This window comes from Onychostruthus taczanowskii, unplaced genomic scaffold, assembly GCF_017590055.1.
Source record: "Onychostruthus taczanowskii isolate IOZ18803 unplaced genomic scaffold, ASM1759005v1 scaffold70, whole genome shotgun sequence".
Taxonomy (NCBI): domain Eukaryota; kingdom Metazoa; phylum Chordata; class Aves; order Passeriformes; family Passeridae; genus Onychostruthus; species Onychostruthus taczanowskii.
The window spans coordinates 763,506-830,658 of NW_024504787.1; the positions used below are offsets into that span (position 1 = coordinate 763,506).

The following is a 67,153-nucleotide window of genomic DNA, read 5'->3' on the forward strand; positions in this document are numbered from 1 at the left end:
GGGTGTGGTTGTGAGGAGATCACAGCAAGAACCTATCCATCAATATCTGAGGGACTAATGATGTGGAAGGCACTCTTTTTTAGGGTAGACATGTAAGTAAGGGAGCACAGCCTGTGTTCTTGTATAGGGCAGAAGAGACCCCTGCTGTTAATGGGGTGCTTGGGTTGACAGCAGGATGGACACAGGCAGGGTAGGGAAAAAATCTCCAGCCATCCCCAAACTCAGACCACCATATTTCCCAAGGTAAGGAGGTCACAGATCCCCAGAGTGAAGCCTCAACTCCAGCCCCACCTGCAGACCCCTGAGGATTGCTTGGCAGGGTCTGTGCAATCCCACCATCTTTTCCTTCCCAGTGCAACTCAACTCCTCTACATTACCATTAAATCATTAATTGCCTGTAGCATGTTGGCCCCATGTATGACTGCAACATACTCATGTGGAATTAGGATCAAGGAATTCCAGACTTTGATAGCCCATCACCCAGTATGTCCAGACTACTCCAAAAGCTCAAAGTGTTTGCAGCTTCTTGCTGTGGTTAATTAGAAAATCAGTAGATGCAGTTATTAAGCAGCCTGGGACTTGGATACCCTTCTGGGCTTCCCAGGACGGGCATAGAACTGGGCTCCACTTTCCTTCCTTTTTTTCCTTTGCTCTTCCTCTTCCTTCTTTACAGTCTGTTCCTTTCTGCTTTCCCTCCTTCGCGCTTTCCTCTTTCCCTCCTGTTCTCCCCTTTCCCTCCCTCCTTCTTGCCCCATGTTTCCTGTCCTTGCACAAGCCAGCAGAACTGCCCTCTTCCCTTCCCCTCCCTGGGCAGCAGGAACCGAAGCCATAATTAAACTTGGCTGGGAGGAATGTGAATCAAAAGTCTGTTAAAAAAGAAAAGAAACGAGGGTACCTGTGGGATTACGTGAGCCAGAAAAATGCAAAGCCGGCTTCCAGCCGCCCATAAAATAGATGCCGTCTCCTTTCCCATTGGCAGGGTTTGGCTGAACACAAAAGGCTAAGAAGAGGATTTTTATGGGAGTTATTTATAGCCTGAATGAATAGTGGTGTGTCTGTCAGAGTGTTTCTGCCTCTCAGCATGAGCCCAGGGTGCCAGCCTCGCCAGGTGAAGCCAGTGGGCTTTGGGATGGCACCTGCAAATGGGAGACCCAGGCAAACCTTCCTGCAGGGACAGAGGTGACAGCAAAAGAGGATAAATCAGGACAAGAAAGGATGGGAAGGAGAATTTGAGGGCAGATGTTGCTTACCTCCAGCAGCTTCACCTTGGCTAATATCACATGCACCTGCCTGGTGACAAGCAATGGGCTGTTCTGGCCCACAAGCCACTACACCAGGTGGATATTCCTGGGATATCCATTGTTCCCCCCTCTCTAACCTCTTCACTTCTAGCCTGGCTGCTTTTCCCCTTCCCTGGTTTGATGGAGATATCTGACAAGCCTTCCCCCGCATTTGCACCAGGCACTGGCTCAAAGATTCATCTCTTTGTGAACGAGATCAGTTTAAAATCATCCCCAAACTCCATGAAAAGCTCAAAAGTTGGCAGTTCAAGAAGTACATTCATTAAATAAAGAGGGGGAGAGTAAGAACAGGCAGAGAGGAGGGGAAAGGAAAAAAAGATTACCTTGCTGAATTAATCAGGCTTCTCTGTAATGTTCAGCCTCAGATTTTATTTCCTGTAATAAGCCCATTAATACGGGTGTCTATAGCAGGGGGCTTTTAGCAGCAGGCACCATTAGTGTAACGAGGAAGGGCTAATAGAGTTTTATTGGAATTTTTACTCCGACATCACAGCCTTTTAAAACAGCTGTCTCAATAGGCATTATTATTCTGATTAACATTTAGACAGCACAAATCATAGTGATGCCCTTGGTGTCCCACAGGTTTTATCATAATCATTCCAAGTTCCCGATGTGTCGGCTAGTCCTTTCCAGGGTGGAGGGAATTTTAGACCCCAGCAGAGGCTGGGGGTCATTCCTTTTCTCCTGTGCCATTGGATCTGCTACTTCTGAGGTGACCTGACAGGCTGTGATGGAGCAGGGTCCTGCTGCTACTGAAGCGTATTGGAAGCAGCTGGAACCAGAAAGATGCTTTTGGAGCATCTCTGATCCCAAGAGGAATTTGAAAGCAGGATGGGAAGGGTTAAAAAGCAAGCTGGCATCCTGGGGACCCATCCTGGCTTCGCTCTCACTGTTTCTTTCCTGTGTGAGAATTAAAAATTTGATTTTAAAAATTAAATTTAAACTAGGTATTTTTATTGTCTGAAATTAACTATTGAGGCAGCAGTCTGGGTGTGCTAACCCAGTAGTTTGTTGCACAGCACTGTTTTGGGGCAGCATTCAGTTCCAGGGATAGGAAACCTTTTTCCTCATAGCTGTGCCAGATGGGATGGAGCCATCCAAACCACAGGAACTGCAAGGGTGTCACAATGAGGATGGCCCAAGGTTCCTATAAAAGCCCAGAGGCATCTCCAGGGCTGTCACAGAGGCTCCCACTCCTGGTCAGCCAATGGGGTCTGGCCTCTGTGCAATTGATCCTGTTTGAGCCATGGGGAAACTGAGGCACAAGAGAGGGGCAGCACCTTTTCCACAGGGACAGCACAGGCAGCCCAGGAGTCCTGTCTCCCTGCCCAAGCACAAAGCCATGAGGGAGTGGAGAACCTGCCCTGATATTGAGATACATGCAGGCAAAATAAGTGAGGGATTAAACACTACAAGCTCACAGGATGCAAATGGGCTTTTGGCTTTTGTTTGTCGAGTTTTGTTTTGTTTTATGAGGGCAATTTATGAGGATATTTTGTGAGATTGAGCCTGTCACTATGTATGGGGAGCAGCAGCTGGTTCATCCCTGCTCCAGCCGTATCCTGTGGGGCTCTAACCACCTTAGGTACATTGAAGCAGGTGGTTTGGCTTGGAGCTGGGCAAGGGAGCCCCAGGGGCACCAAGGAGGCTGGAGATCTACTAATTACTCGCTTATTAACACCTAATTAGTATCTCTCCACTTCCTCCTCTCTCCCAAGGGCTCTGCTTCTGGCAGGAGTTACCTTATACCCAGGCACACCCCAGAGGATGATTTTCCACCTCGGATTCATCCTGGCATTGCAATGTCTTGCTGCTCCTGGGGCTTTGTAGCAGACTTCTCAGCATCACTCAAGATAATTAGCAAATATGTAGAGATTTCTTCTCTGGAACATCAGGATGAACAGGGATCCCTCCCCACGGAGCAGGCACAGATGTCTGTGAGCTTTCACAGCTGGCTCCAGCAGCAGTGGTGTGCCAGGAACAGCCAGGGTGCCTAATCCCAGCCATGCCAGATCCTGGGTGCTGCAAGGGCTCCAGCCTTTTCCCGGCATCTGCACTGCTGGTGAATAACTCCCTTTGGCAGGCAAAGATTACCATCCTTTTGGCTGCCCCTATCCCAGAGCAGTCCCCTGCTCTCCCACCCACACCTGCTCCCCTCTGTCCCCAGACCACTTGGTTTGGGTTGAATCCAGCTGGAATCTGGATGCTCCTGTTGTTCCTCTTGCTCCAAGCAGAGGTCACTGACTCTGGGATGGGTCCCAGGATGGGAAAGTCTCAAATCACGTGCAATGACAGGACCCCACTGCCAAGAGCTGAAGCCCCAAGGCACCTCCCCGACACCAGGCATGCAGGAAATTTGGGGGTCAGTGCTTACTGACCACATGGATGCTGTAATGTGGCAGTATTCAATTACCTGTATTATCAGATGATTAACCAACTAAATTCCAGCCTTGGGGCTGCCATCCTGAAGTCTGTGCAGAGCTTGCTAGGCAGCATCCAGACATCCCACTGTGTCCACCTGGGACCAGCAGCCATCCCACAACTCATGGTCCCCAAGGGCTCTGAAAATGTCTTGCTGGAAGGACTGAGGGACCATCAGCAGAGGAAAACACACCAGCTATCTGAAACACGGGCAAGACACCTCCTAAATTGTTTCCTGCTAGTCTGAACTCCTGTCAAGGAAGCTGCCAAACCCCGGGAAGATACACCACATGGCCCAGGACAAAGTGGGTGCTCTTTGCTGCCCCAGCTGCTCTTGAATGGCCACGAGATCTAAAAGGGGTCTGGGTTTTGATTTGCATTCTCCTGGCACAAAAAATCTCCCCACTGCATGGAGCCTGCCTGCTTTAGAGCACCGGAGTGTTGAGCATCTGCTTAAAATTATTAATTGTTTTCATGGTAAGTGCCTGATGATGTCTTTTAAATAGAAATGGGAGGGATTTAGCTTCCTCTCCTTCCTTTCTCTCTCCTTTCCTCCATTTCATGCTTTCATCCTTCCTCTTTTCCCCCTAAATATTTACTAATTTCTTCCTTATTCCATTGCCAAAACCCCTACTCAGTGACAGGCAGCAGCAGACAAGAAAAAACTTAACAATAAGAGCAAATCCAATAGTGAAACTGGAATGAAATGACAGCCATTAACCTGGTATCAGGAAGGACAGTAAAACTGCAGCATGGCAGGAGCCAGCAGGCCTCAACTCATAACTTTTCTTTCTGATTAAAACACACTGGTCACACATTAACTTCCTTTGCTCAATATTTTATTGTCTCACTTGCACTGGAAGGCAGGGGGAAGAGGGGTGGGCAGGACTCAGGATCTGCAGCTTGTCTGCAGCTCTGCAGCTTTTGGCAGGTGCCAAGGACAAGGACACTCAACCAAGGACATGAACCTGCCCCCAGCAGTTGCCTTCCACCATGAAGTTCTCATGCCAAATGGTGTCTGTCCACCATGTACCTCCCAGACTGGCACCCCAGGGCTCAACCATGGCCACAGAAGGAGTCAGAGTCAGAGCTGGGGGTACTCTGGGTCTCTCAAACATGCAGGGCAGGCACAATGATGGACACAGCCACTGCCACAACCCTGGCAAGGACATTGGCTCATTTCAGTGGAGACAAAGGCCCAGGAGCTTTGGGGAAGCCACTTCCCTTGGAAGATTGACCAATTTCTTTCAGTGGCAGCAGAAAATGGGACAAAAATGAAAGTAAATTCCTGGCCACACTCCCTCAAGCATCTCTGTATATCTGGATCCCCCACTGGGTGTATCCCTTGCTTCTGGCAGAGCACAGCTTGTGCCAGCCCCAGCGAAGCAGCATTCTGTCCTTTTCCTAATCCCTCACAGGCCCATCAGTGCACCACAGAGTGTGCAAACACCTCTATGGGACCCCAGTGGATTTTAACTCATTAATTCCATGCTTGAGCTCCTCTCACTCTCACCACCACCTGCCCTGTTCATTCTTCCAGAGCAGCTCAGGGCAGCAATTGCAGAGTATGTTTTTTGCCCTCATGCTGGGAGATGGAGACTCAGGACAAGGATCACCCAGTCACGGAGATAATTCTCCCAGGATTTCCAACAGCTCCCCTGGAGAAACAAAACAGCATCAAGGAACATCCTCATGGGGATCCCCAATGGGCCTCAGCTGCCCTTTGATGCTCCCAGGTCAAGAACAACAGCTGGGTACCTGGCAGGCCCTCCACTCCCTCATCCCTCACCAGCTGGACTTTTAAAATCTCCTGCAATAAATCACTTTTTAATTACAGCTGGACTGCAACTACCAAAATATAAAAGGCTTGGGGCTTTACAGCATACCAGCGATAGTCCCTATGAATTGCAATGTCTTTCCATCCCCAGCAGCTCCATTTGCACCACCCTGATGCCTCCCTGTGCCATGGGAAAGGCTCATTGCTCCCCTCAGCCTTTCACAACCCCGTGCACAAGCTAAAAGTATGAGGGCAAGAAGAGGTTGGAGCTGTTGTGAGGAAGCGGGGAGCTCAGCATAACCAAGGTCAAGCTTTCAGACCTGGGTGTAGCTCCTCCTCTTCCTCCTCTAACTGCTGCTTTCACCCTGTTTCAGATTTCGGGGGCGGAGGGGGGAATTTTGTTTTAACTAAAAAAACCCACAAACTAATTCTCAGGCCATCTCTGAGATTTTTTTAGCAGCAGATAAACTTGAGCAGCTGGTACCTGCAGCAGAGGGCACCCTGGCACGGGCACCAGCACTCCTCAGCACACACTGCCTCCCCAGCCTCCATCCTAAATCACAACACAACAAACAGGCTGTTCATTAGGTGCTGTTTAATTAAGCAATATGGATCCTGCCTCGATATTTACAATCCTACTTGCCCTGATTTACTGGAGAGAGTCTCGTTTTTAGAGACGGCGACTGTAAAGTTTAATACTGCTTGACTTAACTGCGAGTTTCATTTACGGCGCGGGCCGAGGCGCGGCAGCCCCGGGCTGGGAGCCGCCGGGCCATTAAATCAGAGCTAACTGGCCATGCAGGGAGATGAGTGCCTTCGTTACAACCGGTTCAGCGGCTAATTACCCGAGCTGGATTGCCACACTTAAGTCAATTTGTTGCCGGTTTCCCAGGACCCTTGAGAACAAGTGGGAAGTTGGAGCAGAGGCACTTGTTGCAATGGAAAAGGCTCGCCATAGGCATAGCGGCAGGGATCAAATGGACTCTGTTTGTCCCAGGAGGGGAGAAATCGGTTTTGCAACAGGCCAGATTCCCAGCTGGCAGCCCCGATGTCCTGGTGAGGGACGCTGTGTACAATGACGGCTCCAAGCTCAAGGGTCAGCCACCAGCTCCTCCCCATAGCCCCGGAGCACCTGGAGAGCGCTGAGGTCAGGAGAGGGCAGTTTGTGGGCTCTGGGATGAGGCAATCAGGCAGAAAGATAGGACCAGCATGCAGGAGGGCATCCAGCATCACACAGGCCAGGAGGCCCTTCCATCTGTCCTAGCCCCATGAGGCAGCGATGCACAGGGAGGGGGCACAGGGAGGATGTTGTCTGGGAGGCAGGAGGAGAGCTGCCTCCTTGCAAGTTTCTCTCCTTGCAAGTTATTTCTAGACCAGGAGCGCACTCACAGACTGGACAAGGAGAGGGGTCTCATTAGCAAGTTGTGAGAATGGCTCAGCAATGACAAATAAAAACTATTTGTGAAGACGTGAGGGTTCACCCCCACATCAGCTGTGGTGGCATCACTGCCCATCACCTACCCCTGCAGAGTCCCAGGGCTTTCCTGGAGGGAAAGGGAGGAGAACAAAGACAGAGGTGAATAGAATATCCCCCAGCTCAGCCCAGCATCCAGGCTACCACTATCCCACCCCATGGGTGGGCACAGTGAAAGGGGGAGCAGCGCCAGGAACAGAGCTGGACTCCCTGGGAGCCCCCAGGTGAATGATGAACCAGCCCCTGGCTGCATCCCAGCCGCCCCTGTACCTGCAGCAGGCAGCATGAGGACTCAGCAGTCCCAGCCAGAGAGGATGAGGAGGAACAGCTCCAGGGCTGAGCATCTCAGCCAGCAGCCTCTGTGCAGCAAGTCTGCCAGGGCTCAGCCCTCTCCCAGGAGCTGGCTAGGCCTTGGGCTGCATCCATTCTTCCTGTTTCCCACTCCTCCACAAGCCTGCAGCACTCAGAGACAGACTCAGAGCTCCCCCCAGGGAGGAAGAGGAGGCAGCGCAGAGGCAGGGACAGAAGCAACAGGTATGGGGCTGCCAGCACAACCCCTGAGCCCCGTGTTACCCCCCATCTGCAGCTGGAGATCTTCACCAGAAACCCCAAATCTCCCACCTAGGGCTAAGAGCCACGAGAGCACACACAGAGGCACTTTGCTTCAACGTTTTATTGAACAGGGGGGTTGTGCCCCTCCATGGGGCAGAAAAAATCCCAGTCCCACCAGTGAGACTGGACTGGTAAGGAGAGTAAACCTTTTAGCGGTGGTAGAAACATACTGTGGGGGCAGAAGACAGACCCTGGGATGGTGAAAGAGACAAGGAACGCCACCTACAGAAGGATACCACAGGATTAGGCCCTGAGTCCCCAAACAGGCAAAACCAGTCCCAAAAACCAGCCAAGTCGTGACAAGGTTCAGGAGAATCTGGGAGCTCAGAGGGTTCACAACTGACATGAATTCCCAGACCTCGGTTCTCACCACTCCCAGCTGACCTGTGGCAGAGCACACTGAGCACACCAAATGATGCAATCTTAAACCTCTGCTCTTAGTGCAGCACTGTGAAGCCCACCACTAAACCACGTCCCTAAGTGCCACATTTACACATTTTTTTTAATACTTCCAGGCAACAGTGATTCCACCACTTCCACGAGCAGCCTGTTCCAATGTTTGGCCACCCTTTCAGTGAAGAAATATTCCCCAACATCCAATGTAAACCTCCCCTAACACAACTTCAGGCTGCTCCCCCTTGTCCTATCATTAGTTATCTGGGAGAAAAGACCAACCCCCACTTGGCTATGACCTCCTTTCAGGTAGTGATGGGAAGCAATAAGATCCCCCCTCACACTCACATCTGAGGACTGGCTGCTCTGCTGCTCCCCATCACACCTCCTCAGCCCTCTTCTTGTAGTGCACCTCGGGGAGGCTCCTCAGGCGCTCGGCTGCCTGCAGGGCACAGCACAAGGGACAGCCAGGGGCTGCTCCCAGGGACAGCCCTGGCATACAACCCCCTGGGTGCCCCAATCCCCCTGAGCTGCACTCACCTGCTCTGGGGTGAGGTCCCTCTGCGCCTGTGCCAGCATCTCATATCCCACCATGAACTTGCGGACGGTGGCGGAGCGCAGCAGCGGCGGGTAGTAGTGGGCATGGAGCTGCCAGTGCCTGCAGTCCTCCTCCAGGTAGGGGCCTGTGGGGGCTCCTGCAGTGGGTAGAGGCACTGCATGAGCCACAGGGAGGAGACAGGGATGTGGATGAGAGGATTGCAGAGCCACGCCACTCACCGTGCCAGCCCATGGAGTATGGGAAGGAGACTTCGAAGAGGTTGTCGTACTTGATGAGCAGCCTCTGCATGATGGAGGCCAGGCCTGCAGGAAAGTGACAGTGATTCACACCCTGAGCTGGCCAGCAGCGTGCCAGGTGTGCAGTGCAGTCACCTGCAGCACCTCTCCCTGTGTGGACATCAGTGACAGGCAGTAGGGATACGCTTGGGAATTCCCTCGCGTCACACAGGGAGCATGAGCAATGCAGCAGGAGAAGCCTCCCACCAAAGCAGGGAGCACCATGTGCTTCATCACCCCAAAAGGACACAAGTGCCATGAGCAGTGCTGGCTGTGCCCAAACAACTAGTTCTTATCCTAACAGAACAGAGGTGCCATTCCGCTCCTCAGCTAAGCTCGGCAGCCCCCACACCAAGGACACAAGCCCTCCAGCACCAGCACAGCTGCCTCATAACAAAGGTCAAGCCCAAAGGATGTGGGATGGGGTACAACAAAGCTCAGAGCCACTCACTGTCCTTCTCACTGTCACTGAGGTCCTGGAGGCGACAGACATGGCGGCGGGGCAGCAGCAGGGTCTGGTAGGGCCAGGTAGCCCAGTATGGCACCACGACTATCCAGTCTGCATTCTCCACCACCAGCCGTTCCTGCAGGGCACAGAATCACAGAGTCAGCTAGGTTGGAAAAGCCTCCTGAGATCACCAAGTCCAACCTATGATCTAACACCACCTTATCAACTAAACCATGGCCACACCCAGTCTTTTTGACTCTGCTACCTCCCTGGGCAGCCCATTCTAATGCCCAATCACTCTTTCAGTGAAGAAGTTTTTCCTAATGTCTAGCCTAAAGTTCCCTGCCACAGCTTAAGACTGTGTTATCTTGTCCGGTCACTGGTTGCCTGGCAGAAGAGACCAACCCTCCACTGACTAAAACCTCCTTTCAGGAAGTAGCAGAGTGATAAGGTCTCCCCTAAGCCTCCTTTTTTTCCAGGTTAAACAGCCCCAGCTCCCTCAGCCGCTCTTCACAGGGCTTGTGTTCCAGATCTTTCACCAGCCTTGCTGCCTTTGACCAGATGAATTTGAGCATCTCAACATCCTTCCTAAACTGGGGGCCCAGAAGTGGACACAGTATTTAAGGTGGAGTCTCACCAGTGCCAAGTATACAGGAGAAGAATGACTTCCCTGGTCCTGCTGGCCGCACTGTTCCTGGTACAGGCCAGGTGCCATTGGCCTTCTTGGCCACCTGGGCACACTGCTGGCTCATGTTCAGTCAGCTGCCAACCAGCACCCCCACATCCCTTTCTGCCTGGCCACTGTCCAGCCACCCTGTCCCCAGCCTGTAGCAGTGCAGGCAGGTGTTACACGCGGTGTTTGATGGGGACATACAAAGTCCCAACTCCCCAGGGCATTCCTAGAGCCCATCTCCTGGGGGCTGGAGACCCCACCCCACCACACAACCAGCTCGCAGGGAGGGGATATGGACAACATCCATGCCTTCACCTTTCGGCGAGCCTCCTGCTCAGCGTACTCCAGCAGCATGGGCACACCGTGCTTGCTCAGGTGCTGGCGCTGGGTCTGGTCCTCCAGGCGCGCCTCGTTCGGGAGGAAGCTGCTGGCCCACACCTGGGAGGGACATTGGGGCACAGGACTGAGGTGCTCATACCCCTCACTTGCAGGGGTACCCCTAGTCACGCTGCTCATCTGGAGGTCCCTGCTGCCACCAGGTGGAGAGTCTGGCATGTGACAGCCACAAGGGACAGTCCCCAGAAGGAGGGTGACAGGACAGACACAGGGGTATCCTCACTGCAAAAAGCTTCGGGACCAAGGCAGGGCGACTGCCATTCACATCTGCCCGCAAGGTTTGTTGCAGAGTCACCACAGGGACTTGTAGTTTAGCCAGGTCACAGGTGGGACAGCCTCACCTGGCAGTGGGGGTGCGGGTTGGAGCAGCCCATCATGGCTCCCTTGTTCTCGAAGATCTACAAGAAGAGGAAAAGGGGCAGCCAGCAGGTCCCAGCCACAGGGCTCCCACTGCAGGCTGTTCTGGTGTCCCCCACAGAGCAGGGAAGCAACCCACAGGAGGACAGAGCCTCACACCCATGTGGAAAGGCTCAGCAGGGCACAAAGGCTCAAAAGGCATAAAGGACACAAAGTAAGAGACCCACACACAGCTAGGATACTCCCAACCCCAAGTACTGCTAAAGTACCCAGTGCTGGCCTGCCACCATCACCCACAAAAGAGCAGCCCCCACCAGCCCCACACCTGCACCCAGGGGTAGGAAGCACCCAGCTCCATCGCCAGCTCTGCCCACGCATCGATGACAGCCCGGATCTCTGGCAGGGACATGAGGGGCAACGTCAGGTCCGACCAGGGGTGGAAACACATCACCTTGCTGTAGAGGAAACACGCTTAGCTGCGACTGCAGGTGTCTCCAGAGACGCGTGCAGCTTTGCTGGGTGCAGTGGGACAAGGGACAGGGCCAAAACCCCCAGAATGACCCCAAAACTGAGTAGGTGTGTACAGTACAGGCACTGCATGAGGGGAGCAGGCCCAGCCCAGAACCATTCCACAGGTTCTTGACATATTGTGTCCCAAAGCCGCTGGAGCCATGAAGGTACTTACCACACACCCCGGGCTGCGGCAGCTTGAAACAAGGGGTGATCACTGTCATCTGGGGAAGGACAGAGAGTGGGCAGGGAGAAGGTGCTGAGGCAGAACCCAAGCCTCTCCAGGACCCAAGTCGGGGGGTGCCCAGCAGCCTACTCCATTCCCCAAAGTTACCAGGCTCTGGAGAATCAGGCTGCAGTGCAGGGAAGTCATTTGGGAAGACGAAAGTACCCTCGTACTTGGGGTTCACCTGCCGGGGTGAGAGATGGTATGAAGGCAGGAGCGGGTGGCAGGGGCAGCCCAGGTCCCTGTGTCCCTGGTGGTACCTCGCCGTTGGCCCGGGTGGCCCCAGGGCAGAGGGGGTTCTTGGGGTCCCAGCGGGGCACATCCTCAGGGGGCGGCTTCTCAAGCTGGCCCTGCCAAGGGCGCTTTACCCGGTGGGCCGACACCAGCACCCAGTCGTCCCTCAGCGGGTTGTACCGAATGTGCTGGTGCTCTGAGGGGAGGGAGAGCAGCGGGGCCTCAGGTGCAGACCCCCCGCAATGGCGGCACAACCACCGTACCCGCCACGCTCCCTCAGGGGACAAGCAGGCCGGTCTGCCTTATGCACGCCGCTTTATGCCCTTCCTCAGCTTCACCCCTTCCTCCCTGTCCCAGCCCGGGAGCCCCGCTGCTCTGGGCAGGGGAGGTCCCCGCAGCTCCCGCTTCCCGGGGTCGTGCTGGGCTCCGCCGGGAGTCTGAAGGGAAGGATGGAGCAAGGCGACCCCATCCGTACCGCTGGCGCTGAAGCGGCCGCCCCCCTCCGCCGCCCCGGCCAACGATGGCTCCATGCCTCCCCAATCCCGGAAAACCGGCAGGATCGGCCCCTTCCAGCCTCCCGCCCCGCCCCACCGCGCCGGCGCAGCCGCCCGGGCCGTGCGTGGCGTGGCCGCGGCGGGGGCGGTCCCGGCCCGGGTCCCGCTCCCGGTGCCGGGGGCGGCGGAGCGCGGTATGGGCGCGGCGTGGGGGCGGCGGGCGCTGCGGGCCGGGCTGGCGCTGGGCGCGCTGGCGCTGGTGCTGCAGGGGCTGCGCGGGTGGCTGGCGGCGAAGCGATACGAGTTCAGCCCCGCCGAGATCGCACAGCTCGCCCGGCACCACGCGGGTACGCGCTGCCCGTGGGGACGCGGAGGGGCGGCGGGGAGCGGGGCCGAGGAGGAATGGCCGTGGGGATGGGGGTAGACAAGGGGCTGGGGATGGAGAGAGGAGCCAGGGACGTGGCGGGGAGCGGCGGCCTGGGCTGGAGGGGGGAGCCGTAGCGGGGACGAAGGACCGAGGGGAATTCGGTACAGGGGGGCCGGGATCATGGGGGGAGTGGGGCTGGGGCCGGGGAGGGGCAGGGAGCTGGACCTGTGTAGCAGGACTGGGAGAGGGAGGGGATCAGTACCGGGGAACAGCAACAGGGAACGCGAGGAAAGCAGGGTGGAAAATGGGACTGGAGCAAAGGAGCGACGGGGGCCAGGGCAGCGACATTATCCAACCTGGTTGGGGCTGAAGCCCCTGGTGGGTCAGCCTGAAGCTTCAGAAGAAAGCTGTCCCCGTAGGGCACAGGGAGTTTGGTCGGGGCTGCATGTCACCAGGAGAGGGGCACTGTCACGTTGTTTGGATCTCCCACATTGCCCAGCACCTGGGATGGGCTGTAGGACTGGAGCACTTGGTGCTGCTTATCCTCCGTCACCATCCAGGGAGGCGGTGGAGCTGGATCGGCGGGAGCTGAGGGCTGGAGAGAGGAGATATCTTCCCTAGGCAGACCTCTCCAAGGGTGTGCTGAAACCCTATGGCTGTGCTGAGGATTTGGGGGGTTGGTCAGCTGAGCTTTTTCTGTGCCAGGGACTTAGAGTGACCCTGTGTGCTGCAGGGCTGGACCATGAGCTGGCTTTCTCCAAGATCATTGTGGAGCTGCGAAAGAAGCACCCGGGGCACATCCTGCCAGACGAGGACCTGCAGTGGGTGTTTGTGAATGCGGGCGGGTGGATGGGCTCCATGTGCCTGCTCCATGCCTCGCTCACCGAGTACGTCCTGCTCTTCGGGACAGCTATCGACACCGGGGGACACTCAGGTAAGCAGGGGGACCGAGCTCCTGGCAGGGGAGTTCTCCAAGCTATTTCTACACCACTCTTTCAGGTGCAGCTGGCCATGGTGTGCCCAGCACAGGGAGCCCGCTGCTTCTCTACTTGTATGGGGTGAATGATGCTGGCCAAACGCTCCCTGCAAGGGGACCAGCCCCCATGGTGTCCTGCAGCATCTGCAGGTCCCTGTGTGTGACATGCTGTGTGGCCAGGACTTTCCACATCCAGCTGGCAGGCGATGGCAGACATCTCATCTCCCAGTGCTTCAGGAGGGAGCAAATGCCAAAGTTGGAAATAATGGGGCTTAAGGACACCAAGCAGCCGTGGCTGGTGGTATATGGCTCTTCACACAGTCAGTAAGGGTACCAGAGCTGTTGGCATTTGTTGGTGTATTGAGGCAGTGGAGCTGCCATCCTGACCCTCCTGCTCCATGATTCACAGCTGGGCTTCTGTGCTGTCCCTGGCAGGGAGACACTGAGCCAGTGTTGTCTGTCCTGCCACAGGTCGCTACTGGGCAGATATTTCTGACACCGTCATCTCGGGGACATTCCGACAGTGGAAGGAGGGGACCACCAGAAGTGAGATCTACTATCCAGGTAAGTGCAGCAGTATGGTGACCAGTGGGCTGCATCCATGTCTTTGGGGCACAGGCACTTTCTGTCATAGAGGCCCTTCCTTTGAGCTGACAGAAGCCAAGAGCTCAGGTTAGAGCAGTTTGGGTCCCCAGTGGCACATCCCAGCATCTCAGTGGGTGGCAGTAAGAGAAAAGGGAGCAGGGCTGGGGTGGGGTTGGAAGGCTCAACCCTGCAGGCCCTAATCCTGTGTCTCCCATTTGGGTGTGATGTGGGGCAGCCACTGGGAGCCGTGCTGGTTGTGTGTTTTGGCAGGCGACACCATCGTGCACCAGGCAGGAGAGGCCACATCAGTGCAGTGGAGTGCAGGCACATGGATGGTGGAATACGGCCGGGGCTTCATCCCCTCCACGCTCGCCTTCGCCCTGGCTGACACCCTCTTCAGCACTCAGGACTTCGTCACCCTCTTCTACACCCTGCGTGTCTACGCAAAGGGCCTGCTCCTGGAAGCAAATGCCTTCTTCACCACCTTTGGGTGCTGAGCCCGTCTCACCAGGGCACCCTGCTGAGCCCGGTTGGCTCCTTTCCTCCCAGTCGTTTTCTCTTCCTCCCCGAGCCCAGGTTCTAGCAGAGGCAGCAGGAGATCCCCTGTGCCTTCCCCAAATTGTTCTGTCCTTTCCCCGCAGGCCAACAGGGTGCCAGGACAGAGGGACCTTGGCAGTCACAGCAACACAGAACGTCAGTTCTCTTTACTGCCTGCCCGTCCCTCCTTTCTATCGGAGTCACGTCCTGCTTTTCCATCCCTCGGGGCTGGAGTGGCCTTGCAGTGTACAAACACCCCTGTGTGCCCTCAGCATGCAGCGGGAGAGAAGCTGGAGCTGGCTGTCCCCAGGCCCTGAAAGATTTCCTCAGCTCCTGAGACATCAGGGGAGTGACGCTGCCCTCGGGGCAGGGTGCACAGGGTAGAGCAGAGCAGCGCACCCATTGCAGAGGTCGGCCGCTCAGTCCCCCATGTCTCTGGCAGCCTGCCGGGACTGCGGGCAGCGCAAAGTGCTGTGTCCAGCTGGCAGCATCTCCCGTGGCTCCATCCCTGCTGATGTGGGTTGGCAGCACACAGTGTCACCCTGGCACAGGGAAGGATCTGTGCTGAGACCCCCTGGCAGTGGGGGGATGCCCGGTTTCTGTGCTGGAGAGCCCCGTGCTCCCCTGTGTGTCATCTGCCCTGGGGGATGGCTGGAGCTGGAAGAGGGTCACTTCCCCACAGTCCTCTCCAGGCAGTGCCCCCCAAGGGGGAAACCCACCGTCTGTCGCCTTAATGGAGACCCTGTTCTGCGTGGCCTCTTGGCTATGCAGGCACCTAGTGTTCTCGAGTGCCCAAATGTCTGTACTAGCTCAGGATGGGATCTCGCCCCTCAAAACGCTTCCCCTGGCTGTGAGACCCCCTGGGGACAGCCACTCTGCTCGGCTCCCGGCATGGGATCCCGGCTGCCAAGAGAGTGCTGTAATCCTCCAACCAAACCCAGATGTGCACCCTGCTTGTGCCCCTGTGGTCAGACCTGTGTGAGCTCACTGCTTGGTGGAGGGCTTTCACCTCCATTCTGCTGCCAAACACGTGAGTGTGTTCTGGCCACCCAGGCCTGTAGCATGTTGATTCTCCTGCTCCCCAGACTGTCCCTGTTCTGCTGACCAGCAGCCCTGCACATGGGCTAGTTCTTAATTTGCTACCTGAAAAGAGATACCAGTAATAAAGTTGTTCATCCCACATACTTGGGTTTCTAGATGAGTCTCTGGAGTGTGCTGAGCCCTGCCACAGTGAAGGCCAGCTCCAGCCTTAGCAGCAGTCCTGCTGACAGCTGGGTGTCCCCAGGGAAGCTGGTATTATCCCACTCAAGGTCCTGGGAGCTGGGGGTATGTCACTAGGCAGGATCAGCCCTGCCTCAGCTGCCGGGGATTGGCAGAAGATGGTGCTGTTACTCCTCTTGCCACTGCAGTCACTGGTGACCAAAAGCCTGGGCTGGTGCCGGGTCCCTGCTTCCGTGGGCAATCCCGGAGCTCAGGGAGCTCCATCCTTTTGAGGGATAGTGGCAGTGCTGAGTCTGTGGCCCCCCGAGGATGGTTGGACCCACGCACCGTGGGTGGTTTTGAGAGGTTTGCACACACACACGCATAGGTGCACACACATGCTGTCAGACACATCGTGTGTGTGTATGTGTTCACAGATTGTGTGTGCATGTAGGTAGAATAGTTTTCAGGTGTGTGTGGGTACAACGGGTGGGACGGGCACACATTTATAAATGGCATCACATTTATAAACAGGCATTTATCACACATTTAAAAACAGGCATCTCTCCGTGCAGAGCAACTGCATGTGTGTGAGTGCTGGGGCACATGTGGGTAGGACACATGTGCATGGGTGTAGTCAGAAGAGTTTTGTTCCTCTGTGTGTGTGTGCCCATGCAGGTGACACACGTGTGTCACACCTGTGTGTGTGCACTGCCTGCAGTGCACACGGCAGCAGGCGTGCACCCCTGTGTGCTCATGGACAGGCGGGCTGTGTTTGTGTGTGTGCACCTGTGTGTGCTCCTGTGGGCTACCAGGCCCACACCAGGCCTGTTCCCTGGGATTTGGCAGGGCCCTGTTGAGGAACACGAGCAGTCCCACCCGAGCTGGCCCGCGCGGCAAGGCGCTAACTCAGCAGCTCGTATCAATACCGCTCCACTTACAGCGAAGGCCGCGTAATGAAAATCCGATGGGCACGCTGGTGGGAGTAAATAAGTATGCCATTAAAATAAGAAAATCAAAGCTCTGGACAGGTCTTTTCTCTTGCCCATTGATTTCTTTTATTACGGAAATATTGCTGCTAAATAACATTAGTGTGAACAATCTCAGCAGTGTTTTCTGTAGCGCCCGTGTCAATAACTCCACACTGGGCGGGGGATTCCCCCCCAGCCTGGCTGCAGGGCCAGCAGCCCTGTCCATGCAAAAGGCTGCTCTGGGGCTTCCTTCCTCAGCACTCCCAGCTCAGCTGGCATGAAGAAAGAAACCATGACAAGCGGAGAAACCAGGTAGCATGGGGTAGCTCAGGCAAATGCCAGCAGAGTAGAGCTGGGCTTAGACCCAGGCACCCTGGCTGCTCCGCTGCAGCAGGAGGGGTCGTCCCCATCCCAGCATAGAGCACTGAGTGCCAGGCATTCATTAAAGGGTCACAAAAAGCATCCCTTTCATGGTTGCAACCTCTTCATCAGGTCTCCAATGATCAGCAGAGAAGAGATGAGTTCTGGACAGAGGCTATTGGTGCCTCTGCCTTTTCTTCCCATGCCTCTTCATCCCAAGTCCATGCTGGCCTGACCTAGCTGCCTGCAGCATTTGATTCTCATGGAGAAACTGAGGAACAGGTTGGAAGCTCATGTGCAATCACCCAGCTGCAGCACAGCCCCTGTGCCAGGGCCAGGGTTTGCCCCTTTCCCCTGTGGCTGCCCAGGGACACAGCATCCTTCAAAACTCCCACAGCAGCAGGTTCTCCTTGAAGAGACAGAAGACGTGACCAGGACACACAGGAAATACACACCTTTTGGTGTCTAGAGGCCAGATGGGACCCCAGAACACCTCAAAGGGCACCAAACTATGGAGTGGCTGGAGATGGGCAAGGAGAGTGAGTCAGCCACAGACACCTGCACCCTGGGTCTGACTCTATCCCTGTCCCAACTGAAGCAACCATGAGGAGCATCTCCCCAGAGCTGTCACCAGGACAAATGCAGATCTCTGCCCTCCTAACACCTTCCCCCTGCAACTTGCTTTATCTTGCTGTCCCTCCACATGCAGTGGGTATTGATCAGCCCTCAGGATCTATCTCTCGATTCCTCCTGCGGTATCTCTGCTCCAAGTATCTCTCACTCTGCTGCGCTGTCTGCTGTGCCCATCTATGCCTCCACTATCTATCTGTGCCTCCTCAGCTGCAGCCATCAATAGCCATTTGGGGAATTTCTCTCCAGCTGGGAGCATCACCAAACCCCATTGGTGCAAAATGCTGAGTGGCGGGGCAAAGGGGACACGGTCCTGCTTGCTTGCCCCAAGGAGAGCCTGACATACTTCATGGCAGAACTCCAGAGCTGTTGTTATCACTGTGCAGGTTCTAGAGAAGAGCTGAGTGGGACAGGGATAGTGGACAAGTGGTCCCTTGGTGGCCATGTCCAAGGCAATGGAACACGCTGCACCCTTTGGAGACCTTGGCGTTGCCACTAGCTGACCTGGGTGCTAAACTGACCCAAGCACCCCAACCCCTCTGCCTTGCAGAAGGGGAGCTTCCCCAAACACTTGGGCCCCTATTGGGCCACAGAGAAGTCACCACTTCTGTCTCACCCCACCCAGCCCAGCTTTCAGTGTACAGGGGATAAGGCACAGCCCAGAGCCGAGGGTGCAGCACACCGGGGTGCAAGGCAGCAGCACTGGGAGGGGAAGCTGGAACCATGTGGCATGGGGTCCTGTGCAATGAGTCCTGAGGGTCATTTGGCCATGTGGATCCTTCTGAAATAGGGCCAGGTCTCATCTTCCCAGTGGCAATTCAACAAGAGTGCCACACTGACTAGCACTCAGAGGGGCTGGCAAGCACCAGGAGGTCCCTGCCTCTGCCGCAGCAGGATGGGATGGGCCAGTGCAAGCTACGGCTGTCCAGCCCTGAAATAGGATGGCCGACAGCTAATTTATCTCCTGTGCAAAGATAAACAGCGCCTGGGGGCCCTGCAGGGTCGGGAGCTGCCCTGCACTCCCAGGGAATGGTCTGATTTTTCCAGGAGAGCCTCCCTGGTGAGCATGGTGCACTATGTCACAGGCAGCTGAGGTGCCAGCAGCTTAAGGAGCCCTGAGAATCACCAGAGCCATGACAGTACACGGGGTAGCTTCTCAGGAGATGTTCAAAGGGAAGCTGGAGAGCACAGAAGCAGCAGCTTTTCCCCACAGAGGGAAGGGGTGAAGGGGACAGAGCTGGGCTATGGAGCCTGAGAGCAAAGTCAGCTCCTGCCATCAGCACAGCCAGTGGCTGTTTTTCATCAAGATGCTTCAGGGAAAAAGGAGGATTTGGCTCATGCTGACTGCCCCTGGCCCCTGCAGCACACAGGTGGCCATGGAGAGGACAGAGCTACCAGCCCTTACCACCCAACCTCTTGTCATCCCATGCCACCAAAACCCAGTGTAGCAATGGGAAGTCTCAGTGACAAACTGCTCTGGCTGTGGGATGGAATCAAAGCCACTGTCCTTTGTGGACAGTGTTGTGGGGCAATGCTGCTCCTCAGGCATCCATGTAAATCCTAAGCTGCCATGGCCAAAAAAAAGCCCAAGGAAGAGCAGGTGCCTCCTTTGCCTCCTGGCTAAATTTCCTCCATAGAGAAAGGAATCAGGAAAATCTGGCAGACAGGCAGGTCAGGGAGAGTAAGGAAACAGTCAGGGGATGCTGCCAGTGGGCAGCACCCAAGGCAGAGAGGTGCCATGCTCTCACCTCATCTTACATCCTTGCCTGACATCTGGAGACACACTTGATGATACCCTGGTGCCACAGCTTACCACACAGGGTAAGCCAGGAGCATTGAGCTGCTCCAGTGAGAGAGACACATGGCCTTGTTCTACCCGTGCCAGGAAGCCTCTTTGGGCATCCAGGCCACATTACAATCTGAACCCTTCAGCCAGGGGCCAGGCACCCACAGCACCTGCCACAAAGATCCCTTCAAAGTCCCAGGCTGAGGGTCATGTGTCACACTGCTGTGGTACCCCAGCCCTTGAGGATGGAGCTCAGGGTACAGCACTTGGAGCGTGCCCCAAACACCCCTTTGTGCCTGCACATGGGTTGGCAGCGTGAGCACACACACCCACCTCCCCCAAAAAAGCACGTGTGCACATTCCTGCCCTCCTACCCCCCCTCAACAGAGATTGCACAAACCAACAGGTGAATACATGAAACACACACACCCAAGTTCCCCACGGACACATTTAGGACATTTATTATTGTCCCCAAGAGCAAACACACAGGTGTGTGCGTACACTGCAGGCGCTCAGTCCCTCTGACAGTGCACATGGCTTTGCACACGTGTGTGCATGGTTACTGCTCCAGGGGATGGACACCCGTCCTCCACACGCAGCCCCAGGGCATACACACCCCTTAAACACCGGGCACACTCCGGCTGGTGTATGTGGGCTCCCACACGTTTAGTGCATCACTTCTCCCACTGTGCCTAGGCACAGGGCTGCTCAGACACCCCGCACACACACGTGTAGGGGAGGCTCATCCATCCCACTGTACGCACGCAGGCAATGAACACACACACACTCACCTTCTCCCAGCACAGCAGGTATCTACACACACACAGACAGACCCCCTAAAAGCCGTGTGATGCGCGCAGCACCCTCTTACACACGTGTGCGCAGAACCCTCACACACCCCTCCCTCCTTCACACTCCCTTCTCCTCACACATCTATGTGTGCACAGCCTGCACACACCCCCATGCACTCCCCTCGTCCAGCACCCACACATGGACACACACTGGGGGTCACACAGACACACACTGGGGGTCTCCCAGCCCGCTGCGCCCCCGGCCCGGGTGCCGGTCCCTCCCGCGGCCCCCAGCAGGACGGCCCCGGCCGGCTCTCGGCGGGGCGATCCCCCGGGGCTGCCGTAAGCCCAGCCCTCCCCGGGTGACTCCCTAGACGTGCGCTAGCAAATGGGAGCGGGGAGGGGTGTTGCTGTCTGACTGCCACTTGTTGCAAAAAAAAAAAAAAAAATATATATATGGGCCGGGGCCGGGACCGGGCGGAGCAGCCGGCCGTGCCCCCCGGGACGGCGGGGCGAGCCCCGGGCGGCGCTCGGAGCCGGCGGCATGGTGGAAAACCCCAGCCTGGCGGCCAAACCCGCCCTGGTGAGGGACGGAGCGGCCGGAGGGGCTCCGGCGACGCGGGGGTGCATGGCGGGAGCAGGGCAGGGACACCCGCGTTGGACAGGGAGCGGCATCGGGGTTCCCGGTGGGAGCGGGAGGGGCGTCCCGGGAGGACGGGGCACCCGGTGAGACCTTCCGGAGGGATCGGGACGGGGTCCCCGGCGGGGACGGGGCGGTGGGGGGCTCGGTAGGAGAGGGTTCCCCGTCGGGGCGGATGTCTCCGTTGGGACCGGGGAGGAAAGGGATCCTCGGTAGGACGCGGTTCCCAGTGGAACTGGGGCTGGAGTCCCGCCACGACATGGGTCCCCAGCGGGATGGAGGAAGGAGGCTCCTCGGGTCGGACCCGTGTCCGGTAGGAGCGGGGACGGCGTCCCCCGGAGGAGCGGGGATGTGGCAGCGGAGGGCCGGGTCCCCCGCGGGGCAGGGTGCCGGGGGTCCCGGCGGGGGAGGAAGCCCCTCCGGCGGCGGGAGCCGCGCCCGGCACGGCGACGGTTCTGCGGGCAACTTTTGGGCAAGGCCCCCGGGAGCGGCGGGGACAGCGGCTGGGGTGGGGGATGCTTCCTCCCCTCCCTCCTCCTCCTCCGGCTCCGGAGGCAGCGCTGAGGCCGTGCCCTGTGCCCGCAGCCGGCCGCCCCGCCGCGGGGGCCGGGGGCGGCGGGGGGGCTGCGCTTGGCGGCGGTGATGGAGAGCCTGCAGCGGCAGCAGGCGGCCCGCCTGGCCCGCGGCCCCGGGCCGCCGCCCGCCGCTCCCCGCCGCCGCCCGGCCTCCGGCCCGCGCCCGCCGCTCGCCGCTGCGGGGGAGGAGGAGGACGACGAGGAGGAGGAAGAGGAAGAGGAGGAAGAAGGGGAGCCCCGCGACCCACCGCCGCCACCGCACCACGAGTGGACCTACGAGGAGCAGTTCAAGCAGGTAAGGAGGCATCACTGCTCCGGCACCGGCTGCTCCCGGCAGGCATCCCCGGTATCCCTCCCATGGTCCCCAAACTCGGGTTCAGCTTTCCCTGAATGGACAACCCTTATGCCCCACGCTGCTCCCAAAGCTTGTCTGCGTCCCACCCTAATTGGGCAACGCCATGCCCCAGCCCTGACCCGCCCCGAGTAGACATCCCCCATATCCCCATTATTGCGATCCCACCTTAAATGAAACCCCACCAGTACTCACCCACTGCCCCCAAACCTCATCCTCCCCTAAATGGGTACCCCCAAATGCTCCTCATTTCCCCTCTCCCCAAGCCCTGTCTCACCCTATAGGCATCGTCATCATCTTATGTGCTCCCTATTTCTCTGCTACCAAACCCCATTTCAACCCTGCTTCATGACCCCACCTCCTCGGTGTCCCCTGTGCCTGTCCACAGGCCCTGCATCATGATAGGGTGTCCAATGTCCAGGCATCTCTCTGTGCCCACCCTGATCTGTGCTCCATCCTGATGCTTTCTATAGTGGGTAAAACAGGCTGATCCCTGTCCATGGGGGTTTTGCAGAGATGAAAAAGGGCAATGGCTCTGGTGTCTAGTCACCCCAAAGAGCTGGTGAGCTGTGGAGCTGAGTTCTTGTGTCTCTGGAAGGGCCAGGGTGTATTACACTTGGTCAGTGCAGCTCACTGATTTCTTTGCACTGGAGGAAGTCGCACATACACCCTGTCCCCTCATTCCTGGTGAGTGTAGGGGAGATCCTTCTGTGCTGAGGACACAGGGAAAGGGCTTCAGGAGCTCATGTAAAGGATGGAAGAAAAGTCTCCCTGTATTTAGTGCATGTGGATCTCATCTGAGCCGTGTTGTGCAAGCTCTGGTTTGCACACAGCGGGTGCCTCTGCATTCAAGGGTGTGGGCATGGAGTGCACAGCGCCAGGGCAGGTTTGTTGCTCCCTGTGCACTCAGCTTCCTTGTGCGGGAGAGAGAGGCATAGTGGGTGACAGGGAAAATGTGGTATGGGGCTAGAACAGACAGAGATGTCCCCAAACAGCTGTTGTGTGGCTTTTTAGGACGGTACTGCTCAGGGACAGGAGGACGAGGGCACTTCAATCTCATCCAGTTCTGGCAGGAGGGCAAGAGAACAGCAACAGGAACCCAAACTTTTTGCTGCTGTGGGGGTGGGCTGCTGCCTTTTCTGTTTCAAATTGCTCAACACGTTATTTTGGGGGGCCGGGGCTCATCCCTTGCCTACAAGGCAGCAGGTAGAGGGGCAGACAGGGCACGGGCAGCACATGCCCCCCGGCTGTGCCCAGGGATGCTGCCAGCGCCTGACACTGCCTTGAAGCAGCACGGGAAGGGCCAGGATGGGTGAACTGCACAGGCCAAACAGCTCGTCCGGGAAGTGTTACATTACACCCCGCTGCACAGAAAAAGGCTGACTGTCCGGTTCCCGGGGTCAGCCGGGAGGTGGGAAGCAGCTCCTCCCTCCCAGGGCGGCTAGGAAAGCATCCCCGGCATTTCTCGTCCTTCAGCCTCCCGCCCTGCCCCTGTCTGGGGCTGCCCGTGCTCCTTGTGCAGAGCAGGAATGTTGTGAATAGTGGGAGAGGGATGACAGGAGAGGTTGGGGTGCAGGATAAACCCTGCCACAGCTTCCCAGGGTGAGAGCTGGCTCATTTCTCTTTGGGTTTTTTCAACCCTGATTGGAAAAGTGATGGACCCCTCATCTGGAGACCCACACTTGTGTCTCCCACCTTGTGGTGTGTCACAGCGAGCCCAGGGAACAACAGGATGTCCTTCTGCAGTTTGGAACAGGCTGCAGTGCCAGCTTGCTTTGGGGTCTGCAGGATGGCTGTCACTCCTGTCCCTCCCCTGAGATCATGCAGGAGGGGACATACCCCTGCCTGGGAGGGACATGTCCCTGCTGGGTCCTCCCCAGGCTGCAGGGCTGTGGCTCACCCAGCTTGGGGAACAGGTTCTCCGCTCTGAGTGGGGAGGGTGGCTGTGCTTCAGCTTTTGGAGGTTTCCCAGGGGTTGGGCTGTGATGCTGTGGGCGAGATGGAGGGGCAGCATGTGTCTGCTGGAAAGTTCTGGGGCAGTGGCAGTCTGGTTGTGAGGGCCCTCGAGGTGGAGAGAGATCCTTGTGGTAGCCAGAACTGTATTTTCCACCAGGACTCCCTGCTTGAAACTGCCCAAACCATCATGCCATCATCCAGGGTAGGATTCAGGGTTTGTCCCTGCTCTCATCCTTCTGGACTGGGGGCACAGTTAAGTGAACAGGGACCACCAAATCCAGGGTGTTTGGCAGAAAGTGGGCAGAGAGAGACTTGCCCATCTCTGTGCACTGGGGAGGATGCCTTGATGGGGATGGGGTGGAAGGTTGGTGCAGGACCAGCTGGGGAAGGGTTTCCACACAGCACAGTGGTGCTAAAAATGGGAGCAGAGGAGGAGGTGGTTGTGGCAAACCCCATAGGGTTAATAGGCAAATGCTGCTTTGCATGGAGGAGCTTTTGGGGGAAATATCCCACATGTATGCTGTAGTTTTATATGCTTCCTGAGGTGCTGGTTTGGGGAGGGGGGGCTGGTGAGACCTTTGCTCTGACTGGGAGGGCTGCTATAGTGTTACAAGGCTGAGAGACCCCCTCACCTCTGCCTCTTGCATCAGCCCCCGGCGCCGGTTTATGTACATTGATAAGGACACATGGGTAGAGACCTGGGCAAAGGTCTGGGAGGTCTCCACACCCAGGCCTGTCAGGCAGATCCAGCCCTGAGGTGGGGGGCACCAAGTGGGGTGTGATTATGCGTTAGCCATGAGCCCTAAGGGCTGGGATGCCTCCAGGTTTTGATTCTGTGGTGCTGCATTATGTTTGACTTGGAGGGCACGCGTGAGAGCCTGGGGTTTCTAGTGCCAAGCTCAGCTCCATGAATTCAGCTTTCCCCCTAGGGAAACCATGCATATAGACAGGGATGGGTGCACTGGTTTCCTCCAAGTGATAGAAGAACAGCACCAGAACCCAGGGCTTTCTTCTCCATTCCCTGGGGTGGGAGGGACTCAAACATCTGGGCTTTGCATCCAGCTCTCTGTTAGCAGAATGTTTGCTGGCAGGAGGATGCCCTCCCTGCCAGGGCCCCTCTGGCATGTTCGCAGCCATGTGTGACTGGGGGGATCAGGATCCTGATCTGAAGCTCCTTCCTCCCTTCCCAGGGAGGCAGGGGCTGAGCCCCAGCCAGCCCTTTAGGAGCTCCAGGTGCCTGGTAACCTCAGTGGTTAATTTGGGGGTGGCTGGTTTTGCCAGCAGCTGTTTGCCATTATCCTCAGCCTAACCCTGGAGTGGCTGTTCCTCCTGCCTTGCCTGTCCCTGATGCCAGGAATTGCCTCTTGCACCCACCCACCTGTCCTTAAGGTGCATTTAGGGAGGGCTTGCCAGCTGTGATGTGTGCACTCGCATCTCAGAGCCTGGAGGTGTGTGTGTCCCTGTAGACAAAGACCTTCTTGTGCCACAGAGGATCATCCCAAAATGAGTGGTGTGCATCCTCATACCTCTGTCCCCATTGCTTTCTCCTGTGGTGTTGTCACTGGGGATGGAGGAAATAAGAGTCAGGAATGTTCAGGGAAAGGAGGTGGCTGAAGAGGGGGACTCTGAGGAGAGGGCAGTGGTCTCCATGCCACAGCCCCCTCTTCACCATCAGTGCATCTTCAACCTAAGGGCAGGAGCAAGGGCTCCCAGGGCGAAATTAGAGGGTCTCTGCTTACTGCAGAGTCAGGGAGGCAGAAATGGACGCAGTGTGTTTGCCCCTATCCCTGTGTGCCTGGAGGCCTTTCTCCAGCAAACCTGTGAGCAGAGCTGTGCCCCTCATCTGGGACCACCTGCAGTGGGGAGGTGGCATCAGCAGCAAGGGTCAGTATGCCAGACCCTGGAGCTCAACAGCTCTGGCAACCCAGCAGCAGTGGAGGGCACAGGATGGGACAGGGGGGCTGCTGAGATGTGGCTGGAAGGACAAACAGAGGTGTTCTGGGGGGGTGTGTGCCCACAGACCAACCTGAGTGTGTGCATCTGTATAAATACACATGTAAATGTGGGGGTACATGGGTGTATGTGGACCCACCCTGTGTGTAGCAGTCCTTGGGAGACCCTGTGTGTCTGTATGGATGCACAGGAGCATGCAGAGTGTGTGTGAACCCATGGAAGTGCTGGAATGTGTTAATGGGTCCATATGAGCACGCAGGTGTTCATGGATCCGTGTGGCTCTGGGTGTGTGTATGGCAGTGTGTGTGTGTGCCCACACGAGTCTGAACACACCCGTGTGCATGTACAGGCACACATGGGGTGTCCCACTGTGTTTAGGCATCTGCATGCCCGTGCTAGTGTCACAATCTTGGAATTGCATGGACCCACAGGTGCTTGAGGCAAGGTTTGAGAGCTAAGCTCCCTCCAAGGCTGCCTCTTGCCCAGCCCACAGTGCTGAGCACTCCTGGTAGTGCCAGTCACCTGCTCCCATTGCTGCCCCCAGGGCACTTCCTGGCCCCACTGGAGTCTGTGGGATGCTAGCAGAGCCTCATAAGCTGCCACAACACTATCTTCCAGATGGGGGTCCAAAGGGTTTGGGAATGGGGCTCCAAAGAGGAGGTGTAAAAACTAGTTGAGGGTGTGAGATTACCCTCACTGTGGAGCAGAGAGGAGCACCATCAGGAGCTCACACTGAGGCTGCTTCCAGCTCCCTCCCCAGCTAATTCCCTGAAATCAGATGCCATTTGAGTATTTGGGGAGGATGCATCCTCTCATCAACTTGGGTCTCCAGTAATCCACTAATTGGGCTAATAATGGAGGTAAATCTCCTGTGCTGCCAGGCAGCTGGGCAGGTCTGCAGCAGGGAGATTGGATTTTGGGTGGTGGACTCTGGTCTCAAGGGGATGGATGGATGGATGGATGGATGGATGGATGGATGGATGGATGGATGGATGGATTGTGTGTGTATGTGAAGAGTGTGCAGGGATGCATAAGTGTGGACAGGGTCTGTGCAGAGAGGGAGCACATACAGGGGCTGTGTGAGTGTGCGTGCTGGGGCTGTTTGTCCAGGGTGAGGGTGCACAAGGAGAGCATGCACACGTGTGTGCATCTGCAGAGCGAGCTGCAGTACACATGAATGTGCAGGGGGTGAGCAGACCCCCATGGGGGCTCTGGAAGCCTGCTCCTGGGGCACAGGGCACCCTCTGGAGATGCCTCTCTTGGTGAAGCTGTGTCTGTCATGGATCCAGAACTTATGTCCCATGTCTCTGGGAAGGCATGAGTGACAGCCAGTCCCAGATGCTCTTTCTGCACAGGCACACAGCTCTTCCAGTAGCTAAGGTGGGGGCTGGGGTTGCTTTCACGGTGTGGTTTGGGGTGGCCACCAACCTTTCCTTCTGCATTGTCCCATCAAAGAAGTTGCAGGAAGGGGATTGGGCCAGAGGTGCATGGTGGGGAGGGGGACTGAACAGCCCATGCACATCCCAGGTATGCACACAGCCCCCGAGGGGTGCACCCCCTACTCACACAGCCCCACAGCAGATGTGTGCTGCACAGACCTGATGTGTGCTAGAGCACGCCCTGTGTGCTCACCCATACAAGTACCATGGGGGTGCCTGTGTGTGTCCCTTGGGGACACCTGGGCTGGTGCTGGTCATGGACAAGGTGCCATGGCTCCAGTCACCTAGTAAGGGATTGAAGGGGAAGGGTGTCTCACGACTTCAGTCACCCATGGAGGGATCAGGAGCAGGGGCGGGGGGGGACAAGAATGGAGGGGGAGGCAGACAGGGAGAGGAAAGCAAGGATGGAGGGGGAGGCAGTGGTGCAGCAAGCGCCGGTGGGTCAGGGAGGTTAACCCGAGCAAATCCGCTCATTGACTCCCTGCCTGCTCAGCCATGAACGAGTAGCAAGGGGCTGATCGCCGGGAGCCGGGACTGCCTCCCCCGTGCCGCAGACGGGACAAGGGGCCACGAACGGTGCCCATGGTGCCACCACCCAGCCGTGGGCACCGTGTTTCCTCTGGCTCCAGCCTGTGGGGGAGCCATGCCAGTACTCCCTGCCTCAGTTTCCCCTCCTGCGGAGAGCGTTAAGAAGAAGGCTGGGAACCCATGCCAGCACTCTCTGCCTCAGTTTCCCCTCCTGCGGAGAGCGTTAAGCAGAGGGCTGGGGACCCATGCCAGCACTCTCTGCCTCAGTTTCCTCTCCTGCGGAGAGCGTTAAGCAGAGGGCTGGGGACCCTGGAGCGCCCCACGTCTTGGCGGGGCCGGGCTGTGGGTGGGGGGCTGCTGTCCCAAGGCCAGCGCTTGCCAGCCAGCCCTGCTTGGGGCCGGGTTAATGTTTGCAGCAGGCAGCCCTCCCGGGAGCGGCTGCGGCGGGAAGGGGGGTTTTAATGACCTGCCGGATCTGCCGCATTATCAGCGCTGATTAAACCTGCCTGCTCTATAAAGCGCCGTTAAATATTAAGCATGATGAAAGGCTTTGAGGGGGAAACGCAGCGCTGGGAGAGGTCCCCAGACAGAGGTGTCCAGCCACGCTGGTGGGGTGACTGCTGAGGTTGGTGGTGTTGGGATGAGTGAGCACCCCACACCCCTCAGGGCTGTGGGGTCAGGGAGCAGTGTGCCCCCACGAGCCAGCACTGCCTTCGAATGCAGCCGGCCGTCCCAGCAAAGCCGTCCCGTAACCATTAACTTATTAACAACTGGTGGAAGAGGCAAGTGGTGGCTTGCAAGGTCAGGGGGTGGTTTGTGCCTGGCGGGGAGTGAACTGCCCCCCAGCTCTGGCAATGGGGATGGGGGAGGGACCTGCAAACCCTTAGTTTGTTGTGTGTGCCCCGTGGCAGGGAAGACTCTTAACTGTGGATATCCCTGAACCCCAGTGTGCTCGGGGCTGTGCCTCAGCTGGGAATGGTCAGATCCTGTGATTATCTGCAGGGTAAACTGAGGCATGCCAGCAGGGCACAGGGCAGGACACACCAGTGCCTGAGTGCTTGGTTGTGCACCAACCATCTTCCTCGGGAAGAATCTCAGAGGCAGTCGAGCTCCGAAGTGGTGCAGTGACTCCAAAACAGTGCATCAGCAGTCAGCCACCCGTGGTGTGTGGCTGGGGGGTGCAGGGAGGTGAGCATTACCTGGGCGTGCTGCGTGAACACTGGCCAGATGGAAAAATTAGCAGAGTGGCTAATCAATGTGGGGATATTAAGCAGCTCAGGTTTGGGGGGTTTGCATGGCGGGGGGGAGCTGAGCGGGGTCTAGGATCGATACAGCTCATATTAAGTGGATTAAATCCTGGCTGCTGATCTGAGCCCTCGCTGCCAGCAGGCGGTGGCAGCTGAGCAGGGACTGTGGGGGTCCCACTGAGATCACTTCTCTTGGCAGCCGGGCCCAGGGGGGACTGTGTGGGGACTCACAGACCAGAGCAAGCTGAAGTGCCTGGCGGGTTGCTTAGCACCTCATCACATCCTTCCTCTGTCTAGTGTGTCAGCTAGCCTAAGGGGTCTCAGGGACCCAAGCTTCATCTCTAGAAGCCCTCCTGGCTCCAGGAAAGTAATGTCCTGGGTGAATGAGTGGTGTTAACAATGTTACTTAATCGTGGGGAGGAGGAAGAGGAGGAAGCACAAGGTTTATTCACATCCTGTTAATAAAGCATGTTCGACCCACTGACCTTTAACCTGCCTGACAAGCCCCCTTATCCCCATCCCTTAAGGAGTACAGATGTCACCATGGCAATGGGATGACAGGAGGGAGCAGGTCCCAGAGCTGCACCCAGCATGGGGTGTGGGATGAGGACACACTGAGCTAGTCCTGCACAAGCACCCAGGCCAGCAGTGCCAGGAGGAGGTGGGGTGCTGCTGGGGTTACAAGGCCAGTGGGGTGGCCAAGCATAGACAGGTCTCCGAGGCTGGCGGAGCAGGGCTGTGCTGCACAGCGGCGGGATATTGATCCCGGGGCTTGACAGTTTAATACTTCCGTTTATAGAGGAATATAGTTACATCGATGGTGTTAAATGAGTTACTAATTATATCAATACAAACACGATTAAAAGGGTCCTTGCTCATAGGTCACCACAAGCAGGAGCCGCTGGTTGTGTTGCACAACTGCCCCTGAGCAAGGCTCAGACCACTGCTCCAAGGTGCATGGCAGGGGATGCTCTGGGGCAGCATGTGCCCTGTGAGGTCAGGGGTGCCCATCCACGTGGAATGCCTGTCTGGGGTTGTGAATGCGTGTGTGGGACTGTACATCCCCTTCTGGAGTTCTGTGTTCCTGTTTCAGGCTCTGTGTGCCCATCTGGCATTGTGGATGCACGTACAGGGTTTGTGCATGCATATTTGGAGTTGTGCATGTCTGTTTGGGGTTGTGCACACATGTATGGGGATCTGTTTGCCCATTTGGGGCTGTTCAAGCCTACCTGGGATTTATGTGTGCCTGTCAGGGTTGTCCATGCCTATTTAGAGCCGTGTGTTCTGTTCTGGAGTTGTACATGCCCCTCCGGGGTTGTGAGTGCGTGCCCATGATGTGTGTATGGGGTTGTGGATGCTCCTGCAGTCTGATGTGTGCCCATGGAAGTCTGGGCACACACCAGACTGCTGTGCATGCCCGTGGGAGGCTGTGCACTTCCAGACATGGCTGTGTGTGCCTGTGTAGGGATTTGTGCCCCTGTGCATCACAGGCTTTGCATGCTCCTGTGGTGTTCTACGTGCGCGCCATGCAAGGCTGTGCAGTATTGTACATGCCCATTCCACCTTCTGTGTGGCACTAGGGGGATCTGTGTCCCTGTACAGGGTTGTGCCTCTGCTTTTGTGGAGCTGTGCAATGCCCACGAGGGGGTTGTGTGGGCATTGTGTGGGTTATGGGGTTGTGTGGACCCACACAGGGATGTGCACGCTTGTGGGGTTGTGCAAGCCCAGGTGTATTGTTCATGCCTGTGTAGGGTTGTATATGCTCACATGGGTTTGTGCACCCCCACGTGGGATTGTGGCAGCCCATGTGGGGTTATGCACACCCAGGTGAGGTATGTGTCCCTGCACAGTGACTGTGTGTGACCCAAGAGACCTCTTCTCCAGCCTGGGCATCCCCAAATCTCATGGAACAGCCCGTGCATCCCAGGCGTACCCAGGGGCCATGCCGACTTGTCCCCAGTTACTCAGCTCCGCTCTCATCTCCACTTAAAAGCTGACCTTTGCTCCCCGTTTGATGTAATATGTTTTTGCATCTCAGTGCCCCACAGATAAAAGGTTAGAGGTTAATAAACAGTGGAAAAATAGAACCTGGCCCTTGGAGGTCACACCTGTTTTGGGGGCTGGAGTCAGTAGCAGCCCACTCTAGGTGGGATCCTGCCTACATCCATGGAAGGAGAAACACGAGTGGCACCCAGGGCAGAAGTGTGTGGGTGCTGAAGCCCATCCCCAGGTGACCCTCGGGAAGGCCACAGCTTCATCTTGCAGTGGGATGAGTGGTAGTTGCCAATTCTGAAGGTTTGCCCCTGCCTTGATAGGCCAGATGTCAGGGGATGTCAAAGCACTTGGTGTGGAGGCCTTCCAGAGGCATGGACAGGCAGGAAAATGCAGGCAAAGCCTGGCTGACACAGCCTTCCTGGGGCAGAAATCAAAGCAGCCTCCTGGAGCTCTGCTCAGAGCCTGACCTAGTTACTGTAATCAATGGTTCAGGGACCTCCTGGAAAAGAGCAGGCGATGGGGAGGGGGCACAGAGCGAGGCAGGGAACACTGCAGTGGAGAGGCACACAATACTGGCACCCAGGGGTCAGGGCACTCCAAGAGCACCCAGCTGCAAGGAGGGGATAGGTAAGTGGGATCCAGAGAGCAGGGAAGCAGTGCAGAAGGAGCTCCATGGAGCCAGGGAGTCAGCACCTATGGGTAGGGTGAGAGTCTGGCAGTTGCACCCCTAGACAAAGTTAGGGACAGGCAGTTAGTAGCACCGATCTGTCCCTGACAAGGGACAGGCAGCTGGCACCTGAGACAAGGGACTGTGTTAGATGTGTCTGTTCAGTGGTGGGAACCGTGGGGTCTGTAGAAGCATCCTCATATCCCTGCAGGTCCCCACATTCCCCCATCCCTACATCCCACATCTCAATTTCCCCAAAGCCTTTACACTCCACATCCCTGCATGCCCATGTCCCTGTATGCATATGCCCCCATTGCATCCCTGCATCACCCCATCGCCGTGTGCCCTGGGTCTCTGCAGACCCACATCCCTACATTCACGTATCTCTGAATTCATTTGCCCCCATGGCATCCACCCCCTTCCCCACAGCCCGGTGTGCCTGCAGCCTGACGACCCTTAAGCACAGCTCCCTTTATCTGTCTGGTGAATGATGTTCTGTGTGGAGCGGGGGTGTGCTCCCTTTCTATTGTTTTTTAACGGCCTTTCCCAGCACAATTGTTTTTTAAACGACTCTATTTTGTGCCTGACTTTGTTTTCCAGCTTGCATTTCTTTGTATACGTTTTGGAAATCCATTCTGGACTGCTGAGTTTTGTTTCTTTTCAATGGCTTTAAATTCTTGCCGGGCTTGCTGGGAGGAATTGGTGTCTATAGTGTCTTCGATTGGTGCTAATTTTTCCTTCATGTGCTCTGACTTTTACTGCTGGGCCATCGATCTGGCAGGCTCCAATTTGTCATGGTCACTCAGGCGCTGTGCTGGAATCAGGCGAGCCCAGACTTCCACAGGGAGCCGGCACTTGGTGTACCTGGTCTAGGGGCTGCATTCGCCTCCCCAGTGCTGTCCCTCAGCTCAGGCTGTGTCCGTGTGTCCAGACCATCCAGCGCACATAAGCATGCTCACAGCCACATTTGTGCTGTGCAATCCTGGACAAATGGCAGCCCCAGTACTTGCAGCTCCCTTGATGGTGCCCAGTGGCATGGTCGAGCCAACTTTCCTTCCCCAGGATGGGATCATCCCCCACTGTTCAGGTGGGCCGGTGTCCCTGTGAGGAATGTGGGCTGATGAGGATGCTGATCCCATGCTGGGACTTTGGGAGCACCAGCACTCAGCAGTGCCAGAGCAGAGCTGAGGATCCTGATCCCAGGGTCCTGTCTGGGGCTTTGGGTTTGCTGATGCCTCTGGGCTATGATTCTTGCATCTAAGAGGATGAGAGGCAGGACAAACCGAGGCACAAACCCAGCCTCTCTGCAGCAAAGATCCAACATAGTCAGTGGTCTGTAGGGAGGCCATGCCAGACCTGAGGCACAGGGAGAGCCCATACCCAGCCAGAGGATGTGTCAGGGGATTCTGTTAGTGGTGCACAGAGAGCCTCTTGTTGTTGCCAGAGCAGGCAAGTGGGGTCAGGGGTGATGCGAGGGGTGATGCCGGGTTCTGGCACAGGCAGTGTTCGGCCCCAGGCACTGCTCCTCTCCCCATTCTCACCTGCATGTGCTGGAAGCACTGACCCCTCTCTCTCTCCTGCCTCCAGCTCTATGAACTGGATGAGGACCCGAAACGCAAGGAGTTCCTGGATGACCTCTTTGGCTTCATGCAGAAGAGAGGTAAAGGTGGGTGGCTGGGGTGGGTGCCACTGCCACCCCTGCCTCGGCTGCTGGTGGGGGGCTCATGGTGTGTTGTTCTCATGCTCTGAGCTGCTCCAGGTCTCTGCAAATCCCTCAGGCAGGTCCTGTGGTGCTCCCCCTGAACCTTCCCGCAAGCCGGGCAGTTGTTGTTGAGGATATCTGGTGCCCATTATCGATGCCCAGCAGGGATACCCGCTGGAAACACCTGGTGGGGATGTCCATTAACATACCCCTTGGTGACAAGCATTAGCAACACTCATTAATTATGCCCATTAGCAGTTTTCAGGACTTAGGGATGCCCGGTGGGAATGCCCTTGGCAGTGCCCTTTAGGGCTCCCTGTTTGCAGCACCTGGTGAAGATGCCCACCATCAGCACCTCTCAGCGATGCCTACAATTTGCGGGAGCAGCGCCGGGCACCCAGGGGTTAAGGGCTCACCAGCCAACCCATCCTCATCGGAAATCTTTGCTATCGGCATGGGGAGCCGAGCCGGCTCCCGGGGACTCGATAAATGCTTTAACCTTCGCCCTCCCCGGCCGGGCCTGCGACAATTAAAAGTTGCCGAGCGCGGGCGTGTGGCCGGCCGTATTAATTAGAGCCTTTTGCTGGTGTGTGGATTAATGAACAAGCCGCTCGATAGCCAGTAAACCCCAGGCAGAGGTTAATGCCGAGCTAATTAACGGGGAAAGGCTGAGGGGGGTGCAGGAGCTTTGGGGCTGGCTGTGCATGGGGTGAGGGAGGGCAGAGTGGGGCAGTTGCCCGCATGCCCTGCCCATTGGAAGGGTGGTGAGGGTCCCCACCGGCTGTGGGGCTGCACAGATTGACTTTTGGGTTGGGCTGGGACGCCACAAACTTGTTGCAGTCACGGGTGTGTGGTGAGCGGCTGGCACGGCCAGAGGGCTCACGCTGGGGACAGCTGTAGGCTGTGGATGGGCTGGGTACTGCCCCATGGGTGGCCCCTGGCCCTGGTGCAGAGTTGTGGGGAGCGAGTGGGAGCATCAGCACTGCCTCGGCCCTCCAGCATTCATCAGCTGCAAGATTCATGGGCTGTTCTGCAGCTTCATTATCTCTCTCTCCAGAGCTAATTAACTCCCTCGCTATTGGGGCCGGGGCTAATTAAGTAAGTGCCTGCTGGTGTGGGGAGGAGGGAGGGGGTCTAATGCTTCCCTGACAGTGCTGCTCCACATCCCTCTGTGTCTGGATGTCCCACTCCTATGCCCTCCATCCCTTCTGTCCTGCTTCCCCTCCAAAGTGGGTGCTATCCCTCTGGGGAGGGCAGGCAGGGTGTGGGTGCACAGGTACAGGTGTGCAGGGATTGGTGTGCATGAACCTTTTGGAGGACACAGGGATTTTGGACTGGGGTACCGAAGAGAAAGGGGACAGAAGGGTTGAGGGGCAAGGACAGCATCCCAGGGGTCATCAAGAGCTGGGTAAGAAGCAGCACCTGAGAACCACTGCAGGTGCAGCTGGGGCACCCAGAGGTGCATGGGCAGGGGACTGTGACATCCAGGCTGTGTCCCCAAGGTCTCCAGGGGGGATTGATGTCCACAGAGTGAGCTCTGCTGAAAGGGACTGCATCCCCCCTGCTGTCTGTCAGAACAGTATCAGCACTGACATTTGTCAGCAGAGTGGAAACTTTGTAGGGCTGAAAAATGGGTTGGGAGAGCAGACCTTCTGAGGCCACCCCATGGCACAAGGGCACAGCTGGCCCTGGTGGCTCATGGAGGTAATGCCACCACCACCACCACCATCAGAAATGGGGTACAGGCAGTGGGGCAGCTCATGGCCATGCCCCAGCTTCTGTGGCACCTCAAAGGCAGTAATCAGGGACAGAAGGGGCCTATTCCTGCATTTGTTTACTGGGGTACCCTCCTCCCCCCATTTCACCCCCAGGCTGAATGCCCTGTTGATAACAAGGGGCTATTAATCAATCCAGGCGCTAATTGCAGCACCACACGATGGCTGCATCACCTCCCTGAGCCTTTGTGCCCTTCAGTCTGTGGGGATGCAGACAGGTGCCTTTGTCAGTGGGACAGGCATTGGCCACTCACCCCACACAGCCCTGAGATGGTTAGCGAGGCACTTTCATAAGCTACCAAGGCTAGAGATGGGAGAGAAGAGAAATCCATGGGCCACTGGGTGAGGGCTGAGACCCTGAAAACTCATTGTTTGGGGACCTTCAAACTGGCCCCCCCGAGGTGATGGGTCTTGTGCCAGCAGCCCTGAGCAGAGCTGTGAGCTGCTGACAGCAGATGTCAAGTCAATATCTCTGCCTTTCTCCCAGGAGGATAAACTCTTCTCCCCCTTCCCGACCTGGTGAACAACACAGACACACACAAAAAAAAAAGTTAAATGAACTCAGTAAAAGAATAAAAAGAGCTCATTTTTCAGGCTTATGTGAAGAAGCCAAGCCAATATCAGGGCCATAAATTAGGGATGCTGGAGGATGGCGGTGAATGACGGCTTCGTTTGAGGGGCGAAGCGCAGTCGTGACAGCCTCCCTTGGCCAAATGGATGGCTTTCCAATACTGCCTGTGCCCCGCCACCTCACAGGAGGAATAAATATGGGGTGGAATGGCACAGGATGGGACAGGGTGGGACGGGATGTGATGCTTGTGCCTCCTCTGCCCGGCTTCCAGCAAATGCCCACACTGTCATCCCAAGGAGGCATGGAGCACAGCAAGGCTGTGAGGTTATTTGGGCGTGCTTAGAAAGTGGGGAAGGGTTTTTAGCCAGACTTGGTGGCTATGGAAACCATGGTGATCTATACTGGGCTCTCAGAACCCTGGTGAACACATGTTCCCTTGCCCCATAGCCTCATAGAGGAGGGTGATGGTGGGGCACCAAGGGTCAGGGTCTCTGCTGAGAGCTGTTGAAGAGGATTTGGAGTCAGGTTTCTTGAAGCTGGGCACTAAAGTCCTTTAAGCAGAGGAAACTTCCAGGGCCATCTGTAGGGTTAAGAGTTTTTTCAGGAATTCTCTGAAAGAGTCTGGAGTTGGAAGAAAAAACTTCTCCATAGAGAGGTGGTAGGGTGAGTCGTCCCAGAAGGGTTGTGGGGATCATCCCTCTTCAGAAAGGTTATAGGAATGGGTCCCTTTTTAAAGTGTAGATGGAGTCTCTCTTTATGGGGCTCTGAAAGAGCATTACAGAGCAAATCACTCTAGGATGCTCTGAGAGATTTCATAGATTGGTGCTGTACAGATAGCTCTGAGAATTGTAGGGAGACAACCTTACCTAAGGGTGTCTGGAGCGATGCTTTGCCCATCCCACTGTGGCTCCATATCCCAGATGAGAGCATACCCAGCCGCACTGACAGCTCCATCAAAGGTGACCCTCTGCCAGCATGCTGGAGTCTCCCCTGCTTTTTGGCACAGTGCCACTCTCCCAGGCACCCTGGGGTCTTACCTGCACCCAGGTGCCCATGGGTGCTCACCTGCGCATGGAGAGATGTGACTCCCATTGTGGGTAGCTGCACTGGCAGTGGGGGGAGGCTGGGGACTGTGATCCCAGGTACAAAGGTTCCCTGTGGGCAGCCCCCCACAGCCCCTTCTGTCTCCTGTGTGCCTCCGGAAGGAACACCAGTGAACCGCATCCCCATCATGGCCAAGCAAGTGCTGGACCTGTACACACTGTACCAGCTGGTGACAGACAAGGGTGGCCTGGTCGAAGTCATCAACAAGAAGATCTGGCGGGAGATCACCAAGGGCCTCAATCTACCTACCTCCATCACCAGTGCTGCCTTCACCCTCCGCACACAGTGAGTGCCTGGCGGCATGGCGGGGGGGGGACAACTCTCCTGGGACACCCGCTGGCTCAGATATTCCAGAGCCCTGGGAGGGTCTGACATGGGGTACCACAAAAGTGGTTGGAGGGCTCTGCTCCTTTCCAAGGGCTCTTTGCTCAGCACGGGGCTGGCTGGGAGGTGCATGACTGTGGATCTCCCCTGGCTCTCTCCCCGTGCAGATACATGAAGTACCTGTATCCCTACGAATGTGAGAAGCGGGCGCTCAGCTCTCCCGGAGAGCTCCAAGCTGCTATCGACAGCAACCGTCGGGAGGGGCGGAGGCAGACTTTTGGCACAGCACTCTTCAACTACTCGCCAGCCAGCACCCCAACCCTGCTGGGCACCCCCAAAATGCCCCTGCCAGCTCTTAGCATCTCCACTCACAGCTGTGGCCAGCTCAGCCAAGTGCACAGTGTTAAGAAAGGTGGGTGAGGATCCCATCTTCCCAGAGATGAATGCTGCTCCACAGCAGGGATGTTTCCCTGTCTGCTCTTGCCCTTTTTGCTTTGGGAAAATAGGAGCAATGTTGTTCTTCTAGTCCCTTTCAAAGAGTGAAACGAGTGTATTTTCCCTGGCTTTGGAGAAGGACCAAGCCCAGATGTTGGGAGTGGTGGCCTGCCCTGTCCCATTGCTGGTGGGGTGGAGTTGGCACCACTGGTGATGGTGAGGTGGGGTGGTGATGAGGGACCCACTGAGCTCTCTTGCTCATTGCAGAGGACGGAATGCTGGCAGCATCAGTGCCGGGGCGCATTGCTATCCCGGTGGGACTGGCCAGCCACCATCTCACAGCAGCCCAAGCAGCAGCTGCCTCACAGGCAGCGGTGCTGGAGCAGCTGCGGGAGAAGCTGGAGACAGGGGAACCCCCAGAGAAGAAGGTGGCCCTGACAGCGGAGGAGCAGCAGCGGCTGGTGCAGCATGCACTTCAGCACAACCTCCTGGCCATGGCCTCCCAGTTCCCCATGAACATCAAGATCTCCAACCGAGGTAAAGAGATGTAACACTTCAGCCTTGGTCATCCCTTTCTCTGGCACCCGAGGTGGGAGCAGCAGCAAGCCACTGGAGAGGAGTATGGATGCCCAGAGGGACTGCGTCCCGGCTTATCTGTCTCGGACAGGTTCTTGTTTCTGTTTCGCTTAACACTCATATTGGTATTTCCTTTCCCCAGATGACAGACAGGAGACCGCATTGAACCTGTCCACCAACAGCATTAGCAGTATCAACATGTCAATAGAAATAAATGGAGTTGTCTACACAGGTAAATAGAAGGGCCGCTTGGCCCGTGTAATTGCGGCCGGGAAATCCAATAACTTATAGCCACTGCCTGGCCAGCAAGTCCTTCCTTCAATCTGATGTCTTTACTATAAAATCCATCGTAATGAAGTGGCAGGGCTTGGGGAGAGGGGGCAGGAGGAGGAGGGGGTTGACAAGGATGGAAATTGGCCCAAAGCAGGTGCTAGGAATGAAGGGCTAAAGTGGGGGGTGAATAGATGGACAGATGGACAGACTCTGGCTGAGAAGTGACCCTGCACCTAAGGTCATTCCACACCCGAGGGTCCTGAAGGCAGGGCTTGGATTTGGGGTCAGCACAATGCTTGTATGCCCAGAGGGTCTCTGGCTGGGTGTGGGGCTTGGCTGATTGCAGAGCATGGTGCAGGGAAAGATGTTGGGGTGCTTTGGTGGAGCAGAGGATCCTTTGGGGTGCCAATGTGCACCAATCTGGCTAAGCAGCCCATGTCCCCCAGATCCCCAGCCCATGTCCCCCAGATCCATGCCTGTCCTGCTGAGACACCCCACAATTAAAATCAATGGCTTTACCTTCAGAACTTAAATATTTAATGAGCGGGAAAGGTCATGGCTAAGCCTCATGTGGGGCTGCCAGCCAAATGTGCCCACAAGCTGCCCCACACAGGCAAGGATGATTGGGTTGGGGGAGACACCACAAGTGATGACAGGGGGCTGAAGCCCCCATGAGTCTTGGTCCCACACTCCCCAGCCTGGGTGCTGGGAGCCAGGTGAGTCTATCCTCTAACCCTGGCCTTGCCCTAACCTGCTTGTTCTTGTCCCCCAGGTGTCCTGTTCGCCCGCCGGCCCTCAGCCACCCTGGCACCTGGTGGAGGGAGCACCCAGACCCGTCCAAACCCCATGCCTGCCCCAAACCCCCTGCTCCCAGCCTCCTCTCAAAGCCACACTCCCACTAGCACCTCGCCGTAAGGCAGATGTGCCCCCACCCTGAAAGCAGCTGGGGATGCCCGGAGTCTGGGGGGCTGAGCTGTGGGACCCAGCTGGGCCACCAGGATGGGATGGGGGACCCAAAGGTGCCTCTTGCTGCAATACTGAGCTGTGTCCATGCAAGGCTGTGAACACCCACCCGGGACCTTTTGTCCCTTATCCCCACGCGTGCCCTCTGACACACACACACACACACACACACACACACACACACATATTCCTTCCCAAGGCACCACCCCCAGGTGACTCTCCCATACATCTCCTGCTGCCCTGATGCCTGGGGGACCCCCAGGACCTGCATGCTGCATCCCCTACATCCTGCAGCCCCTAACCCACCTCGATGCACGCACTGCTGCCCCTGTACATGCCTCAATGCATACACTGTATCCCCTACACACACCCCTGGTGCCCACACTGCCTCTCCATACACACCCTCCGTGCAGACACTGCAGGCACGATATGCTGCAGCCCCTATAAATTGTAGCCCCTCTACGCTGCAGCCCCGATATATATACTGCACCCCCTACCCACTGCAGACGCCCCTACCCAGTCCTCCTGTGCTGCCTGGGCTTGCTGTCCCTGCCCTGAGACACCCCCAGGGTGGTGGCATCTCAGCCCCCCAGGTCCTCAGCTCAGGGGGATCACCCTGGGGGGGCAAATAATGGGGATATTGGTGGGAATGGTGGGGGTGAAGCTTATTGGGGTGTGGCTGGGGTTGGGGGTTTATGTCGGGGTGGGGCTTGGTGGTGGTGGGAGGGCAGGGTTGCCCAGCAGAGCCCCCCCACTACCAAAGACTGCCTGGGTGCCAGGGTCTCCAGATGGTGACAGGGAGAAGAGGGCACTCCGAACTACCTCGTTGGGGCTGGGCGGGCGCCTCCTCCACCCGCGCGTGCCCCAGGGTGCCAAAGCAGGTGAGCGCGGAGCGACGCTCGCCTCTACCTCAGCGCGGGGCTCGGCGGTGCTGGCCTGCTCCCCGCACTCCCACCGCAGCTGCCACTCCGTGTATCTATTAAAGGAAACAAGCTCCTGAACCAAACTGCTGCTGAGGGTTGTGTGCAGGGCATGGTGCCACCCACCGAGCTCCAGGGCTCAGTTTGGAGGTGCAGGACACCCCGACAGCCTGGGGTGCCATCTGTGGGGCCTGAGGTTTCACAGCCCACCTCTTGCTTGCCTCCAGCTCAGCTTCTGGGAACGCTGAGTTGTAAACAGGTGCCCTGTGGCCACCAGGGCACACAGACATGGGCTGCATCAGACAGGGCACCAGTTCCAGCTGTGCCAGCCAGGCTGTGGGGCTTGCACCCATGAGCCCCCAGTGGCAGTTCACCCATGGGTAGGGATCCCATTAGGCTGCCCTGTGCCAGGAAAGGAAACATGACACTGGAGCTGCTGAGACCATGTCCGTGGGGCTGTCAGGTTGGACCTGGCGAGATGCCAGCAGTGATGCACCAGCCTGGCACCCGAGCAGTGCCCTCAGAGGACACAGGTGAACATGGTGGAGCTGGGAGGTACACATATGTGGGTGGTCACTTGTGTTCACTTGTAAAACTCAGTGGAATGTACACTCAGACCGTCACACTCAGGCTCACACGTCGACTTCCACACGTGTGCAGCCACCTGTACATTTGAAGAGGCACAGGGGACTCCCGTGGGGACAGACACTCTGGCCAGAGGCAACCAAGAAGACAGGTCCCTGGCACCCAAGGGGACAGAAACTCCTGTTTGGGTCCCCCGCTGAGGCCAGACTCAGGCCCCTGGGAACACACAGCTTCCCGGGGACCGCAGTTCCTCAGGTACAGCCCCAACTCAGCCCCTCTAGGACAGCCCCCAGTCCTCCGGGAACAGCCCCAGCCCCTTGGGAACAGCCCCAACGCAGAGTCTCGCCGACATTCCCAGGGCAAGGGGACACCCCCAGCCCGGACCCCTGAGCCCACCCGGGAAGCGGTGTCGCTGTCCAGGGTGCTGCAGCACCGCCGCCCGCCCGGACCGGCCTCGGGACACGGGGGTGACACGGAGGATGGGGATGTCACGCTGGAAACGTGTTGAGGGCACAGGGGTGACACAGAACCCCTGCAGAGGACCGGTGGTCTGGCGGGTCCTCCCCTGTGTTCTGGCCACCGGGGATGGAGGAAGGTTCATGAACAAGGGGTGTGTGCATGCATGTGTGGGGGAGGTTGTTTGTGAGTGTACCAAGCAGAGCTGGAGGGGGATTGATGCAGTCTTAATTGGGGTGTCGTGTCCCTTTGCACTGCTGAGAAGTGCTGGCCACAGCTCATCGAGCACCGCAGCCCCAGGGAGCCAGCAGGGCACATGTGGGCCCGCATCCCCACTCATTACCAAGCTCAGAGGGTGATGTGTGTTTCCGTGCTCCCTGGGGAGCTTGGGGACACAGCTGCTGTCACCTGAGTAACCAGCCGTGATTGATGCCTGCTTCCTCATGTCCTGCAGGGACTGTAATTGAGCAGGAGAGAGAAGGTAGAGGATGAGGGGACAATGCAGCCCAGCCAATGGAACACTGAATCCAGCTGCAGCACTGGGCTGGGAGCAAGTAGTTGAATCAGTGTGCTCCTGCAGGCTCCAGGGATGGGGATGTGGTCAAAGGCCTGCTCTCATTCCCAAGGAGCAGGGAGCAGGCTCCATGTGCTGGGCTGTGGGCAATCAGTACAGTAGCTGCAGCTCCATTCCAAGGCTTGCAATTGGGATGGAACTCTAAAAGGTGAATAGGGACAGTCCCAAAACCCCCCAGTTCTTGAGGCCCAGGACTGCCTGAGTTTCTCAGCTTAAGGTACTGGGTGGTCTGAGACCCTCTAGTACAAGCATTTGTGGATTTGGGGCATCCCCCATCGTGCTGGGCCGAGGCCACGCTAGAGCTGGTACCCTCTAAGCACAGGCCATGGCTGTGTGCACAGCCCCTGGGCCCCTGCAGCCCCTGGCCCCTTCTGCAGCCCCCAGGCGCTGCTGCTAATGAAGCCATTTCTATTTGTCGCCTTTGTGGAACAAAGCTCAGCTCTTTGCCCTCTGAAGATCCCAGTTATCGATCCCTGGGAAGAAAAGGCAGTGCACACGAAGCCTCAGCCTTCTCCTGCTGCCTGAGTGCTCTGCACAGCTCCTGCAGGTGATTTGGGGGGGCGTAAGGGCTGCCGGGGCACTGGGCCACCCCACAGCTCCCTCCTGCATCCTGGTAGGCCTGCACAATGCTCAGTAGGAATGTACCTGTAAGGACAACGATTTTTCACGGCCTGTGGGGTTTGGCTTTCATCGGAGGGCAATAGGAGGGTTCTCCAAAGCCATGCAGCCCATATTATCAACGGTGTTAGCAAAATACCTGCTGTTAGCTGATGGTTGTTATCTAAAGAGTGGCCTGGAGCTTTGACTTGGTGTTTCCTGGTGCCTGGGCTATGGCAGTGCAATACCCAGATCCATGTTCATCCTGGCACTGCTGATGTCGTTTGTACATACCAGGGCTGAGCCCTGGGATACAGAGAATGACATCAGAATGTGCTTTAAAAAATTCACAGAACCATCAGGGCAGGAAGGGACCCCTGGAGAACACCCAGTGCAACCCCCCTGCCAAGGTAGGGCCACCTGGAGCAGGTGACACGGGAGCACATCCAGCTGGGGTTTGGGTGTCTCCGGAGAGGGAAACTCTGCAACCTCCCTGGGCAGCTGTTCAGTGCTCTGCCACCCTCAGCATAATGAAGACTTTCCTTCTGTTTTAGCTTATGGCTTTTGCTCCTTATCCTGTCACAGGGCACCACTGGAAGCAGTCTGGCACCATCCCCTCTGACACCAGCCTTTGAATATTTATATGCATTTAGGGAATCCCCTCAGTCTTTTCTCCAGGCTGAACAGGCCCATCTCCAGCAATCTCTCCTCAGAAGAGAGATGCTCCAGACCCCAGATCATCCTTGTGGCCTCTGCTGGACCCTCTCCAGTAGCTCCTTGTTTTCCTTGTGCTGAGGAGCCCAGAAGGGGACAGAGTACTCCAGATGTGCCTCACCAGGGCTGAGCAGAGGGGCAGGATCACCTTCCTTGACCTGCTGGCCACAGTCTTCCCTAGCATACTTTTTGCTCTGCAGCTGGGAAACCCTCTGGACTTTTTCTGTGGCAGATGCTGCTACTATCAATTAATTTCATCCTGTCAGAAATCCATGTAATTGTGAGTGCCAGCTGAAGGCAGTGGCGCGGCTGGGGCTGGCTGCACCATTCATTAGTGCTTCTCTTCTTCGCGAGCGTCACCTGTGGCAGTCGATAACAGAAAGGTGAACACGGGCAGACAGAGGCCTGGGGGAAAGCCAGCGGCAGCCTCCCGGATTTCAAAGGGCCTGCGTCCACACGGATCGCTATATCAATTCCTTTTAATACATCTGAGCGCCTCTTTCCTGGAGGACCACGCAGGAATGAAGAGGCCATCGACTGCCCTCCCAGGCGGCGGGAGGGCTGCTCGCCTCCCTCTGCAGTGCAAATCGCCATCGACCGCGCCGCGTCCTGGGAGCGGGGCTCGGCTCCGCCAGCCGCGGCCTCCCCTCCCGTCCCCATGGCAACCGCGGGCCTTAGCAACGCGCTGCCATGGCAACCGCCGGGGCGCGCCGGAAGTGAGGCGCGGCCACTTCCGCACGGCACAAAGATGGCGGCGGGCGCTGCGGAGCTGCGGCGGCTGCAGTGGCGGCTGGAGGAGCTGGAGCGACGCGTCGGTCTCGGCGGCGGGGGCTGCGGGCCGCGAAAGGTGCCGGGGGGGAGCTGCGGCCGGGGACCGTTTGGTGCGGCCTGGCGGGGCCTGGGGTGCCGCTGCCCGGCGGGGCCTGACAGCTCCGTCCCCTCCCTCTGTGCCTCTGCAGGTGGCGGACGAGCTGGTGAAGGTGCAGGTGGCGCTGAATAATATCGCCGGCAAGAGGGAGAGGATCAAAATCCTGTTTAAGAAAAGTGAGCAGCTCTTGCGGAAGGGCAGGGATTGCAGAGAGCGGGAGGGGGGAGCTCCAGACCGTTCCGCTGCTCTAAACAAAAGCACCTTCCCCACATCTGTTTGTTTTGGGCCCTTATTTCAGTTCGTCTGGCACAGAAATAAGTATCTGGGAGAGGTTTTTGTGCTCGCGGTCCTCCAGCTCAGCAGTCGAGGGTGGAAATGCGCAGTGGGAGCCTGTTATTTGCTCAGTTTCCATCTGCCCGTGTCAGTGCCAGGATCTGCTCTGCCTGAAGTGCAGCCTCTGAAGGCTTTTGGAGCATCAGCTGCTTAAATGAATTCCTGCACACTTGGGCATGCTGAAATAGTTCTGCCCTCTGCGTGCGGTGAGAGCAAAAAAATTCACACTCAGCGGGCAGAACTGGGGAGCTGCCTCCAAACTGGGGGGTACTTCATCCTGCAGAGCTGCCTGTTGGCCAGGTTTTGCTCTGTGCTGTCACAGGAGCAGCAGGGAGGGTCGTTGTGGTCCAAGTCTGCTCAGTATAAAAGAATAAACCATGCTTTTGTGGATGATTTTAAGGACCAGGATGGGGGGCTGTTGACTGATTTTGTCCTGAGGGTGGCAGGTTTCACTCACCTTTGGTAATTGTTATCCAGACAGAAAGCAAGATTTCCAGTTGTCCTTAAAGCAGTGTTTTCTGGCTTGAGCCGCTTGTCAGTTCTTGGTCACAGAGCTCCAAAGTCACGTAGAAATTAATTAATCTTGGGGAAGGTGGGAAAAAAAGGTGGCCAAGTGAGCAGTGTTTGCAAAGTAATCTGGTACATAGAGGGAGGGGAAGCTGCTCTTGTGAATGCCATAACATCTCCCCTACTTTTTGTCTCCAAACCTGTTTATCCCTCCAGTTGAAGATGTAATAAAATACCTTGACCCCCAGTACATCGACAGGATGGCTGTTCCAGACACTATGAAGCTGCAGTTCATCTTAGCAGGTATGGCATGAAACGAGGGGAAACAGGAGGCTTTTGTAGCACTGCAAAAAAAGTGTCCTTTACCTAAGAGGGGTCGGGATGGCTTCCTTTTCTTCAGCTGTAAAGACGTGGCACGGCACGCCCCGTGGAGGTGTCAGAGAGAGGTTTGTACAAGGATGTCTGTCAGCCTCAGTGCTCCCTCCTGCACAGCCACGCTGTACTTTTATCAGCTCTGATCTCTCCCATATTGATCGTTCACTTTAGCCCCAAATTAATCAAAGGCTGGGAGGAAAAGCTGGAGCTAGAATGGTTTCCTCACCCCACTTCCAGTATTCTCCAGGCTGGGACAAAAACAGAAGACATTTGGGTGTATTTTGACATCCCCTGGCCTTGTTCTCTCTTGACCCAAGGAATTTGATCAACCTGCAATGGTACAATCTGTGAATGGAATTCCAAAGAATCATGGAATGTTAAGGGGGTGGAAGGGAACTTAAGGACCATCCAGTCCCAACCCACCCTGCCATAGACAGGGACACCTCCCTGTCCCAGGTTGCTCAGACCCAACACTGCCAGGGATGGAGCATCCATAACCTCCTGGGCAGCCTGTGCCAGTGTCTCACTACCCTCACAGTAAAAATTTATTCCTAATATCCACCCTAAATTTCCCATCTTTCAATTTGTACCCGTTACTCCTTGTCCTGTCATTAGAACTCGGTGGAGATTCTCGTGTATTAAGTTGGTGTGAATCAAGACCCAGGGATGAGCAGCACGAAAGTGTAAATAAAATAATGAACAAGCTCCTTCCTGTAAAGACAGATCAGCTGGAAGAATTACCACTATTTGTGAAAAGCCAGAGCAGTGTTTTGTGTTTACTGGTGTTGCTTCTTGTCCCCCCAACCAGAGGAGCAGGCCATTCCTGCCCGTGCAGCCCTTCTGGAGCAGGTGAAGAACCTCCAGCCCATCTTGGACAGCACCAGTATCCAAGGTATGCATGCTCTTCTGCAAGCTGGAGCTGCAAATGCCACCTGCTGAGCTGTGGCCTGTCCTGCTCTGTTTCCTTTCTCTTCAGCCTGAGACTAGAGAAGAGGACAGCTTAGTGGTGTGAGAGTAAACTGAGTACAACTTGGTCTGCTCCTGCCTCATGCTGCTCTAGCCTGCCTTGCAGGGTTGAGGAGGCGATAGAGGAGCTTGTGAAGCAGGCTGGAGAGAGCACTGTGGCAGAGAGGGTGGAGCCTGGCAGGTCATTCCTTCCTGTGAGCTCTTTTACATCCAGAACATCTCCGTTCCTGGCAGGTGGTTGATGTAATTCTTGAGTAGCCCTCGCTGTGGGCATCCCTGAGCCCGTGCCATGTGCAGGGTAGTTAAGTGGTTTTTTTTAATCCTGTGTGGGTTTTGTCTGTAATGTGGGACACTTGCACTCAGTGAGTGGAGTTCTGCCATGCTGTGCTCGTGGAGGAGGACTGGGCTTTACCTGGGAGCTGTTCCCATGTGCTGTGTAACAACCCAAACTGATTTCTCCTTTGTGCTTCCAGCGGTTCCTGACCATGCAGCCAAACTGCAGCGGCTCTCACAGATCCACATACAGCAGCAGGTACTGTGAATATTCCTATCAGTATTGACTAGAAGGGCCTAGGAACCTTTTGCAAGTGGCTGTACTGACACCCTTGTATTTGTAATTGTTTGAATTGCTCATTTATGGCAGTTTTTTGCAATCTGAATTTTCATAATACGGTCTTAAAGAAGTTTAAGTACTCCAAGGGGGAAAAGGAGCCAGGATTTCTGTGAATTGAGTCCAAGTTGGAAATTTGCCCACCATAACCCTACTCAAAACAGCTTTCAGTGACATGTAGTAAGTGACAGTGGGTTTACTGGTCTTGAATTTCCCCGTCTGCAGAGACATTGAGGCGAAGCATTGGGCTCCTCCAGTGTCCTACTCTCTGGAACTTTGTTGACACTCTCATGCTGTCCCTTCACCCTTTCTCTCCCTGTATGGGCACTCTTGGAGCTGGCAGTGAGTAGCCTGCCAGTTCCTAATGGTCTCTTTCAGCGTTTTGCTGTAAGTTTCTGTTCTGAGGCAAGCCTGGATACTGAGGAGAGGCAGGCAGCAGTGCAAGCCTGGGGGCTTTGCTGCTTCATGGGACCAGTGTTTGTCACCTTTCTCTTGATTGTGAAAACCTGTCCAGCTTCAGTGAGCACCCACAGCCAGGGCATGAGCACTGATCTCAGTGCTGGCCTTGTATGAGTTTCCTGCTGTGCTGGCATGGACTGGGAAGGGAGAAATGTCCTTCACCTTATTTATTGCTCATGCACTGTGGCTCTTCTCATCGCAGGAGAAGCGTCACGATCTCACTGACAGTGTCAAGACACTCCTTGAGGATTACAACAAAATGGTATCCTTTGATCTTGGACGGACCTGGAACACCTGAACCCCTTCCCCTGGTTGATCTGTTGCATCTCCAGCTTGGGGTTTAACAGCCCTTCTGATGTGGTGACACCTGTGTCCCTGTCCTGGCTGCCTAGGATCCCAGTGGCACATCCCAAAGCCACAGTGGGTAGGGAAGCTGTGTGGAAAGCCCTTGCATGGCAGTGGTATGTGGTGTTCACAAGTGCCTCCTGGACTCCTGTACTGTGAAGTGGCAGAGCCACTGGATGGATTGAATCCATGTAGGCTTTCAACAGTCTGGTGCCCTGGGCTCTCCCAAGGAATCAGAATTGTAATGGTGCTGTCAAGATGCTCTGACCTGGGTTTCTTCCTCGCAATTCCCACATTATTTTCCTTAAATGTCATGTCCAGACTCTGCTTCTCTCCAAGCAGTTTGTGCAGTGGAATGAAATCCTGACACGTCTGGAAGTGGCCAAGCAAACAAAACCTGTGGCAGAGTGATGTCAGAGCTGGGAGCGCAGCGTGCTCAGGGCTCCTGTGGCACAGCTTGCATCCTGCTGGTCCCAGCTCCTTCCTGCTTGGCATGAGCATGCTGAAGTGACACGGGAGGGTCCTGGGGCACCCAGCTCTGTACAGAGCCATGCCAGCCCCCAGTCAAAGCCACCCTGCTCCTTAATCTGCCACTATTTGCAAATCTTGGACTTTGCTGAAAGGCATCTGTGTTACTATAGTAAAGTCCTGGAACACTAACTGGGTTATCTGTCTCTCCCTGGGTGTGAGGACTGCTCCTGGCACGGGCTGGGGATTTTTCCCCAGGCAGTGATCTCTTGGCAGCCTCCAGGAGATGGCCAGTGGTTCCTTTTAGCCTTGGGCCTTGGGCCAAGGTCCCACATTGTTCCATAGATGTTGTATTGCATTTTGTTGAAATGGTATGCTCTGTCTCTCCCCTCCGAAATGTATGGTATATTCTAAGCCTGTGGTCCTGCCCTGAACCATCCTGTGTCTAATCCCATTGGCACAAGTCTGATTCTGCGCCCACTTCAATCTCCCTCTTAAGCTGTGCTATGAAATCAGTCACTCTCTTAGCCCTTCTGCTCTCTCAGCCTTTCCCCTCTCTTGCCCCTTCCCTCCCCTAGGCTCCCCCTCCTTCCCCCTCCCCCTTCCCCCCTTTTCCCCCAGTAACCATGCTGATCCCAGAGATGGGACCCCCAATAAACTCTCATCTAATCAGCAACCTCAGAAGCCGTGTGGAGTCTCCTTGCCTGCCTGCTGCTGCCAGCCAGCTCACAGCCTAGGAGGCCCTCCGGGGACCTCCCCGGGGTGCCCCACCCCAAATCGAACTGCAACACATACACTCTGCCGCATGCTCTTCCTGTTCATGTGAGTTGCCTGTGCCCAGGGGAATCTGGTGTTATGGAACTTGTCTGCCTTGTTGTTCTCCCATGTCTGTGCTGAGAGAAGGCAGCAGCTTTTGCCTTTATCCTGCCTCTGCTTTCCTGAGGCTGCTGCAAGCCAAGGCCCCCGTGCTGGCTCTTTCCCTTTCCAGAGAGAGGCACAAGCCATGCCTTGCCTGGTCTGGCTGTAGCATGGAGTTTCCAAAACCATGCTTTTGCAAGAGTCTCAAACCCTTCAGGTTGGTGAGACTCCCCAGCTGAGTGTGCCGTGGGAGCCCTCCAGGAACAGGGCAGAATCCCCACAGGAAGTCCAGAATAGCCGGTCCCTGAACTTTCCCTCATCGGCAACCTCGCTGGTTGTCAAACCACAATGGGGCTGCAGGCCTGCGGAAAACCCCCCCGCTCCCTCCAGCTGCCTGGGGAGCTGCCTGAGGGTGGGAGCTGGCACACGGCCTTTCGTGGGTGCGCACAGGGACAGCGTGTGCGTGCCCGGGGCCGGCAGGGCTGGATGGATGTGCCCGGGGCCGGCACGGCTGGATGGATGTGCCCGGGGCCGGCAGGGCTGGATGTGCCGGTGGGAGCAGGAATTGGCCCGGGACCACCCGGTGGGCGGGGCCGCCGTTCACCCCGCCCGCTACCCGCCCACCCGGCCGTGTGATTGACGGGCGTGGCCCCGCCATCGAGCCACGCCCATCCGCCTCGCGCTTGCGCGCGCCCGGCGTCGGTCGCCATCTTGTGTCGAAGGGCGCGCTGAGGCGGCCGCAGGTGAGCGCGGGTTCCGAACGCCCCACCGGGGCATCCCTGACTCCCACCCCGGCTTTCCCGCGTCCCACCGCGGCGGCCTGGCTCCCCCCGGGCCCCCAGACACCCATGGCGGCGGCGGCCGTGTGGGGGTGAGGGCCTCGTGTGCTCCCAGGGTTCGGAGCCGGGTCTCCGCGCTGCCGTGTCCCTCAGGAGGATGGGGTGCGGGGTGCAGGGTCTGGGTGCAGCGGGTAACAAAGTACTGCGGCCTTCAGCACCTTGAGCTGTGAGGTGGGGACGTGGAGTGCCCTGCGCAGGGTCAAGCTTGGCACAGACGGCAGCTGTGAGACCTGGCCTTTCCGTCTTTCCCTCGAGGAAACCTTTTCTTGTTGCTGCAATCCCTGGCTTGCCATCTCCCGGGTGACATGCAGTGTTTTACCCTCAGCTGGGCTGGCCAGGTCCCCAAGAGCCTGTATTTGTACACGAGGTGCTGCGTGTGAACTGTGCTTGAATTCATCCTGTGCGTGTTCTGGTGCAGCTGTGGCCAGCATCCCCGAGTTGTGTTCTTAGTCACCCCATCCCACTTGTTTGTTCTGTCTTCTCATGTGATACAGCAGTGTTTTTCATGTCAGCCTCCTTAGGCCCACAACACTAATGCTGTTTCTTTCACAGGCTGCATGCCAAGGCTCAGGCTGCCCTGTGGTAACATTCATACTGTAGGTATGTCACTATGAGGACTGGCCTAATCTTTTGGTTATGCCTTTCCAGGATTCCCAGCCCTGATCGTTCAGAGTGCCCTTCAGAGGAAAGGTAGCTAACTGTGGTGAGAGTTTCTTTGTGCAGCAATTACACTGGGCTGGGTGTTCATGGGTCTGTTTTCCTTTTCAGCATTGCAGAATGGAGAACTATAAGAAGACCAAAATTGTGGAGAAACCTTGTCCTCTTCCTTTCACTGACCTGCCTGCTGATATTATCGAAATGAAGGTGAAGGACGGGAGCAAAATTAGGAATCTGATGGGCTATGCCATGAGCAAGATGGAGCAGGACTCGGTGAGGCAGATTCTTTTCACTGGCTCAGGCAAGGCCGTCAGCAAGACCATCACCTGTGTGGAAATCATGAAACGAAGGCTGAAGGAGCTGCACCAGATCACCAAAGTGCTCTTCAAACAGATCGAAGAAATCTGGGAACCCATTGTGCCTGAGGCAGGCCTCGATGCCTTGACAGTGAAGAGAAACATTCCTGCCATATGTGTCCTGCTGAGCAAAGATGCCCTGGATCCTCAGGAGCCGGGATACCAGGCCCCAGGATCTTTCGATGCCTTCTGGACTGAGACGCTGAAAGCAGAACCGCAGGGCCAGATGAAGAGGAAGCAGGGTGGAGGCCGGGGAGCTGCCAGCACAGGGAAGCACCCTCGCTCCACCGGGGGAATCCCGGGGGGGCCCTGAGGCCGCAGCTCCGCGCGTGGTTCAGGGAGCTGCAGAAACCAGCCCGGGGCTGTGGCTGCACAGCTGCTGCTGGACACGGGGGCTCACAGAGGACGAGCGGACTGTTAGGACTGGCTGTGATCATAGCTGTCTGAAAATGTGTTTTGACAAGTTCCCTTGCCAAAGGCTGCCGGGCTGTACTCCTTAGGGGATCACGGAAGATGGGAATTGCCTCTTCTTGAGCGAGAACTGTTGGTGTGCTGTCAGTGAGTCCCAGCAAAGGGCTGCTAGCCCAGTGAGGTTTCAGGTGCCTGGGCGTGCAGCAGTCCGGGCAGTGGGACAGACGCCTGTCTGTGTGGCAGGTGCAGGTTGCTCTGACCAGTATAAAGGGGAGACAGGACCTGATGTGGATCCCTGGGGAAGCTGCCAGTGTCGCCCAGGCTCATGAGCATACAGACAGCAGGGCACGGGGCTGGGACAACTCTTTCTGTGCCTGAAGAGTTCTGCTGAGCCTGTGGGGAGGTTGAATGTGGGACTGCCGGGATGCAGCTCTGTCTGGCATCGTGTGCATGTAGCTCCTTGGCTCAGCAGAGCTGGCAGTCGTGGTTCTCTCTCCAAACAGGGAGCAGTCGACTCGCGTTGTAACCAGCCTGAAATCCTGTGGCTCTGCAGCTGTCCTGGGGTGGTGGTAATGGGAAGCTCCAAAGGATCTTGTTCTTTCCCCTTTCTGCTCCTTGATAATGCACAAAGATGGCTTTAAAATAAAGATGTAACTTCATGTAACTTGGAAATTTGTCATGTCTTACTCATCCCACTGGAGGTCACCCTGTAAGCGTTGGTGGCGGGGTTGCAGCTGCTGGCTGAAGCTCTTCCTGCCCTCCTGCTGCTCTGTTTGTACCTCAGGTTTGCAGCTGCTGGCTGAAGCTCTTCTCTTCCTGCCCTCCTGCTGCTCTGTTTGTACCTCTCGTGACTGTAAATGGACCCTGATCCAAGGGGAGGTTAATATGCAAATATTAACCTCCTTTCACATCCAAAATAGATCAAGGTTCTGTTTCTTTTCTGTGAAGTTTTTTCCTAATATTTTTTCCCCTCCTTTAATAAACTGGCTGGAACTGCAGCCTCAAAAAGACTCGTCCTGAACTCTGCTGAGTGAGGCAAAGGATGGATCATCTTTCCTTGTGCAGTAGTTTCCCTCCTGGAGCAGGTCTGGTCAGTAATTCTGGGCCAGAGAGAAGGGCTGTTCCTGTGGCTGAGCTCTTGTCCTGTGTGCTCTTCCCGCTCTTCCCGTGTCACTGCTTGTGCAGTGAGCTCCAGCTGGACCCAGCACTCTGCACTGGCAGTGAAAGGGTAACAAGCATCAAAGGAAGAGATTTTAGCGAGGTGAGGGGGAGCAGGAGCGGTGCAGCGTTACCTGCAGCCAGACAACTCCGCCAGCCTGCCTGGTGCACAGACACCTGCCTTGCATCCCAACAAGCGCCAGTGGAGCCAGGACTGTGCCAGGCTTGCACGCCTCCTCCCCCCCTTCTGGAGGTCTCACTGCTCCCTGCTCCGCTACCTGGAGGGAGTCAGGGAAACACTTGGACCTGCCTGCTGTGCTGGCAGATGGGAGTCCTGGGGATGGGGCAGAGTTAGTCTGTTTTATCTTTCTGCTGTTCCCAGCTGCTGCTCCCTTACATCTAAGGAGGAGACCGCTTTTCTCGACTAATTAGAGATTAGCCATAAATGCCAAGGAAGATGCTTGAGTGTCTGATCAGATGCCTTCTGACATTTCAACTGGCAATGTGTCTGTGTTTACTCAAAACACCCTCTTAGCAGAGAGTCGAGAGAGCCAGATCCTCAGGCAGCATGTGTAACCCTCCCTCACGGCCGTGGCACGTTTAAAGCCACTCATCAAAGCTGCAAAGTGATTGTGATTTTTGTTTTACTGGAAGTTATCCTCAGCTGGCTTGGTGGCTCTCCCTTCAGGACTGCGCTTTACCCAGCCACCACACCCATGGGTTCGGGTCAGCGGAGGGATGTCCCATCTCCCTTACAGCTCTGCCTTCGCCAATCCTTCATCCCGCTGCCCGGAGACACGCCGTGCGGCGAAGCCTGGCTGCCCGGTGTCCCTGCTGTGCATCTGTGTCACCACGCGCATGTGGTGCTTGGGCAGAACCACTGGCAGTACCGGGCAGTACCAGGGGCAGTAGTGCCGGTAGTACCGGGGCAGTACCAGGGCAGTACCGGCTCAGTACCGCTGGCAGTACCGGAGCAGTACCGGGGCAGTACCGGGGCAGTGCCGGATGAGTACCAGGCCAGTACCGGGGCAGTACCGGGGTCAGTACCAGCGCAGTACCAGGGAAGTACCGGGGACAGTACCGGGACAGTACCGGGGGCAGTACCGGGCAGTACCGGGACAGTACCGGGCAGTACCGGGACAGTACCAGGCAGTATCGGGGGCAGTACCGGGGGCAGTACCGGGACAGTACCGGGGCAGTACCGGGGGCAGTACCGGGCAGTATCGGACAGTACTGGGCAGTATCGGGCAGTACCGAGGCAGTATCGGGCAGTACCGGGACAGTACCGGGGGCAGTACCGAGGGCAGTACCGGGGGCAGTACCGGGCAGTACCGGGACAGTACCGGGCAGTACCGGGACAGTACCAGGCAGTACCGGGGGCAGCCAGCACCGGGCAGTACCGGGGGCAGTACCGGGGGCAATACCGAGCATTACCGGGACTGTACCGGGACAGTATCGGGCAGTACCGAGCATTACCGGGGCAGTACCGAGCATTACCGGGGGCAGTACCGAGCATTACCGGGACTGTACCAGGACAGTATCGGGCAGTACCGAGCATTACCGGGGCAGTACCGGGGCAGTACCGGGGGCAGTACCGAGCATTACCGGGACAGTACCGGGACAGTATCGGGCAGCACCGCTCCGGGTCCCGGGCCGGGCCGGCAGAGCGCGCGCTGCCCGGCGCTCTTTCCCCCGCCGCTCACGTGGGAGCCGGGAGAGGGGGCGTATCCCGAGGGACGTGTTCGGCCAATGGTAGGCGGCGGGCGGAGGGGCTGACCAATAGTGGGGCGGGGGGCGCCCGCTCCCAGCGGGGCCCCGGCCCCCGCAGCGCCGCCCGCCCTCCCGCCGGCACCGGGGTCCGACCCCGGGGGAGAAGCGGAGGCAGGTGGGTAACGCCGGGGCTCCGCGGCGGGAGGGCGGAGTTGGTGGGACCTGTTGCCGTCCGGTTCCGGGGGCTCCGTGGTTGTCCCGTTCCGCGGCGGGCGGGGGTCAGAGGCCCCGCGGGTCAGAGCCGCAGCCGGGGCTCTGCCCGACCCCGTTAACAGCACAACGGCGGCTGCCCTGCCCACCTGCTGCCACCGCCCCGGCCCCCTTCTGCATGCGGGACCTCGCAGCGGCGTCCCGCCGGCAGGAAGAGGAGTTGGAGGATGGAGAGGGGATCGGAGCGGGGCCAGGGCTGTCCGGAGTCACCCGGGAGTGCACGGGAAGGAGCGTGTGGGCCGCGATGAGGCGACGGGTCTCGCACTGGGGACAGCTCCAGCTTGGTGGCCCAGGCGGGGCGTGAGGGGCAGAGCCAGGGCTGGAAAGGGGTGCTGGAAATGTCCCCCAAACAGCACCTGACCTGGGAGCCGCTGCAGGTTTCGAACTCCAGCGGAGCCCCAGTGGGCCCTGCCAGCTGTGCCCTGGCACCCCACAGCCCGCCCTGAGGGGCTCCCGGAGCCTGTCCCTTCATGCCTGCCGTGACTGCGACTTTCTCTCTTCCAGGTGCTGGAGGGAGAAAGTGATCCCTGTGTCCTCACTGCCCTGTCGGAGGAGGGGAAGCCGAGAGAAAGCTTCCCTGTGGTGTGGTGCAGCCCGGGACACAGCTGTGGGCGGCCGAAGTGACGGGGTGACACTGTCCTGCTGCCAGCCTGGCCCCATCCCCATCCCACCGCCAGCACCGCGGCCGTCCCCTTTGTCCCCTGCCAATGCCGGCAGGTGGAGGCTGCACGCTCAGTCACTGCCCTGGCATCCCAAGCGTGAGCCCGGGCTGTGGGCCCTGCCGATTCCTGCGGGACTGTGGCCATGGCGGCTGCTCTCTCCACCGGAGCGATCGTGGCAATTTCTTTTAACTGTGTCATTGCGTTGCTCATCCTCATCCTCTTCCTCATCCTCTGCAAAGCCTGCAGGACCCCCTCATGTCCCAAGAAGACCCCGGCTTCTGATGTGGATGAGTCGAGGAATGAAGAGAAGTACCTGCTGCAGCCCTGATCTGCCTGGGACTGGGGTATCCGGCTGTGCCAGACTGGATGCCTGTGCTGCAACTCGAGTGCTGGACCAGGCACGATGAAAGCTGAGGGGACACCCTGAGGGGAAAGCTTGCAGGGGCTATGACAGGGGGCACAGCCCTTTGCCTTTGTGGCTTTGATGTGTGAAGTTCCTGCGAGTGCCCACAGGGATGATGGGGATAGAGAGACAGCTGATGGGGATATGCTACAGGGACACTCATGCCTGTCCCAGCAGCCAGTGAGCACAGCAGGAGCTCTGCCTTCAAGTGCACCCCTCATTTGGGAAGAGGGTTGTGGGCTCTTCTCTGGCGCTCATGGCCTGGGCAACAAGGTCACAGACCTGAGCAAAGTTGGCTGGGCGCCTGGAGAGGGGAGGCAGCAGGGCTGGCACAAGTGCAGGCTGGCTGCTCCATGGCAGGGTGTGCCCAGGGAAACCTGAGCAGCCCCAGCCCTCCTGGCAAAGCAGGGTCTTGCCAGTCCAGATGCTTGGGGGTGGCCCTGGGTGCCGTGTGCCCTCAGCCTCAGGTGGGCATCTGGGAGATGCCTGCCTGAGCAGCAGGTTTAATGAGGCACAAGAGGGCCTGCATGGTCTGCCTGATCATCCCCAGCCTGTCTGTCAGTCCCCTCCAGCATTAGCACCAACGCTGCTAGGCAAACCACCCTCCTCCTCCTCCTCGCTGGGTGCGTGTCCCTGCCCTCCCCCCTGCCTGCTCCCAGCCGAGGTTAGCCGTGGTTTCACCCTGCCTGTGAGCAGCAGACGTGCCCTTGCAGGCATCCCCAATCCCGCTGAGAGCAGCCTGGTGTGGCTTTTTCCTGGGGAGATGAGGGTGCCTGGACAAATAGCTTTGAAGGTTCTTTGACCCTGCCTGTTCCCTGGGGATCACAGTGGCTCTGTGGGGAGGGATGCTGTCATCTGGCTTGTCTGCAAGCCTGACAGCTGCATCCCCTGCCCTGCCAGTGGGTGCTGTGGGTTTTGGAGGGCTCTGCCATGCCTTTCCTAGAGCTGAGCAATAGCCACAGTCACCGCTGGCACAGCCACTGCAATAAGGGGACAGAAGGGTGGGGTGGGAGGGATGCCAGTCAGGGTTCCTGCAGAGGCTTGGCCAGGCCTGGCAGAGCCTGAGGCTCCTCCCCGTGTCAGGTGTAGCAAACACATCCCTTTGCAGCCTTGTTTTTACTAGACTAATAAATGGATTGTAGGACCCACGTTGTGTCTCTGAGCTCTACCCAGTGCCTGGAAAATTCGGGGGGAGGTGGAATGTCCTGCCCTCCTGGAGGGCTGAGGAGCGGCTGTCCTGGGGCTCCAGAGGACTGTGGGTGGTTTGCTCAGGGATGCTGATAAGGAAGGGCTCATGTCCACATCTGTCTGTGGCTTTTAAATGCTGGATGGAACCTGACTGGGTATTTCCTGCCTGCCTGCCTGGGGCATGTGGGAGTCAGCAGGGAGCATTCCCCAACCTTTGTGCCAGAGGCACAGAGAGTTTCCAAGCTGTGGCTGTACTTTCCAAGGATGTTTGTGGGAGACAGGCCAGCTGAGCATATGGAGGACACCTGCCACCACACCTGCCCGGTGGCTTTGGTCCCCGGGCCTGGGAGCTGTGCGCAAAGATCTGGTGGTGACAGCCGCCGCTCATCAGCATGCTGTGAGGCCACGCTGCTCCTGCTGCCACCGCAGCCACGCAGCAGGTAATCCTCTGGTGCACACAGAGTGGTGGGAGGCTCTGCAAACCCCGCTGCCCAGCACAGGCACCCCAGCCCCGTGCTGAGGCCCCTGGGGAGAGGGGAGCTGTGAGCCTCCCACAGCTGGTGGCTGGCAGCTGCTGCCATGTGCTGTCTGGAGGCATGGAATGTTTCTCTCTCACAGTACAGGGACACCAGGCCCGGTTTCCAGGCACCCTCTGGCTTAGGCTGACGCCCCAAAATCCAGGCACGCCATTCCATTTGACTTGCACAAATGCCTGGGGGGGTCTGCAGCTTGGAGCTCAGTCTCTCTGGCCACCACTCACACAGTGGGGCTGGCTGCCATGAAGCTGCAGCCCTGAAGTTTTCCTAGGCCCCCTCCTGCCCTCCATAGGCCTCTCATCTGGTGCAAGCCCAATCAAGGCATGGGAAAGCCAAGGGCCTTGTGGCTCTGGGGGGGCCAGGCATGGTGAGATTTGCCTAAGCCAGACTTGACTGCATACCACAGCTCTCTCAGCACCTCGGTTTATTTGTCCGGGCGTGGAGGAAAAGTGTTCCTGCTGTGCAAAAAGTGGGCAGCAGGGGCCCGTGGCTTGCATGCCAAGCAGCCACCGATCAAAGCCGAGCTTGTTTGGCCAGAGGCTGCCCACAGAGTCATCATTCCCCCCCTCACTGCTCTTCCTTGCTCCCTGGCTGTCTCACCAGGCTAAGCAGCTTCTCCAGTTTTGCTATTTCCACCTCGGGACCTTTCTTCACCTCCTGGCCTTTCTTCTCCTGCAAAGAGACCAAGCAGGACAGAACTGTGAGCATGGAGGAAAGCAGGGATGAGGAGGGGTCCAACACAGGGAGGGCTGCTGGAGTGCTATGTTTGAGCTCTCACCCCTCACTGGAGGCTGATCCACAGGGGGATGCACCTGCTTATCCTCATATTTCAAGCCCAAGGTGCCATGAGATGTGTGAAAGCTCCTATGAGCTGGGAAAGGACACTAATGAAGTGCTTGGATGGGAATGATAGTGGATCTATTGATCCACAGTGACTCAAAGCCTTTTCTGCCTCTCCCTAGCTAGACCTTAGCCCATGGGACTGGACCACCCTCTAAGCTATACTCCCAAGAGATGCCAGGTATGCAAGGCTGCTAGGGCAGTGACAGCAGTGCAGATGTCCAGACCTCCCCAAAACATGCCCATCCTGTGCAGGTGCTCCTGGGCAGAGGCAGCCAGAGGAGCAGGGATCATCCCTTTTGCACCCAAATGGCTTTTCCAAGAAGAGCAGCTGGGTGTTGAGAGCCCCTAACCTGGTGGGGAGAAGTGAGTCAGGGCTCCCAGGTGTGCTGTTAACTCCTCACTGAGGCTCTCAGTGCCTGGACACAAGTCTGTGCCAACCCTGATGCACACCTCAGCATGGGCAAGGAGGACAAGCATTTCCCCACATTCCTCTAGCACCTGTCCCAAGCATCCCAGGGGCTCTCTGCCTGAGTGCTAAAGCAAACTACCAGCATCTTGAGAAAAATCACATAGCACAAGGGAAAGAGCCTGCCCAGTTCAGCCCTCACTTGTTTGGGAGCAGCAAGAGCTTTCCAGGCCTGGCAGACGACGATGTCTCTGCTGAAGGCACAAATTCCACTCAGTGGAATTTGCTTTGTGCAGAACATGTTTCTGCTGGGCTGTGGGCTGCAGCATTGTTCTCAACAGAGTTCTGGCACTTTGGGAAAGTGATTAACTGGGCTTAGGCTCTCCAGGTTCACATCATGTAAGACACAGCTGCAGCAGAGGAATTTTCCAAGCTACACTGAGCCCACCAAGCCCTCCGGCAGCTGAGCATCTACACCATGGGATTTCTCCAAACAGTCACCACTTCCATCATGAAGTGTTGTTGCCTTTCAGTCACAGCCTTCCCCTTTGCCAGCCTGCTGGATCTTGCCTTGCCTCTGGATTTGGTGGGACACCCCTGCTTTGGGGCTGGGGAGCTCCTCTGTGTGCAGCATGGCTCTGGGCACCCCAGAAAGCAGCTGCCAAGCCTAGGTGAGCAGGAGGGTTGGCACAGTCTGGCAGGTGGGCTCAGGAGAGGTGGCAGCGGGCCTCCTACACGGCAGCAGAGCAAAGGGAAAGGAGCATCCCTGACCAGGCTCCAAGGCAGCCTGCAGGAAGCTGCTGTATGGCTCTTCTTGGCATCCCCAAAGCCAACCTCTGCTCTCCGTGCTCTCAGAAGGCCACAGGAGCAGCACTCAGCATCGGAAGAAGGAGACTGCCAGCTTTCCTCTCTCCCCACTTAGAACAGATCAATTCTCCTCCCGCGGAATCAGCCCCGCTGATGGCCGCGGGTGCCGCACTTACAAACACACACCTTCCCTTCGGCACTCGGGAATGCCAGTGCACAACACGGGAGAGCTCTTAGCCCACACGCGTCTCACCACCTTCCTCTAGCAAACGTGGGCATTGCTGAGTGATGACAAGGGGAAAGTCCCCGGGGAATCCCTGTGCCCTCCCTCCTCCCAGCCCAGCACAACCTCCATGGAACAGAGGTTTCCTAAGCTGCCGGAGCACACTGCTGAGATGAAAGCACTCCTGGGGGAGGATGGGGATGGGGATATTTGGAAACCCCTCTGCCTGCAAGAAGAAAGCCCCACTGCTGTTCTGAGCACTGGGATGAGCCCAGGTTCTTTTATTTACGGAGTCCATCGTGTGCATGGTGGGGCAGTGCTGGTTTGTATTAATGCCAACAGGTGAGCAGCACCCTTTGTGGCTCTGGTCTGGGCACTGCGGGCAATGTTTGTAATAACAGCCCACACCACAGTAGAGCATCTCTCTGAGTGAGAGCCTTGGGATACATACAGCTGCTTGAGGTATTTCAGGACTTAGCTATTTCTGCAGAAAAGCTGTTTTGCTGTCTGACAGAGTTCAAACTCCTCCCTTTGGCTCTCTGTGTCACATACAGCACCAGTCAAGGTCCTCGGGACAGGCCAAAGAGACACCTGCTTTGCTCAAATGGGCAGAGAAGATGCAGAAGCCACCTCCCACCAATCCGTCTCCATCCCAAGCCCTTTCATCTCTCTACTGGCAGGGTCAGGAAGAAACCCTGACTGATGTCCTGCAGGCCCATGGTAACTGTGTCTAAGCCTTGCTGAACTCACCAGCCTCAGGCAAGGTTCAGCTCCTGGTCACCAAACTGTCCCTAAAACTTTGACTTTCACACTGGCTCAGCTCCTTTGGTGCTTCTGAGCACGTTGTAACAAAGCCACATGCAAGTCTGTAATGAGCCGTAGCTGAACCACAACCCTAATTTAACGCCACATAACCAAGCAAGCGAGATGACACAGGGAATGGAAATTATAATGTCCTTTTGGGGGCACTGGAATGGAAAGTTTCCCTTTATTCTGTCATCTGCTTCTCCCAGGGCACTTGTGCTTGTGATCTGGCTAGGCCTCTGATGGCACCAGCACAGCACTGTGGGATCTGCTTGGATGCACGTGGCAGCTTCCCTCAAATCCAGGGACTTTGGCTGCACCAGACCTCTGAGGAGCAGTCCTTCTTGGAGCAGGGCTATCGTGATGTCCCAGGGCACACACGAGGCGGGGAAGTGTCACTTCCATGAGCGGCTGCCGAAAGGCTCTGCCTCCAGCAGGTGCCACAGCCAGGTGTGGAGAGGGCACTCGTGGGGCTCTGACACCATGTGTGTAGCTGAGCCTGTCCTCCACCTACATCCCCGCTTACACCACATCCATAGGCTCATCAGGAGCTGAGAGTGAGTCAGGGCAGATCAGTCCTCCCCATGAAGCTGTTAGATGCAGAGCTGAGATTACATGGGAGGTCTGTCCTGAGCAGCCCATGGAATGCGTATTGGAGCTGCTCACAGCAGCATTTGCATTGATTTTACTGTTAACTGCTTCCAACTGGAGATCAAAATATTCCTGTTGAAAGGGTGATGGGGGACATGGCAGGAAAGCTCCCGACAGGGCCAGGAATGGTACTCTGTAGGGATGGACTCTGCCCTGCTTACAGAATGTGATCTCAGGGAGGAGAGATGGGGAAGAGACTCCCTGTTTGTGTCCATGCTGCTCTATTTGTTGCCAGGTTTCTCACAGCCCTTACACTCCCTTTACCTCCTGCCTGGGGTCTTTCCTGGCTTGTCAAGCAGGGAAACTGAGGAAAAGTGCAAGGGGCTCAGGCTTACAGGCAGTGTGCAGGACCCTTGATGGTCCTCTCAGCCCCAGGGTGAGTACTGGCACTGGAATTGAAGCAGGAGGGGACAGATGAATGAGGTGAAGCCTCAAGGAGAAGGGTGGAGTGAGAACAAGGACAAAGATGAGGATGAGGACTGGCTGCTTGAAGATCCCTTGACCTTAGGAACCTCAGCCCTACCCATCCCCATGCTGGCACATGCTGAACTCTGCATTCAGGTTAAGGGACTAATTTAAACTGGATTCTTGGCTAATGCCTTCATTCCCTAGTTGAACAGTATGCCACTGAGTTAATAAAATGCTCCCATAAAAGCCGTGATGCTGGCACTTCTCAGCTTCCATGCCTTTTTCCCATTTGTGGGATAATCATGAAACATCTGCTCCAAAGTTTTGATTAAACAAGGCCAAACATGTTTATGTTTTAAAGGAGCAAGGAAGTCAACCACGCTGACATGAGCATAGTCAGGAAAGTCCCCACGACTTCCTTGGGAGCAGAGGTGACCCTTTACCCTGCTGAGCCTTGGCCAAGGGGCACAGGCCTGTCTCTGCCCTGCTGCTGTCATGACACTGATGTCATTCCTTACTCGATGGGACTGCTGGATACAGTCATGCTGGAACAGGATCTAGACATTTTATAAAGCAGCCCAGTGACCTAAGAACTGGCCTCCCGTGCACAAGGGTTTAAGCTTTTACAGAGTTGTTTTGAAGGGGTGAGAAGCCTCAAGAAGACACCTAAAACTGCTTATTCTTATTATCCTCAGTGGGAAGGGGCACACAGCCTGCCAGCTGTTCAGAGGTGTATTTCTTTGGGAGAAGGTCTTTTCTTGTTCCTTCTGCTCAGGTTAAGGTGACAGTTTCAGGGTAAGGGCTCCTCCATTACCAAAACACACTAGTGGCTGGCCTGGTGAACTCAGTGAATGAAAGCAAAGATGAAGCTTCCCTGGAGCATTTCTGTCAGGAAGACCAAGGAAAGCCAAACTTCTTCATGAACACAGAAAAATTTTCCTCATCATCTTCCTGGGCCACTAACTAAACATTAATAGGATCAACAGGAATATGATAAGAGCAGTAGCCCTGAAGCCTTCCAGATCTACCTCATCATGCTCCTATTGCAACCCAGTGCTGCCAAATGAAGCTGGAGTTGTGCTGAGCTGGGGATGATGTCTGTGCCAGGACCACTTCTGGGCTCTCAAGAAGTCCATTTACATGCAACTGCAACCTGCTTTTCAACCACAGAAAGCCTTGAGGTACACTCACAGCCTGATCTGACAGCATCGCTCCTGGCCCAAGGAAGGATTAGCTGACAGACTGGAGATAAGGATTTAGGCTAATTCCACTACTGTTTGGAAATAAATGACACAGTAAACGTTTTTTCAGGGAATGAAACAATTTTGCAGGGGATGGCTGGGTCGTGCAGGTGACAGCAGCCACAGAGGATCACTGGCCTCAAGGATGCTCTTACCACCAGCTTCAGGTACAGCCTGTGCAGTTCAGGGCAAGCACCCCCACGTTGCTCAAGGTCACATCCTGACTCAGAAATTTGGCCTGGAATCTGCACTGGCCATGCCAAAGCATAGCAGGGCACAAGGGTCTCAGGGCCCCAGCTGACTGCCTTTGCTTGTTGGAAGTCACCACTTAAATTGGGTCACAGTGCTAGGACCAGCCTGTGGCTGAGCAGCACACATCTGCCAGGAAAGGCATGGGAACAAAGGTCAGGACATCCAGCAGGCAGGAAGTGCAAACAAAATTGGATCAGACCTGGAAGTGGATGGGATTGTCACTGGAAATAAACCAGAAGGAATTGGGCAGGGCATGTGGGCAGGGGTCACTTGTCCCTAAATAGTGGGTAGCTGCCCACAGCACACCACAGAGCTGGCCTGTTCACAAACAGCCATGGGAGAGGGGAGGGGATGCCTGATGGAATGGATGGGCTCTGCAGCAGCAGCAGGGAGCCAACAGCCTGGTCAAATCCGTGGCCATCAGGGAGCAGAGCCTGTGCATCCTCAGTGCTCTGTGTCTGCTCTGCCAGGGGCTGGCTGGGACTTGCTCACCCCCACTGCAGTGTCCTCTGGCCAAGCAGAAATTGTGCACACAGCAGGAGCTGTTCCCTATTCTTGCTAACTCCAGAGCCTCGAGCAATGTCTCTTACAGACCACTAATTTAGGCACCTAAATTTAGCTATAAAAAGACCACATTTAGCATGAAAACTTCAGTGAACAAGGCCAAGCTGAGAGCAGACTTGTCTCATGGCAGTCCCCACAGCTCCTCTGAACAGGGCATTACAGTGATTTGTTACCTCCTTCCAAATTTATCCCCGTACCAGCTGCAGAAACCCACCAAAACCATCTAAAACTCTTGGTCTTCTATCTTTTCCATTGTCTGACACAAGTTCAAAAGAGGGATGTTGTCATGACCCACAGTTCACGAAAGCTTTAAAAAGAAGGATAAATTTTAAAGTCATCTTAAGACATTATGTGTCTGAAATTAGCCAATACCATTAACTCTGCCCTGCACAGATGCTGTGACTAGGAAACATCAGCAACAGGGTCCCAAGAGGTCACACTGTGTTTTGTCAGCCTTGAGGACAATTTGGCTAAACTCTAACTGTGACCTCTGGGTGTGTGAGATGAAGAACAGCTTTCTTTTGGGTCTCATCAGCCTTAGTCACTGAGATGAGCCAACATCTATAGACTCTATTTGAATAGAATAGCCTGGTGAGAAAAAAAAAAACAAAAAAGCTCTTCACAAGGTACATGGAAAAGATTTTCAGTTGTATCACTTAAGTGACTTGTACTAAGCACCGAGAAAAACCATTGTGTGCTCATTGTGCAAGGCAATTACCCTGTCCTGGCACACTGAGACTTCCTGATGGAGTGAGAGTGGGATAAAACCCCTAAAAGCTTTTTCCTCAAGCCCAGGGAGTCCTGGTGGTGCAAACACCATTTGGATAAGGACAGAGGGAATGGGACGCCCTTTCCTTCACCTCACTGTGGGGACAGGCAGTGCACCACCCACTCAAACCCTGGATCCAGCCCTCCTGGATTCAGATTTTCTGCAGTGCCATTTGGCTCATCAAGATGGGATAAATTATTTCAAGTAGCTTTTAACGTTTTGTGAAGCCCCAATACTCAAAGGCTGTCTACATGCCAGGTGTTATAATGGGATGCAAAGGCTGGTGGGAGCATTAGTGCCCAGTGTTTTAGCCGTGGAATCTCTCAGACACAAGCAGCAGGGAGGAAGGAAATGAGAAAGGGATTTTTATTGAGATTGTCCATAAAACCCACTAGACAGGCAATACTTTGTGTTCTAGCTTGACTTCAAATATTGCTGAAATTCCAGTGACACCCAGACACCAAACCTCAGTGTAACCTAGGCAATCCAAAAGCTGAGCAGGCTTCCCTACTCTTGCACCTGCCGTGAGGGGCCACATCTGCAGCACCTCTTCACTCGGGCTGGCAAACCTGATGTGAAAGGCTTGGGCACACACAGCACCCACAGGCACGTACATCAAACCCATCCAGAGGGATAAAATCAAGGATATGCCCTGCAGAGTGCAGTGACCCCAGCATTCTTAAGCTGCAGCCCTTGATTCCTGCCAGGCAGCACAGTCAGCCACCCAGCAACATCAGCATCTCTTTCTTTCTTTCTTTCTTTCTTTCTTTCTTTCTTTCTTTCTTTCTTTCTTTCTTTCTTTCTTTCTTTCTTTCTTTCTTTCTTTCTTTCCCTTCCTTCCTTCCTTCCTTCCTTCCTTCCTTCCTTCCTTCCGCTTTACTTTAGCATTTTGGCATGCCAGCTCAGTAAGCTGTTATGGATTAGAGTTTAATAAAATCAATCAAACACGAATGTGAATATGCAGCTCCTGCAACTCTTGGGTGGTGCTGTTATATCACAGAGCACAGCATCTCATGAGAGAACATTTGCAGTTGTATGAACAGTATATTTTAAAAAGCTGGAATTTTTTCAATGCTTTTTTCTCTGGCCACCATTGTTAACACATACACATCCACCTTGATCCTCTTTTAACTGCCTTAAGAAAGTCCAGCTGCTGTTTTTCTTTTAGCACAGCACCTTCTTTAATTTTTTTTAAAATACAGTTCATAAAAGTATTTGTATAGGAAATATATTCTTGGTTGCTACTTACATGGGAGCACGTGAATATACTTCATTTTGGATAAATGTAAGTACACGGGAAACTGGATTTTGTTATTATTAGAAGTAAAAATAAATGTCCTTGCTCAAAGAAGCCTCATATGTAATAACATTAAATGCCAATGGCATGAAAGATGTATTATGACTGATACTCTTCTGCTTATGAAAAAACTCAGTCTGCAATTTAATGTCAAGGCACATTCCTCTCTTTCTCTTTCCTGCTCTCCATGACTGAACTCAGGGATGCTTCAGAAACTGCACTAGATATTTCAGCCATGTGAACAATTTTGTCATCCCAACAATGCATTCTCCTTGTGTATTTTTCATTTAAATCACAGAGTCACCTGGGGCAGAGCTAGGAGGCGTTAGTTCACTAGTACACTCTTGTTCATGGTGGGAGCAGCTACTCTTAAATTGCTTCTGACAGATGCTTGTCCAGTCCTTGGGGTGCCCAGCACAAGAGACCCCACAGAGTGGATTGTCCCACTCTGCTCCCAACACCTGCACAGCCATTTCTTTTGAAATTCTTCAGGAATGGTGCTGCCAACCCATTCTTGGAGATATCTGTCAGCATGTCCCTCTTACGCCCACTGAAATCTTCTCCCTAAGTCTTTTCCTGCTGTTCTGTTACCTCAGAGCACTGCCTTCCTTACCCTGCCAGCCCAGGATCTCTTCGGGAGTGCTCATCTCTCTCATCTCCCTGTTTCCAGCCTCTCAGCTGGCTGTGCTGCCCTCGCTGCTCTCCTGCTCCTCATGACCCTCAACCCCAGTACCCAAAACTGGAGCAGAGGCCTTTGCACTGCAGAGCCTGCAACAGGGTCAGATCATGTTTCCTGCTCACTCCGCTGCTGCCTGAGCTCTCTGCTCAGGTAAGTGAGACCTTTCTCTGTTCACCTCCTCAGCCAGTTATTCCAGCCTCCTTTCCCTCTCCTTCTGTTTGCCTCCATCCTCACCAAAGTGCATCCTGTTTATTTCAGACTGAGTCTCCCCATTTGCCACAGATTAAATGACTTGCACAGCTTCTCTCCACCTGCTGCACAGGAAACCGCCAGGCAAATGACAAATGCCACACAAACACTCCCAGGCCTGGGAACCAGATACACTGTTAGCCTGGACAGCGTGGGACGTCACGCTAAATCACATCAGCCACGACTGAGTGATGCTGCAGCATGCAAATCAGGGCTTAAAAGAGGTCAGCGAGGAGCTGGACGCAGGACAAGCACAGGAAATCCTGCAGCTAGAGCCGTTGTTCTTCCCTGGGATTTTACACAGTCGTGGCAGCTGAGAAATCCCTTCCTGCCCCACAGACAGACAGGGCCCAGTTGTATCCCACCACAGCGCTGCTTTGCCCTGGGAGCTCCTGAGGGCTGCTGGTGTCAATCCTCTCCTGGAGTGGGCTTGGCATAGTGCTGCTCCATGCAGGATGATTTTTGCTGCCTGTTGAGATGCCACACACCCTGCAGCGATGCTGAGGTTGTGCTACACACGCCCCATCCACGCTCACTGACCCAGCTGCACTGGACTGTCCATATGGGTCTGAGCAAGGGCTGTGCAGAGAACAGGATTCCTGCTCATCTGACTGCAAACGCAGGGCCCAAGCACTGCATATCAGACAGAAGCAGACAGGATAAAACAGTGTAGGAGAATTCCAGCAACATGCTGGGAGGCGGCTCAG

At 56.2% G+C, this 67,153-nt stretch overlaps 7 protein-coding genes across 9 annotated transcripts in view; 5 read left to right on the plus strand and 2 right to left on the minus strand.

The window, feature by feature from the left end:
- Positions 1-7,637: 7,637 nt before the first annotated feature.
- Positions 7,638-12,215, minus strand: GALT (galactose-1-phosphate uridylyltransferase). The gene is made up of 12 exons (XM_041421947.1): positions 12,132-12,215; positions 11,683-11,852; positions 11,531-11,606; positions 11,372-11,420; positions 11,012-11,141; positions 10,671-10,727; positions 10,249-10,371; positions 9,264-9,396; positions 8,756-8,839; positions 8,519-8,673; positions 8,327-8,420; positions 7,638-7,807 (listed from the first exon to the last, which is right to left on the minus strand). The coding sequence occupies exons 1-11, from the start codon at positions 12,184-12,186 to the stop codon at positions 8,358-8,360; spliced, it is 1,095 nt and encodes a 364-aa protein (XP_041277881.1). The 5' UTR covers positions 12,187-12,215; the 3' UTR covers positions 7,638-7,807; positions 8,327-8,357.
- An 80-nt stretch (positions 12,216-12,295) lies between these two features.
- SIGMAR1 (sigma non-opioid intracellular receptor 1) lies at positions 12,296-15,795 on the plus strand. Of its 2 annotated transcripts, XM_041421950.1 has the most exons (4): positions 12,296-12,497; positions 13,251-13,451; positions 13,965-14,057; positions 14,349-15,795. In XM_041421950.1, exons 1-4 carry the CDS (start codon positions 12,347-12,349, stop codon positions 14,573-14,575), a joined length of 672 nt encoding a protein of 223 aa, XP_041277884.1. In that variant the 5' UTR covers positions 12,296-12,346; the 3' UTR covers positions 14,576-15,795. The 2 variants fall into 2 exon arrangements, with proteins under 2 accessions (XP_041277884.1, XP_041277885.1); XM_041421951.1 differs by lacking the exon at positions 12,296-12,497 and having other exon boundaries at positions 13,353-13,404.
- A 5,102-nt stretch (positions 15,796-20,897) lies between these two features.
- ARID3C (AT-rich interaction domain 3C) lies at positions 20,898-39,380 on the plus strand. Its single transcript, XM_041422057.1, has 9 exons — positions 20,898-20,936; positions 21,019-21,306; positions 21,579-21,863; positions 33,293-33,365; positions 36,959-37,142; positions 37,349-37,593; positions 37,884-38,153; positions 38,335-38,424; positions 39,238-39,380. The coding sequence occupies exons 1-9, from the start codon at positions 20,898-20,900 to the stop codon at positions 39,378-39,380; spliced, it is 1,617 nt and encodes a 538-aa protein (XP_041277991.1).
- A 4,624-nt stretch (positions 39,381-44,004) lies between these two features.
- Positions 44,005-48,397, plus strand: DCTN3 (dynactin subunit 3). The gene is made up of 7 exons (XM_041422045.1): positions 44,005-44,121; positions 44,234-44,318; positions 45,199-45,285; positions 46,166-46,249; positions 46,797-46,855; positions 47,595-47,654; positions 48,059-48,397. Exons 1-7 carry the CDS (start codon positions 44,023-44,025, stop codon positions 48,146-48,148), a joined length of 564 nt encoding a protein of 187 aa, XP_041277979.1. The 5' UTR covers positions 44,005-44,022; the 3' UTR covers positions 48,149-48,397.
- Positions 48,398-49,532: 1,135 nt separating this feature from the next.
- RPP25L (ribonuclease P/MRP subunit p25 like) lies at positions 49,533-51,998 on the plus strand. 2 transcript variants are annotated; one of them, XM_041422046.1, is made up of 2 exons: positions 49,533-49,806; positions 50,671-51,998. In XM_041422046.1, exons 1-2 carry the CDS (start codon positions 49,579-49,581, stop codon positions 51,226-51,228), a joined length of 786 nt encoding a protein of 261 aa, XP_041277980.1. In that variant the 5' UTR covers positions 49,533-49,578; the 3' UTR covers positions 51,229-51,998. The 2 variants fall into 2 exon arrangements, with proteins under 2 accessions (XP_041277980.1, XP_041277981.1); XM_041422047.1 differs by lacking the exon at positions 49,533-49,806 and adding an exon at positions 50,551-50,592.
- Positions 51,999-54,281: 2,283 nt separating this feature from the next.
- ENHO (energy homeostasis associated) lies at positions 54,282-56,673 on the plus strand. Its single transcript, XM_041422048.1, has 2 exons — positions 54,282-54,369; positions 54,969-56,673. The coding sequence occupies exon 2, from the start codon at positions 55,269-55,271 to the stop codon at positions 55,452-55,454; it is 186 nt and encodes a 61-aa protein (XP_041277982.1). The 5' UTR covers positions 54,282-54,369; positions 54,969-55,268; the 3' UTR covers positions 55,455-56,673.
- Positions 56,674-57,706: 1,033 nt separating this feature from the next.
- The window catches only part of DNAI1 (dynein axonemal intermediate chain 1), a 136,322-nt gene continuing 126,875 nt past the window's right edge, over positions 57,707-67,153 (minus strand). Inside the window, exon 20 of the mRNA XM_041422058.1 lies at positions 57,707-57,925. Coding sequence (XP_041277992.1) covers positions 57,821-57,925 — 105 coding nt within the window. The 3' untranslated portion in view covers positions 57,707-57,820. The remainder of the gene's footprint in view (positions 57,926-67,153) is intronic.

Coding starts and splice junctions, on each gene's coding strand:
- GALT (XM_041421947.1), bottom strand. CDS start 12,186: ATGGAGCCATCGTTGGCCGGGGCGGCGGAGGGGGGCGGCCGCTTCAGC. Junction 11,421..11,530: donor GCCTGATTCTCCAGAGCCTG/GTAACTTTGGGG, acceptor GTCCTTCCCCAG/ATGACAGTGATCACCCCTTG. Junction 8,674..8,755: donor ATACTCCATGGGCTGGCACG/GTGAGTGGCGTG, acceptor TACCCACTGCAG/GAGCCCCCACAGGCCCCTAC.
- SIGMAR1 (XM_041421950.1), top strand. CDS start 12,347: ATGGGCGCGGCGTGGGGGCGGCGGGCGCTGCGGGCCGGGCTGGCGCTG. Junction 13,452..13,964: donor CGACACCGGGGGACACTCAG/GTAAGCAGGGGG, acceptor GTCCTGCCACAG/GTCGCTACTGGGCAGATATT. Junction 14,058..14,348: donor AAGTGAGATCTACTATCCAG/GTAAGTGCAGCA, acceptor GTGTTTTGGCAG/GCGACACCATCGTGCACCAG.
- ARID3C (XM_041422057.1), top strand. CDS start 20,898: ATGGTGGAAAACCCCAGCCTGGCGGCCAAACCCGCCCTG. Junction 21,307..21,578: donor TCGGGTCGGACCCGTGTCCG/GTAGGAGCGGGG, acceptor CTGTGCCCGCAG/CCGGCCGCCCCGCCGCGGGG. Junction 37,143..37,348: donor GCCTTCACCCTCCGCACACA/GTGAGTGCCTGG, acceptor CTCCCCGTGCAG/ATACATGAAGTACCTGTATC.
- DCTN3 (XM_041422045.1), top strand. CDS start 44,023: ATGGCGGCGGGCGCTGCGGAGCTGCGGCGGCTGCAGTGGCGGCTGGAG. Junction 44,122..44,233: donor GGGGCTGCGGGCCGCGAAAG/GTGCCGGGGGGG, acceptor GTGCCTCTGCAG/GTGGCGGACGAGCTGGTGAA. Junction 46,250..46,796: donor GGACAGCACCAGTATCCAAG/GTATGCATGCTC, acceptor TTGTGCTTCCAG/CGGTTCCTGACCATGCAGCC.
- RPP25L (XM_041422046.1), top strand. CDS start 49,579: ATGGATGTGCCCGGGGCCGGCAGGGCTGGATGTGCCGGTGGGAGCAGG. Junction 49,807..50,670: donor GCGCGCTGAGGCGGCCGCAG/GTGAGCGCGGGT, acceptor TTTCCTTTTCAG/CATTGCAGAATGGAGAACTA.
- ENHO (XM_041422048.1), top strand. CDS start 55,269: ATGGCGGCTGCTCTCTCCACCGGAGCGATCGTGGCAATTTCTTTTAAC.